We start from the raw sequence: 72,089 nt of genomic DNA, 5'->3' as shown, positions 1-72,089 counted from the left end.
AGGAGAACGACCATAAGGTGTCCGAGGCAGCACTAGACCCTTGGAGACAAGTCGGCTGGAGGACCATGTATTGAATCGCGACGCGATTTGTGTGTTCCATCGTCATTAACAGGCTCTGAACGTTACAATCAACTGTCAGTTTTGCGTCGGATTCGAAAATCTAGACTCACAGGAGAACGACCATAAGGTGCCCGAGGCAGCAATAGACCCTTGGAGACAGGTCGGCCGGAGGACGATGTATTGAATCGCGACGCGATTTGTGTGTTCCATTGTCATTAAGAGGCTCTGAACCTTACAATTAACTGTCAGTTTTGCGTCGGTTTCGAAAATCTAGACTTACAGGAGATCGACCATAAGGTGCCCGAGGCAGCAATAGACCCTTGGAGACAAGTCGGCCGGAGGACGTTGTATTGAATCGCGACACAATTTGTGTGTTCCATTGTCATTAAGAGGCCCTGAACCTTACAATTAACTGTCAGTTTTGCGTCGGATTCGAAAATCTAGACTCAAAGAAGAACGACCATAAGGTGCCCGAGGCAGCACTAGACCCTTGGAGACAAGTCGGCTGGAGGACGATGTATTGAATCGCGACGCGATTTGTGTGTTCCATCGTCATTAACAGGCTCTGAACGTTACAATTAACTGTCAGTTTTGCGTCGGATTCGAAAATCTAGACTCACAGGAGAACAACCATAAGGCGTCCGAGGCAGCACTAGACCCTTGGAGACAGGTCGGCCGGAGGACGATGTATTGAATCGCGACGCAATTTGTGTGTTCCATTGTCATTAAGAGGCTCTGAACCTTACAATTAACGGTCAGTTTTGCGTCGGATTCGAAAATCTAGACTCACAGGAGAACGACCATAAGGTGCCCGACGCAGCACTAGACCCTTGGAGACAAGTCGGCTGGAGGACGATGTATTGAATCGCGACGCAATTTGTGTGTTACATCGTCATTAACAGGCTCTGAACGTTACAATTAACTGTCAGTTTTGCGTCGGATTCGAAAGTCTAGACTCACAGGAGATCGACCATAAGGTGACCGAGGCAGCAATAGACCCTGGGGGACAGGTCGGCCGGAGGACGAAGTAGTGAATCGCGACGCAATTTGTGTGTTCCATTGTCATTAAGAGGCTCTGAACCTTGAAATTAACTGTCAGTTTTGCGTCGGTTTCGAAAATCTAGACTTACAGGAGATCGACCATAAGGTGCCCGAGGCAGCAATAGACCATTGGAGACAGGTCGGCCGGAGGACGATGTATTGAATCGCGACGCAATTTGTGTGTTCCATTGTCATTAAGAGGCTCTGAACCTTACAATTAACTGTCAGTTTTGCGTCGGATTCGAAAATCTAGATTCAAAGAAGAACGACCATAAGGTGCCCGAGGCAGCACTAGACCCTTGGAGACAAGTCGGCTGGAGGACGATGTATTGAATCGCGAGGCAATTTGTGTGTTACATCGTCATTAACAGGCTCTGAACGTTACAATTAACTGTCAGTTTTGCGTCGGATTCGAAAATCTAGACTCACAGGAGATCGACCATAAGTTGCCCGAGGCAGCAATAGACCCTGGGGGACAGGTCGGCCGGAGGACGATGTATTGAATCGCGACGCAATTTGTGTGTTCCATTGTCATTAAGAGGCTCTGAACCTTACGATTAACTGTCAGTTTTGCGTCGGTTTCGAAAATCTAGACTCACAGGAGAACGACCATAAGGTGCCCGAGGCAGCACTAGATCCTTGGAGACAAGTCGGCTGGAGGACGATGTATTGAATCGCGACGCGATTTGTGTGTTCCATCGTCATTAACAGGCTTTGACCTTTACAATTAACTGTCAGTTTTGCGTCGGATTCGAAAATCTAGACTCACAGGAAAACGACCATAAGGTGTCCGAGACAGCACTAGACCCTTGGAGACAGGTCGGCCGGAGGACGATGTATTGAATCGCGACGCGATTTGTGTGTTCCATCGTCATTAACAGGCTCTGAACGTTACAATTAACTGTCAGTTTTGCGTCGGATTCGAAAATCTAGACTCACAGGAGATCGACCATAAGGTGCCCGAGGCAGCAAAAATCCTTGGAGACAGGTCGGCCGGAGGACGATGTATTGAATCGCGACGCAATTTGTGTGTTCCATTGTCATTAAGAGGCTCTGAACGTTATAATCAACTGTCAGTTTTGCGTCGGATTCGAAAATCTAGAGTCAGAGGAGAACGACCATAAGGTGCCCGAGGCAGCACTAGACCCTTGGAGACATGTCGGCTGGAGGACGATGTATTGAATCGCGACTCGATTTGTGTGTTCCATCGTCATTAACAGGCTCTGAACGTTACAATTAACTGTCAGTTTTGCGTCGGATTCGAAAATCTAGACTCACAGGAGATCGACCATAAGGTGCCCGAGGCAGCAATAGATCCTTGGAGACAGGTGGGCCGGAGGACGATGTATTGAATAGCGACGCAATTTGTGTGTTCCATTGTCATTAAGAGGCTCTGAACCTTACAATTAACTGTCAGTTTTGCGTCGGATTCGAAAATCTAGACTCACAGAGGAACGACCATAAGGTGCCCGAGGCAGCACTAGACCCTAGGAGACAAGTCGGCTGGAGGACCATGTATTGAATCGCGACGCGATTTGTGTGTTCCATCGTCATTAACAGGCTCTGAACGTTACAATCAACTGTCAGTTTTGCGTCGGATTCGAAAATCTAGACTCGGAGGAGAACGACCATAAGGTGCCCGAGGCAGCAATAGACCCTTGGAGACAGGTCGGCCGGAGGACGATGTATTGAATCGCGACGCAATTTGTGTGTTCCATCGTCATTAACAGGCTCTGAACGTTACAATTAACTGTCTGTTTTGCGTCGGATTCGAAAATCTAGACTCACAGGAGATCGACCATAAGGTGCCCGAGGCAGCAATAGACCCTTGGAGACAGGTCGGCCGGAGGACGATGTATTGAATCGCGACGCGATTTGTGTGTTCCATCGTCATTAACAGGCTCTGAACGTTACAATTAACTGTCAGTTTTGCGTCGGATTCGAAAATCAAGACTCACAGGAGATCGACATTAAGGTGCTCGAGGCAGCAATAGACCCTTGGAGACAGGTCTGCCGGAGGACGATGTATTGAATCGCGACGGGATTTGTGTGTTCCGTCGTCATTAACAGGCTCTGAACGTTACAATTAACTGTCAGTTTTGCGTCGCATTCGAAAATCTAGACTCACAGGAGATCGACCATAAGGTGCCCGAGGCAGCAATAGACCCTTGGAGACAGGTCGGCCGGAGGACGATGTATTGAATCGCGACGCGATTTGTGTGTTCCATTGTCATTAAGAGGCTCTGAACCTTACAATTAACTGTCAGTTTTACGTGGGATTCGAAAATCTAGACTCACAGGAGAACGACCATAAGGTGTCCGAGGCAGCACTAGACGCTTGGAGACAAGTCGGCTGGAGGACCATGTATTGAATCGCGACGCGATTTGTGTGTTCCATCGTCATTAACAGGCTCTCAAAGTTACAATCAACTGTCAGTTTTGCGTCGGATTCGAAAATCTAGACTCACAGGAGAACGACCATAAGGTGCCCGAGGCAGCAATAGATCCTTGGAGACAGGTCGGCCGGAGGACGATGTATTGAATCGCGACGCGATTTGTGTGTTCCATTGTCATTAAGAGGCTCTGAACCTTACAATTAACTGTCAGTTTCGCGTCGCATTCGAAAATCTAGACTCACAGGAGAACGACCATAAGGTATCCGAGGCAGCACTAGACCCTTGGAGACATGTCGGCTGGAGGACGACGTATTGAATCGCGACGCAATTTGTGTGTTCCATTGTCATTAAGAGGCTCTGAATCTTGCAATTAACTGTCAGTTTTGCGTCGGTTTCGAAAATCTAGACTTACAGGAGATCGACCATAAGGTGCCCGAGGCAGCAATAGACCCTTGGAAACAGGTCGGCCGGAGGACGATGTATTGAATCGCGACACAATTTGTGTGTTCCATTGTCATTAAGAGGCCCTGAACCTTACAATTAACTGTCAGTTGTGCGTCGGATTCGAAAATCTAGACTCAAAGAAGAACGACCATAAGGTGCCCGAGGCAGCACTAGACCCTTGGAGACAAGTCGGCTGGAGGACGATGTATTGAATCGCGACGCGATTTGTGTGTTCCATTGTCATTAAGAGGCTCTGAACCTTACAATTAACGGTCAGTTTTGCGTCGGATTCGAAAATCTAGACTCACAGGAGAACGACCATAAGGTGCCCGAGGCAGCACTAGATCCTTGGAGACAAGTCGGCTGGAGGACGATGTATTGAATCGCGACGCGATTTGTGTGTTCCATCGTCATTAACAGGCTCTGACCTTTACAATTAACTGTCAGTTTTGCGTCGGATTCGAAAATCTAGACTCACAGGAGATCGACCATAAGGTGCCCGAGGCAGTAATAGACCCTTGGAGACAGGTCGGCCGGAGGACGATGTATTGAATCGCGACGCGATTTGTGTGTTCCATTGTCATTAAGAGGCTGAATTAACTGTCAGTTTTGCGTCGGTTTCGAAAATCTAGACTTACAGGAGATCGACCATACGGTGCCCGAGGCAGCAATAGACCCTTGGAGACAGGTCGGCCGGAGGACGATGTATTGAATCGCGACGCGATTTGTGTGTTCCATTGTCATTAAGAGGCTCTGAACCTTGCAATTAACTGTCAGTTTTGCGTCGGTTTCGAAAATCTAGACTTACAGGAGATCGACCATAAGGTGCCCGAGGCAGCAATAGACCCTTGGAGACAAGTCGGCCGGAGGACGATGTATTGAATCGCGACACAATTTGTGTGTTCCATTGTCATTAAGAGGCCCTGAACCTTACAATTAACTGTCAGTTTTGCGTCGGATTCGAAAATCTAGACTCAAAGAAGAACGACCATAAGGTGCCCGAGGCAGCACTAGACCCTTGGAGACAAGTCGACTGGAGGACGATGTATTGAATCGCGACGCGATTTGTGTGTTCCATCGTCTTTAACAGGCTCTGAACGTTACAATTAACTGTCAGTTTTGCGTCGGATTCGAAAATCTAGACTCACAGGAGAACAACCATAGGGCGTCCGAGGCAGCACTAGACCCTTGGAGACAGGTCGGCCGGAGGACGATGTATTGAATCGCGACGCAATTTGTGTGTTCCATTGTCATTAAGAGGCTCTGAACCTTACAATTAACGGTCAGTTTTGCGTCGGATTCGAAAATCTAGACTCACAGGAGAACGACCATAAGGTGCCCGACGCAGCACTAGACCCTTGGAGACAAGTCGGCTGGAGGACGATGTATTGAATCGCGACGCAATTTGTGTGTTACATCGTCATTAACAGGCTCTGAACGTTACAATTAACTGTCAGTTTTGCGTCGGATTCGAAAATCTAGACTCACAGGAGATCGACCATAAGGTGACCGAGGCAGCAATAGACCCTGGGGGACAGGTCGGCCGGAGGACGAAGTAGTGAATCGCGACGCAATTTGTGTGTTCCATTGTCATTAAGAGGCTCTAGACCTTACAATTAACTGTCAGTTTTGCGTCGCATTCGAAAATCTAGACTCACAGGAGAACGACCATAAGGTGTCCGAGGCAGCATTAGAACCTTGCAGACAAGTCGGCTGGAGGACGACGTATTGAATCGCGACGCAATTTGTGTGTTCCATCGTCATTAACAGGTTCTGAACGTTACAATTAACTGTCAGTTTTGCGTCGGATTCGAAAATCTAGACTCACAGGAGATCGACCATAAGGTGCCCGAGGCAGCAATAGACCCTTGGAGACAGGTCGGCCGGAGGACGATGTATTGAATCGCGACGCGATTTGTGTGTTCCATTGTCATTAAGATGCTCTGAACCTTGCAATTAACTGTCAGTTTTGCGTCGCTTTCGAAAATCTAGACTTAAAGGAGATCGATCATAAGGTGCCCGAGGCAGCAATAGACCCTTGGAGACAGGTCGGCCGGAGGACGATGTATTGAATCGCGACGCAATTTGTGTGTTCCATTGTCATTAAGAGGATCTGAACCTTACAATTAGCTGTCAGTTTTGCGTCGGATTCGAAAATCTAGACTCAAAGAAGAACGACCATAAGGTGCCCGAGGCAGCACTAGACCCTTGGAGACAAGTCGGCTGGAGGACGATGTATTGAATCGCGAGGCAATTTGTGTGTTACATCGTCATTAACAGGCTCTGAACGTTACAATTAACTGTCAGTTTTGCGTTGGATTCGAAAATCTAGACTCACAGGAGATCGACCATAAGTTGCCCGAGGCAGCAATAGACCCTGGGGGACAGGTCGGCCGGTGGACGATGTATTGAATCGCGACGCAATTTGTGTGTTCCATTGTCATTAAGAGGCTCTGAACCTTACGATTAACTGACAGTTTTGCGTCGGTTTCGAAAATCTAGACTCACAGGAGAACGACCATAAGGTGCCCGAGGCAGCACTAGATCCTTGGAGACAAGTCGGCTGGAGGACGATGTATTGAATCGCGACGCGATTTGTGTGTTCCATCGTCATTAACAGGCTTTGACCTTTACAATTAACTGTCAGTTTTGCGTCGGATTCGAAAATCTAGACTCACAGGAGATCGACCATAAGGTGCCCGAGGAAGCAATAGACCCTTGGAGACAGGTCAGCCGGAGGACGATGTATTGAATCGCGACGCGATTTGTGTGTTCCATTGTCATTAAGAGGCTCTGAACCTTGCAATTAACTGTCAGTTTTGCGTCGGTTTCGAAAATCTAGACTTACAGGAGATCGACCATAAGGTGCCCGAGGCAGCAATAGACCCTTGGAGACAGGTCGGCCGGAGGACGATGTATTGAATCGCGACGCGATTTGTGTGTTCCATTGTCATTAAGAGGCTCTGAACCTTACAATTAACTGTCACTTTTGCGTCGCATTCGAAAATCTAGACTCACAGGAGAACGACCATAAGGTGTCCGAGGCAGCAATAGACCCTGGGGGACAGGTCGGCCGGAGGACGATGTATTGAATCGCGACGCAATTTGTGTGTTCCATTGTCATTAAGAGGCTCTGAACCTTACGATTAACTGTCAGTTTTGCGTCGGTTTCGAAAATCTAGACTCACAGGAGAACGACCATAAGGTATCCGAGGCAGCACTAGACCCTTGGAGACAAGTCGGCTGGAGGACGATGTATTGAATCGCGACGCAATTTGTGTGTTACATCGTCATTAACAGGCTCTGAACGTTACAATTAACTGTCAGTTTTGCGTCGGATTCGAAAATCTAGACTTACAGGAGATCGACCATAAGGTGCCCGAGGCAGCAATAGACCCTTGGAGACAGGTCGGCCGGAGGACGATGTATTGAATCGCGACGCTATTTGTGTGTTCCATTGTCATTAAGAGGCTCTGAACCTTACAATTAACTGTCAGTTTTACGTGGGATTCGAAAATCTAGACTCACAGGAGAACGACCATAAGGTGTCAGAGGCAGCACTAGACCCTTGGAGACAAGTCGGCTGGAGGACGATGTATTGAATCGCGACGCGATTTGTGTGTTCCATCGTCATTAACAGGCTCTGAACGTTACAATCAACTGTCAGTTTTGCGTCGGATTCGAAAATCTAGACTCACAGGAGAACGACCATAAGGTGCCCGAGGCAGCATTAGACCCTTGGAGACAGGTCGGCCGGAGGACGATGTATTGAATCGCGACGCGATTTGTGTGTTCCATTGTCATTAAGAGGCTCTGAACCTTACAATTAACTGTCAGTTTTGCGTCACATTCGAAAATCTAGACTCACAGGAGAACGACCATAAGGTATCCGAGGCAGCACTAGACCCTTGGAGACAAGTCGGCCGGAGGACGATGTATTGAATCGCGACGCGATTTGTGTGTTCCATTGTCATTAAGAGGCTCTGAACCTTACAATTAACTGTCAGTTTTACGTGGGATTCGAAAATCTAGACTCACAGCAGAACGACCATAAGGTGTCCGAGGCAGCACTAGACCCTTGGAGATAAGTCGGCTGGAGGACGACGTATTGAATCGCGACGCAATTTGTGTGTTCCATCGTCATTAACAGGTTCTGAACGTTACAATTAACTGTCAGTTTTGCGTCGGATTCGAAAATCTAGACTCACAGGAGATCGACCATAAGGTGCCCGAGGCAGCAATACACCCTTGGAGACAGGTCGGCCGGAGGAAGATGTATTGAATCGCGACGCGATTTGTGTGTTCCATTGTCATTAAGAGGCTCTGAACCTTGCAATTAACTGTCAGTTTTGCGTCGGTTTCGAAAATCTACACTTACAGGAGATCGACCATAAGGTGCCCGAGGCAGCAATAGACCCTTGGAGACAAGTCGGCCGGAGGACGATGTATTGAATCGCGACACAATTTGTGTGTTCCATTGTCATTAAGAGGCCCTGAACCTTACAATTAACTGTCAGTTTTGCGTCGGATTCGAAAATCTAGACTCAAAGAAGAACGACCATAAGGTGCCCGAGGCAGCACTAGACCCTTGGAGACAAGTCGACTGGAGGACGATGTATTGAATCGCGACGCGATTTGTGTGTTCCATCGTCTTTAACAGGCTCTGAACGTTACAATTAACTGTCAGTTTTGCGTCGGATTCGAAAATCTAGACTCACAGGAGAACAACCATAGGGCGTCCGAGGCAGCACTAGACCCTTGGAGACAGGTCGGCCGGAGGACGATGTATTGAATCGCGACGCAATTTGTGTGTTCCATTGTCATTAAGAGGCTCTGAACCTTACAATTAACGGTCAGTTTTGCGTCGGATTCGAAAATCTAGACTCACAGGAGAACGACCATAAGGTGCCCGACCCAGCACTAGACCCTTGGAGACAAGTCGGCTGGAGGACGATGTATTGAATCGCGACGCAATTTGTGTGTTACATCGTCATTAACAGGCTCTGAACGTTACAATTAACTGTCAGTTTTGCGTCGGATTCGAAAATCTAGACTCACAGGAGATCGACCATAAGGTGACCGAGGCAGCAATAGACCCTGGGGGACAGGTCGGCCGGAGGACGAAGTAGTGAATCGCGACGCAATTTGTGTGTTCCATTGTCATTAAGAGGCTCTAGACCTTACAATTAACTGTCAGTTTTGCGTCGCATTCGAAAATCTAGACTCACAGGAGAACGACCATAAGGTGTCCGAGGCAGCACTAGAACCTTGCAGACAAGTCGGCTGGAGGACGATGTATTCAATCGCGACGCAATTTGTGTGTTCCATCGTCATTAACAGGCTCTGAACCTTACAATTAACTGCCAGTTTTGCGTCGGATTCGAAAATCTAGACTCACAGAGGAACGACCATAAGGTGCCCGAGGCAGCAATAGACCCTTGGAGACAGGTCGGCCGGAGGACGATGTATTGAATCGCGACGCGATTTGTGTGTTCCATTGTCATTAAGAGGCTCTGAACCTTGCAATAACCTATCAGATTTGGGTCGGACTCGAAAATCTAGACTCACAGGAGATCGACCATAAGGTGCACGAGGCAGCAATAAACCCTTGGACACAGGTCGGCCGGAGGACGATGTATTGAATCGCGACGCAATTTGTGTGTTCCATTGTCATTAAGAGGCTCTGAACCTTACGATTAACTGTCAGTTTTGCGTCGGATTCGAAAATCTAGACTCACAGGAGAACGACCATAAGGTGCCCGAGGCAGCACTAGACCCCTGGAGACAAGTCGGCTGGAGGACGATGTATTGAATCGCGACGCGATTTCTGTGTTCCATCGTCATTAACAGGCTCTAAACGTTACAATTAACTGTCAGTTTTGCGTCGGATTCGAAAATCTAGACTCACAGGAGATGGACCATAAGGTGCCCGAGGCAGCAATAGACACTTGGAGACAGGTCGGCCGGAGGACGATGTATTGAATCGCGACGCAATTTGTGTGTTCCATTGTCAGTAAGAGGCTCTGAACCTTACAATTAACTGTCAGTTTTGCGTCGGATTCGAAATTCTAGACTCACAGAGGAACGACCATAAGGTGCCCGAGGCAGCAATAGACCCTTGGAGACAGGTCGGCCGGAGGACGATGTATTGAATCGCGACGCGATTTGTGTGTTCCATTGTCATTAAGAGGCTCTGAACCTTGCAATAACCCTTCAGATTTGGGTCGGATTCGAAAATCTAGACTCACAGGAGATCGACCATAAGGTGCCCGAGGCAGCAATAGACCCTTGGAGACAGGTCGGCCGGAGGACGATGTATCGAATCGCGACGCGATTTGTGTGTTCCATTGCCATTAAGAGGCTCTGAACCTTGCAATTAACTGTCAGTTTTGCGTCGGTTTCGAAAATCTAGACTTACAGGAGATCGACCATAAGGTGCCCGAGGCAGCAATAGACCCTTGGAGACAGGTCGGCCGGAGGACGATGTATTGAATCGCGACGCGATTTGTGTGTTCCATTGTCATTAAGAGGCTCTGAACCTTACAATTAACTGTCACTTTTGCGTCGCATTCGAAAATCTAGACTCACAGGAGAACGACCATAAGGTGTCCGAGGCAGCAATAGACCCTGGGGGACAGGTCGGCCGAAGGACGATGTATTGAATCGCGACGCAATTTGTGTGTTCCATTGTCATTAAGAGGCTCTGAACCTTACGATTAACTGTCAGTTTTGCGTCGGTTTCGAAAATCTAGACTCACAGGAGAACGACCATAAGGTGTCCGAGGCAGCACTAGACCCTTGGAGACAAGTCGGCTGGAGGACGATGTATTGAATCGCGACGCAATTTGTGTGTTACATGTCATTAACAGGCTCTGAACGTTACAATTAACTGTCAGTTTTGCGTCGGATTCGAAAATCTAGACTTACAGGAGATCGACCATAAGGTGCCCGAGGCAGCAATAGACCCTTGGAGACAGGTCGGCCGGAGGACGATGTATTGAATCGCGACGCTATTTGTGTGTTCCATTGTCATTAAGAGGCTCTGAACCTTACAATTAACTGTCAGTTTTACGTGGGATTCGAAAATCTAGACTCACAGGAGAACGACCATAAGGTGTCCGAGGCAGCACTAGACCCTTGGAGACAAGTCGGCTGGAGGACGATGTATTGAATCGCGACGCGATTTGTGTGTTCCATCGTCATTAACAGGCTCTGAACGTTACAATCAACTGTCAGTTTTGCGTCGGATTCGAAAATCTAGACTCACAGGAGAACGACCATAAGGTGCCCGAGGCAGCAATAGACCCTTGGAGACAGGTCGGCCGGAGGACGATGTATTGAATCGCGACGCGATTTGTGTGTTCCATTGTCATTAAGAGGCTCTGAACCTTACAATTAACTGTCAGTTTTGCGTTACATTCGAAAATCTAGACTCACAGGAGAACGACCATAAGGTATCCGAGGCAGCACTAGACCCTTGGAGACAAGTCGGCTGGAGGACGACGTATTGAATCGCGGCGCAATTTGTGTGTTCCATCGTCATTAACAGGTTCTGAACGTTACAATTAACTGTCAGTTTTGCGTCGGATTCGAAAATCTAGACTCACAGCAGAACGACCATAAGGTGTCCGAGGCAGCACTAGACCCTTGGAGACAAGTCGGCTGGAGGACGACGTATTGAATCGCGACGCAATTTGTGTGTTCCATCGTCATTAACAGGTTCTGAACGTTACAATTAACTGTCAGTTTTGCGTCGGATTCGAAAATCTAGACTCACAGGAGATCGACCATAAGGTGCCCGAGGCAGCAATACACCCTTGGAGACAGGTCGGCCGGAGGAAGATGTATTGAATCGCGACGCGATTTGTGTGTTCCATTGTCATTAAGAGGCTCTGAACCTTGCAATTAACTGTCAGTTTTGCGTCGGTTTCGAAAATCTAGACTTACAGGAGATCGACCATAAGGTGCCCGAGGCAGCAATAGACCCTTGGAGACAAGTCGGCCGGAGGACGATGTATTGAATCGCGACACAATTTGTGTGTTCCATTGTCATTAAGAGGCCCTGAACCTTACAATTAACTGTCAGTTTTGCGTCGGATTCGAAAATCTAGACTCAAAGAAGAATGACCATAAGGTGCCCGAGGCAGCACTAGACCCTTGGAGACAAGTCGACTGGAGGACGATGTATTGAATCGCGACGCGATTTGTGTGTTCCATCGTCTTTAACAGGCTCTGAACGTTACAATTAACTGTCAGTTTTGCGTCGGATTCGAAAATCTAGAATCACAGGAGAACAACCATAGGGCGTCCGAGGCAACACTAGACCCTTGGAGACAGGTCGGCCGGAGGACGATGTATTGAATCGCGACGCAATTTGTGTGTTCCATTGTCATTAAGAGGCTCTGAACCTTACAATTAACGGTCAGTTTTGCGTCGGATTCGAAAATCTAGACTCACAGGAGAACGACCATAAGGTGTCCGAGGCAGCACTAGAACCTTGCAGACAAGTCGGCTGGAGGACGACGTATTGAATCGCGACGCAATTTGTGTGTTCCATCGTCATTAGCAGGTTCTGAACGTTACAATTAACTGTCAGTTTTGCGTCGGATTCGAAAATCTAGACTCACAGGAGATCGACCATAAGGTGCCCGAGGCAGCAATAGACCCTTGGAGACAGGTCGGCCGGAGGACGATGTATTGAATCGCGACGCGATTTGTGTGTTCCATTGTCATTAAGAGGCTCTGAACCTTGCAATTAACCGTCAGTTTTGCGTCGGTTTCGAAAATCTAGACTTACAGGAGATCGATCATAAGGTGCCCGAGGCAGCAATAGACCCTTGGAGACAGGTCGGCCGGAGGACGATGTATTGAATCGCGACGCAATTTGTGTGTTCCATTGTCATTAAGAGGCTCTGAACCTTAGAATTAACTGTCAGTTTTGCGTCGGATTCGAAAATCTAGACTCAAAGAAGAACGACCATAAGGTGCCCGAGGCAGCACTAGACCCTTGGAGACAAGTCGGCTGGAGGACGATGTATTGAATCGCGAGGCAATTTGTGTGTTACATCGTCATTAACAGGCTCTGAACGTTACAATTAACTGTCAGTCTTGCGTTGGATTCGAAAATCTAGACTCACAGGAGATCGACCATAAGTTGCCCGAGGCAGCAATAGACCCTGGGGGACAGGTCGGCCGGTGGACGATGTATTGAATCGCGACGCAATTTGTGTGTTCCATTGTCATTAAGAGGCTCTGAACCTTACGATTAACTGTCAGTTTTGCGTCGGTTTCGAAAATCTAGACTCACAGGAGAACGACCATAAGGTGCCCGAGGCAGCACTAGATCCTTGGAGACAAGTCGGCTGGAGGACGATGTATTGAATCGCGACGCGATTTGTGTGTTCCATCGTCATTAACAGGCTTTGACCTTTACAATTAACTGTCAGTTTTGCGTCGGATTCGAAAATCTAGACTCACAGGAGATCGACCATAAGGTGCCCGAGGCAGCAATAGACCCTTGGAGACAGGTCGGCCGGAGGACGATGTATTGAATCGCGACGCGATTTGTGTGTTCCATTGTCATTAAGAGGCTCTGAACCTTGCAATTAACTGTCAGTTTTGCGTCGGTTTCGAAAATCTAGACTTACAGGAGATCGACCATAAGGTGCCCGAGGCAGCAATAGACCCTTGGAGACAGGTCGGCCGGAGGACGATGTATTGAATCGCGACGCGATTTGTGTGTTCCATTGTCATTAAGAGGCTCTGAACCTTACAATTAACTGTCACTTTTGCGTCGCATTCGAAAATCTAGACTCACAGGAGAACGACCATAAGGTGTCCGAGGCAGCAATAGACCCTGGGGGACAGGTCGGCCGAAGGACGATGTATTGAATCGCGACGCAATTTGTGTGTTCCATTGTCATTAAGAGGCTCTGAACCTTACGATTAACTGTCAGTTTTGCGTCGGTTTCGAAAATCTAGACTCACAGGAGAACGACCATAAGGTGTCCGAGGCAGCACTAGACCCTTGGAGACAAGTCGGCTGGAGGACGATGTATTGAATCGCGACGCAATTTGTGTGTTACATCGTCATTAACAGGCTCTGAACGTTACAATTAACTGTCAGTTTTGCGTCGGATTCGAAAATCTAGACTTACAGGAGATCGACCATAAGGTGCCCGAGGCAGCAATAGACCCTTGGAGACAGGTCGGCCGGAGGACGATGTATTGAATCGCGACGCTATTTGTGTGTTCCATTGTCATTAAGAGGCTCTGAACCTTACAATTAACTGTCAGTTTTACGTGGGATTCGAAAATCTAGACTCACAGGAGAACGACCATAAGGTGTCCGAGGCAGCACTAGACCCTTGGAGACAAGTCGGCTGGAGGACGATGTATTGAATCGCGACGCGATTTGTGTGTTCCATCGTCATTAACAGGCTCTGAACGTTACAATCAACTGTCAGTTTTGCGTCGGATTCGAAAATCTAGACTCACAGGAGAACGACCATAAGGTGCCCGAGGCAGCAATAGACCCTTGGAGACAGGTCGGCCGGAGGACGATGTATTGAATCGCGACGCGATTTGTGTGTTCCATTGTCATTAAGAGGCTCTGAACCTTACAATTAACTGTCAGTTTTGCGTTACATTCGAAAATCTAGACTCACAGGAGAACGACCATAAGGTATCCGAGGCAGCACTAGCCCCTTGGAGACAAGTCGGCTGGAGGACGACGTATTGAATCGCGGCGCAATTTGTGTGTTCCATCGTCATTAACAGGTTCTCAACGTTACAATTAACTGTCAGTTTTGCGTCGGATTCGAAAATCTAGACTCACAGGAGATCGACCATAAGGTGCCCGAGGCAGCAATAGACCCTTGGAGACAGGTCGGCCGGAGGACGATGTATTGAATCGCGACGCGATTTGTGTGTTCCATTGTCATTAAGAGGCTCTGAACCTTGCAATTAACTGTCAGTTTTGCGTCGGTTTCGAAAATCTAGACTTACAGGAGATCGACCATAAGGTGCCCGAGGCAGCAATACACCCTTGGAGACAAGTCGGCCGGAGGACGATGTATTGAATCGCGACACAATTTGTGTGTTCCATTGTCATTAAGAGGCCCTGAACCTTACAATTAACAGTCAGTTTTGCGTCGGATTCGAAAATCTAGACTCAAAGAAGAACGACCATAAGGTGCCCGAGGCAGCACTAGACCCTTGGAGACAGGTCGGCCGGAGGACGATGTATTGAATCGCGACGCGATTTGTGTGTTCCATTGTCATTAAGAGGCTCTGAACCTTGCAATTAACTGTCAGTTTTGCGTCGGTTTCGAAAATCTAGACTTACAGGAGATCGACCATAAGGTGCCCGAGGCAGCAATAGACCCTTGGAGACAGGTCGGCCGGAGGACGATGTATTGAATCGCGACGCGATTTGTGTGTTCCATTGTCATTAAGAGGCTCTAGACCTTACAATTAACTGTCAGTTTTGCGTCGCATTCGAAAATCTAGACTCACAGGAGAACGACGATAAGGTGTCCGAGGCAGCACTAGAACCTTGGAGACAAGTCGGCTGGAGGACGACGTATTGAATCGCGACGCAATTTGTGTGTTCCATCGTCATTAACAGGTTCTGAACGTTACAATTAACTGTCAGTTTTGCGTCGGATTCGAAAATCTAGACTCACAGGAGATCGACCATAAGGTGCCCGAGGCAGCAATAGACCCTTGGAGACAGGTCGGCCGGAGGACGATGTATTGAATCGCGACGCGATTTGTGTGTTCCATTGTCATTAAGAGGCTCTGAACGTTGCAATTAACCGTCAGTTTTGCGTCGGTTTCGAAAATCTAGACTTACAGGAGATCGACCATAAGGTGCCCGAGGCAGCAATAGACCCTTGGAGACAGGTCGGCCGGAGGACGATGTATTGAATCGCGACGCAATTTGTGTGTTCCATTGTCAGTTTTGCGTCGGATTCGAAAATCTAGACTCAAAGAAGAACGACCATAAGGTGCCCGAGGCGGCACTAGACCCTTGGAGACAAGTCGGCTGGAGGACGATGTATTGAATCGCGAGGCAATTTGTGTGTTACATCGTCATTAACAGGCTCTGAACGTTACAATTAACTGTCAGTTTTGCGTCGGATTCGAAAATCTAGACTCACAGGAGATCGACCATAAGGTGCCCGAGGCAGCAATAGACCCTTGGAGACAGGTCGGCCGGAGGACGATGTATTGAATCGCGACGCGATTTGTGTGTTCCATTGTCATTAAGAGGCTCTGAACCTTGCAATTAACTGTCAGTTTTGCGTCGGTTTCGAAAATCTAGACTTACAGGAGATCGACCATAAGGTGCCCGAGGCAGCAATAGACCCTTGGAGACAGGTCGGCCGGAGGACGATGTATTGAATCGCGACGCGATTTGTGTGTTCCATTGTCATTAAGAGGCTCTGAACCTTACAATTAACTGTCACTTTTGCGTCGCATTCGAAAATCTAGACTCACAGGAGAACGACCATAAGGTGTCCGAGGCAGCAATAGACCCTGGGGGACAGGTCGGCCGAAGGACGATGTATTGAATCGCGACGCAATTTGTGTGTTCCATTGTCATTAAGAGGCTCTGAACCTTACGATTAACTGTCAGTTTTGCGTCGGTTTCGAAAATCTAGACTCACAGGAGAACGACCATAAGGTGTCCGAGGCAGCACTAGACCCTTGGAGACAAGTCGGCTGGAGGACGATGTATTGAATCGCGACGCAATTTGTGTGTTACATCGTCATTAACAGGCTCTGAACGTTACAATTAACTGTCAGTTTTGCGTCGGATTCGAAAATCTAGACTTACAGGAGATCGACCATAAGGTGCCCGAGGCAGCAATAGACCCTTGGAGACAGGTCGGCCGGAGGACGATGTATTGAATCGCGACGCTATTTGTGTGTTCCATTGTCATTAAGAGGCTCTGAACCTTACAATTAACTGTCAGTTTTACGTGGGATTCGAAAATCTAGACTCACAGGAGAACGACCATAAGGTGTCCGAGGCAGCACTAGACCCTTGGAGACAAGTCGGCTGGAGGACGATGTATTGAATCGCGACGCGATTTGTGTGTTCCATCGTCATTAACAGGCTCTGAACGTTACAATCAACTGTCAGTTTTGCGTCGGATTCGAAAATCTAGACTCACAGGAGAACGACCATAAGGTGCCCGAGGCAGCAATAGACCCTTGGAGACAGGTCGGCCGGAGGACGATGTATTGAATCGCGACGCGATTTGTGTGTTCCATTGTCATTAAGAGGCTCTGAACCTTACAATTAACTGTCAGTTTTGCGTTACATTCGAAAATCTAGACTCACAGGAGAACGACCATAAGGTATCCGAGGCAGCACTAGCCCCTTGGAGACAAGTCGGCTGGAGGACGACGTATTGAATCGCGGCGCAATTTGTGTGTTCCATCGTCATTAACAGGTTCTGAACGTTACAATTAACTGTCAGTTTTGCGTCGGATTCGAAAATCTAGACTCACAGGAGATCGACCATAAGGTGCCCGAGGCAGCAATAGACCCTTGGAGACAGGTCGGCCGGAGGACGATGTATTGAATCGCGACGCGATTTGTGTGTTCCATTGTCATTAAGAGGCTCTGAACCTTGCAATTAACTGTCAGTTTTGCGTCGGTTTCGAAAATCTAGACTTACAGGAGATCGACCATAAGGTGCCCGAGGCAGCAATACACCCTTGGAGACAAGTCGGCCGGAGGACGATGTATTGAATCGCGACACAATTTGTGTGTTCCATTGTCATTAAGAGGCCCTGAACCTTACAATTAACAGTCAGTTTTGCGTCGGATTCGAAAATCTAGACTCAAAGAAGAACGACCATAAGGTGCCCGAGGCAGCACTAGACCCTTGGAGACAGGTCGGCCGGAGGACGATGTATTGAATCGCGACGCGATTTGTGTGTTCCATTGTCATTAAGAGGCTCTGAACCTTGCAATTAACTGTCAGTTTTGCGTCGGTTTCGAAAATCTAGACTTACAGGAGATCGACCATAAGGTGCCCGAGGCAGCAATAGACCCTTGGAGACAGGTCGGCCGGAGGACGATGTATTGAATCGCGACGCGATTTGTGTGTTCCATTGTCATTAAGAGGCTCTAGACCTTACAATTAACTGTCAGTTTTGCGTCGCATTCGAAAATCTAGACTCACAGGAGAACGACGATAAGGTGTCCGAGGCAGCACTAGAACCTTGGAGACAAGTCGGCTGGAGGACGACGTATTGAATCGCGACGCAATTTGTGTGTTCCATCGTCATTAACAGGTTCTGAACGTTACAATTAACTGTCAGTTTTGCGTCGGATTCGAAAATCTAGACTCACAGGAGATCGACCATAAGGTGCCCGAGGCAGCAATAGACCCTTGGAGACAGGTCGGCCGGAGGACGATGTATTGAATCGCGACGCGATTTGTGTGTTCCATTGTCATTAAGAGGCTCTGAACGTTGCAATTAACCGTCAGTTTTGCGTCGGTTTCGAAAATCTAGACTTACAGGAGATCGACCATAAGGTGCCCGAGGCAGCAATAGACCCTTGGAGACAGGTCGGCCGGAGGACGATGTATTGAATCGCGACGCAATTTGTGTGTTCCATTGTCAGTTTTGCGTCGGATTCGAAAATCTAGACTCAAAGAAGAACGACCATAAGGTGCCCGAGGCGGCACTAGACCCTTGGAGACAAGTCGGCTGGAGGACGATGTATTGAATCGCGAGGCAATTTGTGTGTTACATCGTCATTAACAGGCTCTGAACGTTACAATTAACTGTCAGTTTTGCGTCGGATTCGAAAATCTAGACTCACAGGAGATCGACCATAAGTTGCCCGAGGCTGCAATAGACCCTGGGGGACAGGTCGGCCGGAGGACGATGTATTGAATCGCGACGCAATTTGTGTGTTCCATTGTCATTAAGAGGCTCTGAACCTTACGATTAACTGTCAGTTTTGCGTCGGTTTCGAAAATCTAGACTCACAGGAGAACGACCATAAGGTGCCCGAGGCAGCACTAGATCCTTGGAGACAAGTCGGCTGGAGGACGATATATTGAATCGCGACGCGATTTGTGTGTTCCATCGTCATTAACAGGCTTTGACCTTTACAATTAACTGTCAGTTTTGCGTCGGATTCGAAAATCTAGACTCACAGGAGATCGACCATAAGGTGCCCGAGGCAGCAATAGACCCTTGGAGACAGGTCGGCCGGAGGACGATGTATTGAATCGCGACGCGATTTGTGTGTTCCATTGTCATTAAGAGGCTCTGAACCTTGCAATTAACTGTCAGTTTTGCGTCGGTTTCGAAAATCTGGACTTACAGGAGATCGACCATAAGGTGCCCGAGGCAGCAATAGACCCTTGGAGACAGGTCGGCCGGAGGACGATGTATTGAATCGCGACGCGATTTGTGTGTTCCATTGTCATTAAGAGGCTCTGAACCTTACAATTAACTGTCAGTTTTCCGTCGGTTTCGAAAATCTAGACTTACAGGAGATCGACCATAAGGTGCCCGAGGCAGCAATAGACCCTTGGAGACAGGTCGGCCGGAGGACGATGTATTGAATCGCGACGCAATTTGTGTGTTCCATTGTCATTAAGAGGCTCTGAACCTTACAATTAACTGTCAGTTTTGCGTCGGATTCGAAAATCTAGACTCAAAGAAGAACGACCATAAGGTGCCCGAGGCAGCACTAGACCCTTGGAGACAAGTCGGCTGGAAGACGATGTATTGAATCGCGAGGCAATTTGTGTGTTACATCGTCATTAACAGGCGCTGAACGTTACAATTAACTGTCAGTTTTGCGTCGGATTCGAAAATCTAGACTCACAGGAGATCGACCATAAGTTGCCCGAGGCAGCAATAGACCCTGGGGTACAGGTCGGCCGGAGGACGATGTATTGAATCGCGACGCAATTTGTGTGTTCCATTGTCATTAAGAGGCTCTGAACCTTAGGATTAACTGTCAGTTTTGCGTCGGTTTCGAAAATCTAGACTCACAGGAGAACGACCATAAGGTGCCCGAGGCAGCACTAGATCCTTGGAGACAAGTCGGCTGGAGGACGATGTATTGAATCGCGACGCGATTTGTGTGTTCCATCGTCATTAACAGGCTTTGACCTTTACAATTAACTGTCAGTTTTGCGTCGGATTCGAAAATCTAGACTCACAGGAGATCGACCATAAGGTGCCCGAGGCAGCAATAGACCCTTGGAGACAGGTCGGCCGGAGGACGATGTATTGAATCGCGACGCGATTTGTGTGTTCCATTGTCATTAAGAGGCTCTGAACCTTGCAATTAACTGTCAGTTTTGCGTCGGTTTCGAAAATCTAGACTTACAGGAGATCGACCATAAGGTGCCCGTGGCAGCAATAGACCCTTGGAGACAGGTCGGCCGGAGGACGATGTATTGAATCGCGACGCGATTTGTGTGTTCAATTGTCATTAAGAGGCTCTGAACCTTACAATTAACTGTCAGTTTTGCGTCGCATTCGAAAATCTAGACTCACAGGAGAACGACCATAAGGTGTCCGAGGCAGCACTAGACCCTTGGAGACAAGACGGCTGGAGGACGACGTATTGAATCGCGACGCAATTTGTGTGTTCCATCGTCATTAACAGGTTCTGAACGTTACAATTAACTGTCAGTTTTGCGTCGGATTCGAAAATCTAGACTCACAGGAGATCGACCATAAGGTGCCCGAGGCAGCAATAGACCCTTGGAGACAGGTCGGCCGGAGGACGATGTATTGAATCGCGACGCGATTTGTGTGTTCCATTGTCATTAAGAGGCTCTGAACCTTGCAATTAACTGTCAGTTTTGCGTCGGTTTCGAAAATCTAGACTTACAGGAGATCGACCATAAGGTGCCCGAGGCAGCAATAGACCCTTGGAGACAGGTCGGCCGGAGGACGATGTATTGAATCGCGACGCAATTTGTGTGTTCCATTGTCATTAAGAGGATCTGAACCTTACAATTAACTGTCAGTTTTGCGTCGGATTCGAAAATCTAGACTCAAAGAAAAACGACCATAAGGTGCCCGAGGCAGCACTAGACCCTTGGAGACAAGTCGGCTGGAGGACGATGTATTGAATCGCGACGCGATTTGTGTGTTCCATCGTCATTAACAGGCTCTGAACGTTACAATTAACTGACAGTTTCGCGTCGGATTCGAAATTCTAGACTCACAGGAGAACGACCATAAGGCGTCCGAGGCAGCACTAGACCCTTGGAGACAGGTCGGCCGGAGGACGATGTATTGAATCGCGACGCAATTTGTGTGTTCCATTGTCATTAAGAGGCTCTGAACCTTACAATTAACGGTCAGTTTTGCGTCGGATTCGAAAATCTAGACTCACAGGAGAACGACCATAAGGTGCCCGAGGCAGCACTAGATCCTTGGAGACAAGTCGGCTGGAGGACGATGTATTGAATCGCGACGCGATTTGTGTGTTCCATCGTCATTAACAGGCTTTGACCTTTACAATTAACTGTCAGTTTTGCGTCGGATTCGAAAATCTAGACTCACAGGAGATCGACCATAAGGTGCCCGAGGCAGCAATAGACCCTTGGAGACAGGTCGGCCGGAGGACGATGTATTGAATCGCGACGCGATTTGTGTGTTCCATTGCCATTAAGAGGCTCTGAACCTTGCAATTAACTGTCAGTTTTGCGTCGGTTTCGAAAATCTAGACTTACAGGAGATCGACCATAAGGTGCCCGAGGCAGCAATAGACCCTTGGAGACAGGTCGGCCGGAGGACGATGTATTGAATCGCGACGCGATTTGTGTGTTCCATTGTCATTAAGAGGCTCTGAACCTTACAATTAACTGTCACTTTTGCGTCGCATTCGAAAATCTAGACTCACAGGAGAACGACCATAAGGTGTCCGAGGCAGCAATAGACCCTGGGGGACAGGTCGGCCGAAGGACGATGTATTGAATCGCGACGCAATTTGTGTGTTCCATTGTCATTAAGAGGCTCTGAACCTTACGATTAACTGTCAGTTTTGCGTCGGTTTCGAAAATCTAGACTCACAGGAGAACGACCATAAGGTGTCCGAGTCAGCACTAGACCCTTGGAGACAAGTCGGCTGGAGGACGATGTATTGAATCGCGACGCAATTTGTGTGTTACATCGTCATTAACAGGCTCTGAACGTTACAATTAACTGTCAGTTTTGCGTCGGATTCGAAAATCTAGACTTACTGGAGATCGACCATAAGGTGCCCGAGGCAGCAATAGACCCTTGGAGACAGGTCGGCCGGAGGACGATGTATTGAATCGCGACGCTATTTGTGTGTTCCATTGTCATTAAGAGGCTCTGAACCTTACAATTAACTGTCAGTTTTACGTGGGATTCGAAAATCTAGACTCACAGGAGAACGACCATAAGGTGTCCGAGGCAGCACTAGACCCTTGGAGACAAGTCGGCTGGAGGACGATGAATTGAATCGCGACGCGATTTGTGTGTTCCATCGTCATTAACAGGCTCTGAACGTTACAATCAACTGTCAGTTTTGCGTCGGATTCGAAAATCTAGACTCACAGGAGAACGACCATAAGGTGCCCGAGGCAGCAATAGACCCTTGGAGACAGGTCGGCCGGAGGACGATGTATTGAATCGCGACGCGATTTGTGTGTTCCATTGTCATTAAGAGGCTCTGAACCTTACAATTAACTGTCAGTTTTGCGTTACATTCGAAAATCTAGACTCACAGGAGAACGACCATATGGTATCCGAGGCAGCACTAGACCCTTGGAGACAAGTCGGCTGGAGGACGACGTATTGAATCGCGGCGCAATTTGTGTGTTCCATCGTCATTAACAGGTTCTGAACGTTACAATTAACTGTCAGTTTTGCGTCGGATTCCAAAATCTAGACTCACAGGAGATCGACCATAAGGTGCCCGAGGCAGCAATAGACCCTTGGAGACAGGTCGGCCGGAGGACGATGTATTGAATCGCGACGCGATTTGTGTGTTCCATTGTCATTAAGAGGCTCTGAACCTTGCAATTAACTGTCAGTTTTGCGTCGGTTTCGAAAATCTAGACTCACAGGAGATCGACCATAAGGTGCCCGAGGCAGCAATACACCCTTGGAGACAAGTCGGCCGGAGGACGATGTATTGAATCGCGACACAATTTGTGTGTTCCATTGTCATTAAGAGGCCCTGAACCTTACAATTAACAGTCAGTTTTGCGTCGGATTCGAAAATCTAGACTCAAAGAAGAACGACCATAAGGTGCCCGAGGCAGCACTAGACCCTTGGAGACAGGTCGGCCGGAGGACGATGTATTGAATCGCGACGCGATTTGTGTGTTCCATTGTCATTAAGAGGCTCTGAACCTTGCAATTAACTGTCAGTTTTGCGTCGGTTTCGAAAATCTAGACTTACAGGAGATCGACCATAAGGTGCCCGAGGCAGCAATAGACCCTTGGAGACAGGTCGGCCGGAGGACGATGTATTGAATCGCGACGCGATTTGTGTGTTCCATTGTCATTAAGAGGCTCTAGACCTTACAATTAACTGTCAGTTTTGCGTCGCATTCGAAAATCTAGACTCACAGGAGAACGACGATAAGGTGTCCGAGGCAGCACTAGAACCTTGGAGACAAGTCGGCTGGAGGACGACGTATTGAATCGCGACGCAATTTGTGTGTTCCATCGTCATTAACAGGTTCTGAACGTTACTATTAACTGTCAGTTTTGCGTCGGATTCGAAAATCTAGACTCACAGGAGATCGACCATAAGGTGCCCGAGGCAGCAATAGACCCTTGGAGACAGGTCGGCCGGAGGACGATGTATTGAATCGCGACGCGATTTGTGTGTTCCATTGTCATTAAGAGGCTCTGAACGTTGCAATTAACTGTCAGTTTTGCGTCGGTTTCGAAAATCTAGACTTACAGGAGATCGACCATAAGGTGCCCGAGGCAGCAATAGACCCTTGGAGACAGGTCGGCCGGAGGACGATGTATTGAATCGCGACGCAATTTGTGTGTTCCATTGTCAGTTTTGCGTCGGATTCGAAAATCTAGACTCAAAGAAGAACGACCATAAGGTGCCCGAGGCGGCACTAGACCCTTGGAGACAAGTCGGCTGGAGGACGATGTATTGAATCGCGAGGCAATTTGTGTGTTACATCGTCATTAACAGGCTCTGAACGTTACAATTAACTGTCAGTTTTGCGTCGGATTCGAAAATCTAGACTCACAGGAGATCGACCATAAGTTGCCCGAGGCAGCAATAGACCCTGGGGGACAGGTCGGCCGGAGGACGATGTATTGAATCGCGACGCAATTTGTGTGTTCCATTGTCATTAAGAGGCTCTGAACCTTACGATTAACTGTCAGTTTTGCGTCGGTTTCGAAAATCTAGACTCACAGGAGAACGACCATAAGGTGCCCGAGGCAGCACTAGATCCTTGGAGACAAGTCGGCTGGAGGACGATGTATTGAATCGCGACGCGATTTGTGTGTTCCATCGTCATTAACAGGCTTTGACCTTTCCAATTAACTGTCAGTTTTGCGTCGGATTCGAAAATCTAGACTCACAGGAGATCGACCATAAGGTGACCGAGGCAGCAATAGACCCTGGGGGACAGGTCGGCCGGAGGACGAAGTAGTGAATCGCGACGCAATTTGTGTGTTCCATTGTCATTAAGAGGCTCTAGACCTTACAATTAACTGTCAGTTTTGCGTCGCATTCGAAAATCTAGACTCACAGGAGAACGACCATAAGGTGTCCGAGGCAGCACTAGAACCTTGCAGACAAGTCGGCTGGAGGACGATGTATTCAATCGCGACGCAATTTGTGTGTTCCATCGTCATTAACAGGCTCTGAACCTTACAATTAACTGCCAGTTTTGCGTCGGATTCGAAAATCTAGACTCACAGAGGAACGACCATAAGGTGCCCGAGGCAGCAATAGACCCTTGGAGACAGGTCGGCCGGAGGACGATGTATTGAATCGCGACGCGATTTGTGTGTTCCATTGTCATTAAGAGGCTCTGAACCTTGCAATAACCTATCAGATTTGGGTCGGACTCGAAAATCTAGACTCACAGGAGATCGACCATAAGGTGCACGAGGCAGCAATAAACCCTTGGACACAGGTCGGCCGGAGGACGATGTATTGAATCGCGACGCAATTTGTGTGTTCCATTGTCATTAAGAGGCTCTGAACCTTACGATTAACTGTCAGTTTTGCGTCGGATTCGAAAATCTAGACTCACAGGAGAACGACCATAAGGTGCCCGAGGCAGCACTAGACCCCTGGAGACAAGTCGGCTGGAGGACGATGTATTGAATCGCGACGCGATTTCTGTGTTCCATCGTCATTAACAGGCTCTAAACGTTACAATTAACTGTCAGTTTTGCGTCGGATTCGAAAATCTAGACTCACAGGAGATGGACCATAAGGTGCCCGAGGCAGCAATAGACACTTGGAGACAGGTCGGCCGGAGGACGATGTATTGAATCGCGACGCAATTTGTGTGTTCCATTGTCAGTAAGAGGCTCTGAACCTTACAATTAACTGTCAGTTTTGCGTCGGATTCGAAATTCTAGACTCACAGAGGAACGACCATAAGGTGCCCGAGGCAGCAATAGACCCTTGGAGACAGGTCGGCCGGAGGACGATGTATTGAATCGCGACGCGATTTGTGTGTTCCATTGTCATTAAGAGGCTCTGAACCTTGCAATAACCCTTCAGATTTGGGTCGGATTCGAAAATCTAGACTCACAGGAGATCGACCATAAGGTGCCCGAGGCAGCAATAGACCCTTGGAGACAGGTCGGCCGGAGGACGATGTATCGAATCGCGACGCGATTTGTGTGTTCCATTGCCATTAAGAGGCTCTGAACCTTGCAATTAACTGTCAGTTTTGCGTCGGTTTCGAAAATCTAGACTTACAGGAGATCGACCATAAGGTGCCCGAGGCAGCAATAGACCCTTGGAGACAGGTCGGCCGGAGGACGATGTATTGAATCGCGACGCGATTTGTGTGTTCCATTGTCATTAAGAGGCTCTGAACCTTACAATTAACTGTCACTTTTGCGTCGCATTCGAAAATCTAGACTCACAGGAGAACGACCATAAGGTGTCCGAGGCAGCAATAGACCCTGGGGGACAGGTCGGCCGAAGGACGATGTATTGAATCGCGACGCAATTTGTGTGTTCCATTGTCATTAAGAGGCTCTGAACCTTACGATTAACTGTCAGTTTTGCGTCGGTTTCGAAAATCTAGACTCACAGGAGAACGACCATAAGGTGTCCGAGGCAGCACTAGACCCTTGGAGACAAGTCGGCTGGAGGACGATGTATTGAATCGCGACGCAATTTGTGTGTTACATGTCATTAACAGGCTCTGAACGTTACAATTAACTGTCAGTTTTGCGTCGGATTCGAAAATCTAGACTTACAGGAGATCGACCATAAGGTGCCCGAGGCAGCAATAGACCCTTGGAGACAGGTCGGCCGGAGGACGATGTATTGAATCGCGACGCTATTTGTGTGTTCCATTGTCATTAAGAGGCTCTGAACCTTACAATTAACTGTCAGTTTTACGTGGGATTCGAAAATCTAGACTCACAGGAGAACGACCATAAGGTGTCCGAGGCAGCACTAGACCCTTGGAGACAAGTCGGCTGGAGGACGATGTATTGAATCGCGACGCGATTTGTGTGTTCCATCGTCATTAACAGGCTCTGAACGTTACAATCAACTGTCAGTTTTGCGTCGGATTCGAAAATCTAGACTCACAGGAGAACGACCATAAGGTGCCCGAGGCAGCAATAGACCCTTGGAGACAGGTCGGCCGGAGGACGATGTATTGAATCGCGACGCGATTTGTGTGTTCCATTGTCATTAAGAGGCTCTGAACCTTACAATTAACTGTCAGTTTTGCGTTACATTCGAAAATCTAGACTCACAGGAGAACGACCATAAGGTATCCGAGGCAGCACTAGACCCTTGGAGACAAGTCGGCTGGAGGACGACGTATTGAATCGCGGCGCAATTTGTGTGTTCCATCGTCATTAACAGGTTCTGAACGTTACAATTAACTGTCAGTTTTGCGTCGGATTCGAAAATCTAGACTCACAGCAGAACGACCATAAGGTGTCCGAGGCAGCACTAGACCCTTGGAGACAAGTCGGCTGGAGGACGACGTATTGAATCGCGACGCAATTTGTGTGTTCCATCGTCATTAACAGGTTCTGAACGTTACAATTAACTGTCAGTTTTGCGTCGGATTCGAAAATCTAGACTCACAGGAGATCGACCATAAGGTGCCCGAGGCAGCAATACACCCTTGGAGACAGGTCGGCCGGAGGAAGATGTATTGAATCGCGACGCGATTTGTGTGTTCCATTGTCATTAAGAGGCTCTGAACCTTGCAATTAACTGTCAGTTTTGCGTCGGTTTCGAAAATCTAGACTTACAGGAGATCGACCATAAGGTGCCCGAGGCAGCAATAGACCCTTGGAGACAAGTCGGCCGGAGGACGATGTATTGAATCGCGACACAATTTGTGTGTTCCATTGTCATTAAGAGGCCCTGAACCTTACAATTAACTGTCAGTTTTGCGTCGGATTCGAAAATCTAGACTCAAAGAAGAATGACCATAAGGTGCCCGAGGCAGCACTAGACCCTTGGAGACAAGTCGACTGGAGGACGATGTATTGAATCGCGACGCGATTTGTGTGTTCCATCGTCTTTAACAGGCTCTGAACGTTACAATTAACTGTCAGTCTTGCGTTGGATTCGAAAATCTAGACTCACAGGAGATCGACCATAAGTTGCCCGAGGCAGCAATAGACCCTGGGGGACAGGTCGGCCGGTGGACGATGTATTGAATCGCGACGCAATTTGTGTGTTCCATTGTCATTAAGAGGCTCTGAACCTTACGATTAACTGTCAGTTTTGCGTCGGTTTCGAAAATCTAGACTCACAGGAGAACGACCATAAGGTGCCCGAGGCAGCACTAGATCCTTGGAGACAAGTCGGCTGGAGGACGATGTATTGAATCGCGACGCGATTTGTGTGTTCCATCGTCATTAACAGGCTTTGACCTTTACAATTAACTGTCAGTTTTGCGTCGGATTCGAAAATCTAGACTCACAGGAGATCGACCATAAGGTGCCCGAGGCAGCAATAGACCCTTGGAGACAGGTCGGCCGGAGGACGATGTATTGAATCGCGACGCGATTTGTGTGTTCCATTGTCATTAAGAGGCTCTGAACCTTGCAATTAACTGTCAGTTTTGCGTCGGTTTCGAAAATCTAGACTTACAGGAGATCGACCATAAGGTGCCCGAGGCAGCAATAGACCCTTGGAGACAGGTCGGCCGGAGGACGATGTATTGAATCGCGACGCGATTTGTGTGTTCCATTGTCATTAAGAGGCTCTGAACCTTACAATTAACTGTCACTTTTGCGTCGCATTCGAAAATCTAGACTCACAGGAGAACGACCATAAGGTGTCCGAGGCAGCAATAGACCCTGGGGGACAGGTCGGCCGAAGGACGATGTATTGAATCGCGACGCAATTTGTGTGTTCCATTGTCATTAAGAGGCTCTGAACCTTACGATTAACTGTCAGTTTTGCGTCGGTTTCGAAAATCTAGACTCACAGGAGAACGACCATAAGGTGTCCGAGGCAGCACTAGACCCTTGGAGACAAGTCGGCTGGAGGACGATGTATTGAATCGCGACGCAATTTGTGTGTTACATCGTCATTAACAGGCTCTGAACGTTACAATTAACTGTCAGTTTTGCGTCGGATTCGAAAATCTAGACTTACAGGAGATCGACCATAAGGTGCCCGAGGCAGCAATAGACCCTTGGAGACAGGTCGGCCGGAGGACGATGTATTGAATCGCGACGCTATTTGTGTGTTCCATTGTCATTAAGAGGCTCTGAACCTTACAATTAACTGTCAGTTTTACGTGGGATTCGAAAATCTAGACTCACAGGAGAACGACCATAAGGTGTCCGAGGCAGCACTAGACCCTTGGAGACAAGTCGGCTGGAGGACGATGTATTGAATCGCGACGCGATTTGTGTGTTCCATCGTCATTAACAGGCTCTGAACGTTACAATCAACTGTCAGTTTTGCGTCGGATTCGAAAATCTAGACTCACAGGAGAACGACCATAAGGTGCCCGAGGCAGCAATAGACCCTTGGAGACAGGTCGGCCGGAGGACGATGTATTGAATCGCGACGCGATTTGTGTGTTCCATTGTCATTAAGAGGCTCTGAACCTTACAATTAACTGTCAGTTTTGCGTTACATTCGAAAATCTAGACTCACAGGAGAACGACCATAAGGTATCCGAGGCAGCACTAGCCCCTTGGAGACAAGTCGGCTGGAGGACGACGTATTGAATCGCGGCGCAATTTGTGTGTTCCATCGTCATTAACAGGTTCTGAACGTTACAATTAACTGTCAGTTTTGCGTCGGATTCGAAAATCTAGACTCACAGGAGATCGACCATAAGGTGCCCGAGGCAGCAATAGACCCTTGGAGACAGGTCGGCCGGAGGACGATGTATTGAATCGCGACGCGATTTGTGTGTTCCATTGTCATTAAGAGGCTCTGAACCTTGCAATTAACTGTCAGTTTTGCGTCGGTTTCGAAAATCTAGACTTACAGGAGATCGACCATAAGGTGCCCGAGGCAGCAATACACCCTTGGAGACAAGTCGGCCGGAGGACGATGTATTGAATCGCGACACAATTTGTGTGTTCCATTGTCATTAAGAGGCCCTGAACCTTACAATTAACAGTCAGTTTTGCGTCGGATTCGAAAATCTAGACTCAAAGAAGAACGACCATAAGGTGCCCGAGGCAGCACTAGACCCTTGGAGACAGGTCGGCCGGAGGACGATGTATTGAATCGCGACGCGATTTGTGTGTTCCATTGTCATTAAGAGGCTCTGAACCTTGCAATTAACTGTCAGTTTTGCGTCGGTTTCGAAAATCTAGACTTACAGGAGATCGACCATAAGGTGCCCGAGGCAGCAATAGACCCTTGGAGACAGGTCGGCCGGAGGACGATGTATTGAATCGCGACGCGATTTGTGTGTTCCATTGTCATTAAGAGGCTCTAGACCTTACAATTAACTGTCAGTTTTGCGTCGCATTCGAAAATCTAGACTCACAGGAGAACGACGATAAGGTGTCCGAGGCAGCACTAGAACCTTGGAGACAAGTCGGCTGGAGGACGACGTATTGAATCGCGACGCAATTTGTGTGTTCCATCGTCATTAACAGGTTCTGAACGTTACAATTAACTGTCAGTTTTGCGTCGGATTCGAAAATCTAGACTCACAGGAGATCGACCATAAGGTGCCCGAGGCAGCAATAGACCCTTGGAGACAGGTCGGCCGGAGGACGATGTATTGAATCGCGACGCGATTTGTGTGTTCCATTGTCATTAAGAGGCTCTGAACGTTGCAATTAACCGTCAGTTTTGCGTCGGTTTCGAAAATCTAGACTTACAGGAGATCGACCATAAGGTGCCCGAGGCAGCAATAGACCCTTGGAGACAGGTCGGCCGGAGGACGATGTATTGAATCGCGACGCAATTTGTGTGTTCCATTGTCAGTTTTGCGTCGGATTCGAAAATCTAGACTCAAAGAAGAACGACCATAAGGTGCCCGAGGCGGCACTAGACCCTTGGAGACAAGTCGGCTGGAGGACGATGTATTGAATCGCGAGGCAATTTGTGTGTTACATCGTCATTAACAGGCTCTGAACGTTACAATTAACTGTCAGTTTTGCGTCGGATTCGAAAATCTAGACTCACAGGAGATCGACCATAAGTTGCCCGAGGCTGCAATAGACCCTGGGGGACAGGTCGGCCGGAGGACGATGTATTGAATCGCGACGCAATTTGTGTGTTCCATTGTCATTAAGAGGCTCTGAACCTTACGATTAACTGTCAGTTTTGCGTCGGTTTCGAAAATCTAGACTCACAGGAGAACGACCATAAGGTGCCCGAGGCAGCACTAGATCCTTGGAGACAAGTCGGCTGGAGGACGATGTATTGAATCGCGACGCGATTTGTGTGTTCCATCGTCATTAACAGGCTTTGACCTTTACAATTAACTGTCAGTTTTGCGTCGGATTCGAAAATCTAGACTCACAGGAGATCGACCATAAGGTGCCCGAGGCAGCAATAGACCCTTGGAGACAGGTCGGCCGGAGGACGATGTATTGAATCGCGACGCGATTTGTGTGTTCCATTGTCATTAAGAGGCTCTGAACCTTGCAATTAACTGTCAGTTTTGCGTCGGTTTCGAAAATCTGGACTTACAGAAGATCGACCATAAGGTGCCCGAGGCAGCAATAGACCCTTGGAGACAGGTCGGCCGGAGGACGATGTATTGAATCGCGACGCGATTTGTGTGTTCCATTGTCATTAAGAGGCTCTGAACCTTACAATTAACTGTCAGTTTTCCGTCGGTTTCGAAAATCTAGACTTACAGGAGATCGACCATAAGGTGCCCGAGGCAGCAATAGACCCTTGGAGACAGGTCGGCCGGAGGACGATGTATTGAATCGCGACGCAATTTGTGTGTTCCATTGTCATTAAGAGGCTCTGAACCTTACAATTAACTGTCAGTTTTGCGTCGGATTCGAAAATCTAGACTCAAAGAAGAACGACCATAAGGTGCCCGAGGCAGCACTAGACCCTTGGAGACAAGTCGGCTGGAAGACGATGTATTGAATCGCGAGGCAATTTGTGTGTTACATCGTCATTAACAGGCTCTGAACGTTACAATTAACTGTCAGTTTTGCGTCGGATTCGAAAATCTAGACTCACAGGAGATCGACCATAAGTTGCCCGAGGCAGCAATAGACCCTGGGGTACAGGTCGGCCGGAGGACGATGTATTGAATCGCGACGCAATTTGTGTGTTCCATTGTCATTAAGAGGCTCTGAACCTTAGGATTAACTGTCAGTTTTGCGTCGGTTTCGAAAATCTAGACTCACAGGAGAACGACCATAAGGTGCCCGAGGCAGCACTAGATCCTTGGAGACAAGTCGGCTGGAGGACGATGTATTGAATCGCGACGCGATTTGTGTGTTCCATCGTCATTAACAGGCTTTGACCTTTACAATTAACTGTCAGTTTTGCATCGGATTCGAAAATCTAGACTCACAGGAGATCGACCATAAGGTGCCCGAGGCAGCAATAGACCCTTGGAGACAGGTCGGCCGGAGGACGATGTATTGAATCGCGACGCGATTTGTGTGTTCCATTGTCATTAAGAGGCTCTGAACCTTGCAATTAACTGTCAGTTTTGCGTCGGTTTCGAAAATCTAGACTTACAGGAGATCGACCATAAGGTGCCCGTGGCAGCAATAGACCCTTGGAGACAGGTCGGCCGGAGGACGATGTATTGAATCGCGACGCGATTTGTGTGTTCAATTGTCATTAAGAGGCTCTGAACCTTACAATTAACTGTCAGTTTTGCGTCGCATTCGAAAATCTAGACTCACAGGAGAACGACCATAAGGTGTCCGAGGCAGCACTAGACCCTTGGAGACAAGACGGCTGGAGGACGACGTATTGAATCGCGACGCAATTTGTGTGTTCCATCGTCATTAACAGGTTCTGAACGTTACAATTAACTGTCAGTTTTGCGTCGGATTCGAAAATCTAGACTCACAGGAGATCGACCATAAGGTGCCCGAGGCAGCAATAGACCCTTGGAGACAGGTCGGCCGGAGGACGATGTATTGAATCGCGACGCGATTTGTGTGTTCCATTGTCATTAAGAGGCTCTGAACCTTGCAATTAACTGTCAGTTTTGCGTCGGTTTCGAAAATCTAGACTTACAGGAGATCGACCATAAGGTGCCCGAGGCAGCAATAGACCCTTGGAGACAGGTCGGCCGGAGGACGATGTATTGAATCGCGACGCAATTTGTGTGTTCCATTGTCATTAAGAGGATCTGAACCTTACAATTAACTGTCAGTTTTGCGTCGGATTCGAAAATCTAGACTCAAAGAAAAACGACCATAAGGTGCCCGAGGCAGCACTAGACCCTTGGAGACAAGTCGGCTGGAGGACGATGTATTGAATCGCGACGCGATTTGTGTGTTCCATCGTCATTAACAGGCTCTGAACGTTACAATTAACTGACAGTTTCGCGTCGGATTCGAAAATCTAGACTCACAGGAGAACGACCATAAGGCGTCCGAGGCAGCACTAGACCCTTGGAGACAGGTCGGCCGGAGGACGATGTATTGAATCGCGACGCAATTTGTGTGTTCCATTGTCATTAAGAGGCTCTGAACCTTACAATTAACGGTCAGTTTTGCGTCGGATTCGAAAATCTAGACTCACAGGAGAACGACCATAAGGTGCCCGAGGCAGCACTAGATCCTTGGAGACAAGTCGGCTGGAGGACGATGTATTGAATCGCGACGCGATTTGTGTGTTCCATCGTCATTAACAGGCTTTGACCTTTACAATTAACTGTCAGTTTTGCGTCGGATTCGAAAATCTAGACTCACAGGAGATCGACCATAAGGTGCCCGAGGCAGCAATAGACCCTTGGAGACAGGTCGGCCGGAGGACGATGTATTGAATCGCGACGCGATTTGTGTGTTCCATTGCCATTAAGAGGCTCTGAACCTTGCAATTAACTGTCAGTTTTGCGTCGGTTTCGAAAATCTAGACTTACAGGAGATCGACCATAAGGTGCCCGAGGCAGCAATAGACCCTTGGAGACAGGTCGGCCGGAGGACGATGTATTGAATCGCGACGCGATTTGTGTGTTCCATTGTCATTAAGAGGCTCTGAACCTTACAATTAACTGTCACTTTTGCGTCGCATTCGAAAATCTAGACTCACAGGAGAACGACCATAAGGTGTCCGAGGCAGCAATAGACCCTGGGGGACAGGTCGGCCGAAGGACGATGTATTGAATCGCGACGCAATTTGTGTGTTCCATTGTCATTAAGAGGCTCTGAACCTTACGATTAACTGTCAGTTTTGCGTCGGTTTCGAAAATCTAGACTCACAGGAGAACGACCATAAGGTGTCCGAGGCAGCACTAGACCCTTGGAGACAAGTCGGCTGGAGGACGATGTATTGAATCGCGACGCAATTTGTGTGTTACATCGTCATTAACAGGCTCTGAACGTTACAATTAACTGTCAGTTTTGCGTCGGATTCGAAAATCTAGACTTACTGGAGATCGACCATAAGGTGCCCGAGGCAGCAATAGACCCTTGGAGACAGGTCGGCCGGAGGACGATGTATTGAATCGCGACGCTATTTGTGTGTTCCATTGTCATTAAGAGGCTCTGAACCTTACAATTAACTGTCAGTTTTACGTGGGATTCGAAAATCTAGACTCACAGGAGAACGACCATAAGGTGTCCGAGGCAGCACTAGACCCTTGGAGACAAGTCGGCTGGAGGACGATGAATTGAATCGCGACGCGATTTGTGTGTTCCATCGTCATTAACAGGCTCTGAACGTTACAATCAACTGTCAGTTTTGCGTCGGATTCGAAAATCTAGACTCACAGGAGAACGACCATAAGGTGCCCGAGGCAGCAATAGACCCTTGGAGACAGGTCGGCCGGAGGACGATGTATTGAATCGCGACGCGATTTGTGTGTTCCATTGTCATTAAGAGGCTCTGAACCTTACAATTAACTGTCAGTTTTGCGTTACATTCGAAAATCTAGACTCACAGGAGAACGACCATAAGGTATCCGAGGCAGCACTAGACCCTTGGAGACAAGTCGGCTGGAGGACGACGTATTGAATCGCGGCGCAATTTGTGTGTTCCATCGTCATTAACAGGTTCTGAACGTTACAATTAACTGTCAGTTTTGCGTCGGATTCCAAAATCTAGACTCACAGGAGATCGACCATAAGGTGCCCGAGGCAGCAATAGACCCTTGGAGACAGGTCGGACGGAGGACGATGTATTGAATCGCGACGCGATTTGTGTGTTCCATTGTCATTAAGAGGCTCTGAACCTTGCAATTAACTGTCAGTTTTGCGTCGGTTTCGAAAATCTAGACTCACAGGAGATCGACCATAAGGTGCCCGAGGCAGCAATACACCCTTGGAGACAGGTCGGCCGGAGGACGATGTATTGAATCGCGACACAATTTGTGTGTTCCATTGTCATTAAGAGGCCCTGAACCTTACAATTAACAGTCAGTTTTGCGTCGGATTCGAAAATCTAGACTCAAAGAAGAACGACCATAAGGTGCCCGAGGCAGCACTAGACCCTTGGAGACAGGTCGGCCGGAGGACGATGTATTGAATCGCGACGCGATTTGTGTGTTCCATTGTCATTAAGAGGCTCTGAACCTTGCAATTAACTGTCAGTTTTGCGTCGGTTTCGAAAATCTAGACTTACAGGAGATCGACCATAAGGTGCCCGAGGCAGCAATAGACCCTTGGAGACAGGTCGGCCGGAGGACGATGTATTGAATCGCGACGCGATTTGTGTGTTCCATTGTCATTAAGAGGCTCTAGACCTTACAATTAACTGTCAGTTTTGCGTCGCATTCGAAAATCTAGACTCACAGGAGAACGACGATAAGGTGTCCGAGGCAGCACTAGAACCTTGGAGACAAGTCGGCTGGAGGACGACGTATTGAATCGCGACGCAATTTGTGTGTTCCATCGTCATTAACAGGTTCTGAACGTTACTATTAACTGTCAGTTTTGCGTCGGATTCGAAAATCTAGACTCACAGGAGATCGACCATAAGGTGCCCGAGGCAGCAATAGACCCTTGGAGACAGGTCGGCCGGAGGACGATGTATTGAATCGCGACGCGATTTGTGTGTTCCATTGTCATTAAGAGGCTCTGAACGTTGCAATTAACTGTCAGTTTTGCGTCGGTTTCGAAAATCTAGACTTACAGGAGATCGACCATAAGGTGCCCGAGGCAGCAATAGACCCTTGGAGACAGGTCGGCCGGAGGACGATGTATTGAATCGCGACGCAATTTGTGTGTTCCATTGTCAGTTTTGCGTCGGATTCGAAAATCTAGACTCAAAGAAGAACGACCATAAGGTGCCCGAGGCGGCACTAGACCCTTGGAGACAAGTCGGCTGGAGGACGATGTATTGAATCGCGAGGCAATTTGTGTGTTACATCGTCATTAACAGGCTCTGAACGTTACAATTAACTGTCAGTTTTGCGTCGGATTCAAAAATCTAGACTCACAGGAGATCGACCATAAGTTGCCCGAGGCAGCAATAGACCCTGGGGGACAGGTCGGCCGGAGGACGATGTATTGAATCGCGACGCAATTTGTGTGTTCCATTGTCATTAAGAGGCTCTGAACCTTACGATTAACTGTCAGTTTTGCGTCGGTTTCGAAAATCTAGACTCACAGGAGAACGACCATAAGGTGCCCGAGGCAGCACTAGATCCTTGGAGACAAGTCGGCTGGAGGACGATGTATTGAATCGCGACGCGATTTGTGTGTTCCATCGTCATTAACAGGCTTTGACCTTTACAATTAACTGTCAGTTTTGCGTCGGATTCGAAAATCTAGACTCACAGGAGAACGACCATAAGGTGCCCGAGGCAGCAATAGACCCTTGGAGACAGGTCGGCCGGAGGACGATGTATTGAATCGCGACGCGATTTGTGTGTTCCATTGTCATTAAGAGGCTCTGAACCTTACAATTAACTGTCAGTTTTGCGTTACATTCGAAAATCTAGACTCACAGGAGAACGACCATAAGGTATCCGAGGCAGCACTAGCCCCTTGGAGACAAGTCGGCTGGAGGACGACGTATTGAATCGCGGCGCAATTTGTGTGTTCCATCGTCATTAACAGGTTCTGAACGTTACAATTATCTGTCAGTTTTGCGTCGGATTCGAAAATCTAGACTCACAGGAGATCGACCATAAGGTGCCCGAGGCAGCAATAGACCCTTGGAGACAGGTCGGCCGGAGGACGATGTATTGAATCGCGACGCGATTTGTGTGTTCCATTGTCATTAAGAGGCTCTGAACCTTGCAATTAACTGTCAGTTTTGCGTCGGTTTCGAAAATCTAGACTTACAGGAGATCGACCATAAGGTGCCCGAGGCAGCAATACACCCTTGGAGACAAGTCGGCCGGAGGACGATGTATTGAATCGCGACACAATTTGTGTGTTCCATTGTCATTAAGAGGCCCTGAACCTTACAATTAACAGTCAGTTTTGCGTCGGATTCGAAAATCTAGACTCAAAGAAGAACGACCATAAGGTGCCCGAGGCAGCACTAGACCCTTGGAGACAGGTCGGCCGGAGGACGATGTATTGAATCGCGACGCGATTTGTGTGTTCCATTGTCATTAAGAGGCTCTGAACCTTGCAATTAACTGTCAGTTTTGCGTCGGTTTCGAAAATCTAGACTTACAGGAGATCGACCATAAGGTGCCCGAGGCAGCAATAGACCCTTGGAGACAGGTCGGCCGGAGGACGATGTATTGAATCGCGACGCGATTTGTGTGTTCCATTGTCATTAAGAGGCTCTAGACCTTACAATTAACTGTCAGTTTTGCGTCGCATTCGAAAATCTAGACTCACAGGAGAACGACGATAAGGTGTCCGAGGCAGCACTAGAACCTTGGAGACAAGTCGGCTGGAGGACGACGTATTGAATCGCGACGCAATTTGTGTGTTCCATCGTCATTAACAGGTTCTGAACGTTACAATTAACTGTCAGTTTTGCGTCGGATTCGAAAATCTAGACTCACAGGAGATCGACCATAAGGTGCCCGAGGCAGCAATAGACCCTTGGAGACAGGTCGGCCGGAGGACGATGTATTGAATCGCGACGCGATTTGTGTGTTCCATTGTCATTAAGAGGCTCTGAACGTTGCAATTAACTGTCAGTTTTGCGTCGGTTTCGAAAATCTAGACTTACAGGAGATCGACCATAATGTGCCCGAGGCAGCAATAGACCCTTGGAGACAGGTCGGCCGGAGGACGATGTATTGAATCGCGACGCAATTTGTGTGTTCCATTGTCAGTTTTGCGTCGGATTCGAAAATCTAGACTCAAAGAAGAACGACCATAAGGTGCCCGAGGCGGCACTAGACCCTTGGAGACAAGTCGGCTGGAGGACGATGTATTGAATCGCGAGGCAATTTGTGTGTTACATCGTCATTAACAGGCTCTGAACGTTACAATTAACTGTCAGTTTTGCGTCGGATTCGAAAATCTAGACTCACAGGAGATCGACCATAAGTTGCCCGAGGCAGCAATAGACCCTGGGGGACAGGTCGGCCGGAGGACGATGTATTGAACCGCGACGCAATTTGTGTGTTCCATTGTCATTAAGAGGCTCTGAACCTTACGATTAACTGTCAGTTTTGCGTCGGTTTCGAAAATCTAGACTCACAGGAGAACGACCATAAGGTGCCCGAGGCAGCACTAGATCCTTGGAGACAAGTCGGCTGGAGGACGATGTATTGAATCGCGACGCGATTTGTGTGTTCCATCGTCATTAACAGGCTTTGACCTTTACAATTAACTGTCAGTTTTGCGTCGGATTCGAAAATCTAGACTCACAGGAGATCGACCATAAGGTGCCCGAGGCAGCAATAGACCCTTGGAGACAGGTCGGCCGGAGGACGATGTATTGAATCGCGACGCGATTTGTGTGTTCCATTGTCATTAAGAGGCTCTGAACCTTGCAATTAACTGTCAGTTTTGCGTCGGTTTCGAAAATCTGGACTTACAGGAGATCGACCATAAGGTGCCCGAGGCAGCAATAGACCCTTGGAGACAGGTCGGCCGGAGGACGATGTATGGAATCGCGACGCGATTTGTGTGTTCCATTGTCATTAAGAGGCTCTGAACCTTACAATTAACTGTCAGTTTTCCGTCGGTTTCGAAAATCTAGACTTACAGGAGATCGACCATAAGGTGCCCGAGGCAGCAATAGACCCTTGGAGACAGGTCGGCCGGAGGACGATGTATTGAATCGCGACGCAATTTGTGTGTTCCATTGTCATTAAGAGGCTCTGAACCTTACAATTAACTGTCAGTTTTGCGTCGGATTCGAAAATCTAGACTCAAAGAAGAACGACCATAAGGTGCCCGAGGCAGCACTAGACCCTTGGAGACAAGTCGGCTGGAAGACGATGTATTGAATCGCGAGGCAATTTGTGTGTAACATCGTCATTAACAGGCTCTGAACGTTACAATTAACTGTCAGTTTTGCGTCGGATTCGAAAATCTAGACTCACAGGAGATCGACCATAAGTTGCCCGAGGCAGCAATAGACCCTGGGGTACAGGTCGGCCGGAGGACGATGTATTGAATCGCGACGCAATTTGTGTGTTCCATTGTCATTAAGAGGCTCTGAACCTTAGGATTAACTGTCAGTTTTGCTTCGGTTTCGAAAATCTAGACTCACAGGAGAACGACCATAAGGTGCCCGAGGCAGCACTAGATCCTTGGAGACAAGTCGGCTGGAGGACGATGTATTGAATCGCGACGCGATTTGTGTGTTCCATCGTCATTAACAGGCTTTGACCTTTACAATTAACTGTCAGTTTTGCGTCGGATTCGAAAATCTAGACTCACAGGAGATCGACCATAAGGTGCCCGAGGCAGCAATAGACCCTTGGAGACAGGTCGGCCGGAGGACGATGTATTGAATCGCGACGCGATTTGTGTGTTCCATTGTCATTAAGAGGCTCTGAACCTTGCAATTAACTGTCAGTTTTGCGTCGGTTTCGAAAATCTAGACTTACAGGAGATCGACCATAAGGTGCCCGTGGCAGCAATAGACCCTTGGAGACAGGTCGGCCGGAGGACGATGTATTGAATCGCGACGCGATTTGTGTGTTCAATTGTCATTAAGAGGCTCTGAACCTTACAATTAACTGTCAGTTTTGCGTCGCATTCGAAAATCTAGACTCACAGGAGAACGACCATAAGGTGTCCGAGGCAGCACTAGACCCTTGGAGACAAGACGGCTGGAGGACGACGTATTGAATCGCGACGCAATTTGTGTGTTCCATCGTCATTAACAGGTTCTGAACGTTACAATTAACTGTCAGTTTTGCGTCGGATTCGAAAATCTAGACTCACAGGAGATCGACCATAAGGTGCCCGAGGCAGCAATAGACCCTTGGAGACAGGTCGGCCGGAGGACGATGTATTGAATCGCGACGCGATTTGTGTGTTCCATTGTCATTAAGAGGCTCTGAACCTTGCAATTAACTGTCAGTTTTGCGTCGGTTTCGAAAATCTAGACTTACAGGAGATCGACCATAAGGTGCCCGAGGCAGCAATAGACCCTTGGAGACAGGTCGGCCGGAGGACGATGTATTGAATCGCGACGCAATTTGTGTGTTCCATTGTCATTAAGAGGATCTGAACCTTACAATTAACTGTCAGTTTTGCGTCGGATTCGAAAATCTAGACTCAAAGAAAAACGACCATAAGGTGCCCGAGGCAGCACTAGACCCTTGGAGACAAGTCGGCTGGAGGACGATGTATTGAATCGCGACGCGATTTGTGTGTTCCATCGTCATTAACAGGCTCTGAACGTTACAATTAACTGACAGTTTCGCGTCGGATTCGAAAATCTAGACTCACAGGAGAACGACCATAAGGCGTCCGAGGCAGCACTAGACCCTTGGAGACAGGTCGGCCGGAGGACGATGTATTGAATCGCGACGCAATTTGTGTGTTCCATTGTCATTAAGAGGCTCTGAACCTTACAATTAACGGTCAGTTTTGCGTCGGATTCGAAAATCTAGACTCACAGGAGAACGACCATAAGGTGCCCGAGGCAGCACTAGATCCTTGGAGACAAGTCGGCTGGAGGACGATGTATTGAATCGCGACGCGATTTGTGTGTTCCATCGTCATTAACAGGCTTTGACCTTTACAATTAACTGTCAGTTTTGCGTCGGATTCGAAAATCTAGACTCACAGGAGATCGACCATAAGGTGCCCGAGGCAGCAATAGACCCTTGGAGACAGGTCGGCCGGAGGACGATGTATTGAATCGCGACGCGATTTGTGTGTTCCATTGCCATTAAGAGGCTCTGAACCTTGCAATTAACTGTCAGTTTTGCGTCGGTTTCGAAAATCTAGACTTACAGGAGATCGACCATAAGGTGCCCGAGGCAGCAATAGACCCTTGGAGACAGGTCGGCCGGAGGACGATGTATTGAATCGCGACGCGATTTGTGTGTTCCATTGTCATTAAGAGGCTCTGAACCTTACAATTAACTGTCACTTTTGCGTCGCATTCGAAAATCTAGACTCACAGGAGAACGACCATAAGGTGTCCGAGGCAGCAATAGACCCTGGGGGACAGGTCGGCCGAAGGACGATGTATTGAATCGCGACGCAATTTGTGTGTTCCATTGTCATTAAGAGGCTCTGAACCTTACGATTAACTGTCAGTTTTGCGTCGGTTTCGAAAATCTAGACTCACAGGAGAACGACCATAAGGTGTCCGAGGCAGCACTAGACCCTTGGAGACAAGTCGGCTGGAGGACGATGTATTGAATCGCGACGCAATTTGTGTGTTACATCGTCATTAACAGGCTCTGAACGTTACAATTAACTGTCAGTTTTGCGTCGGATTCGAAAATCTAGACTTACAGGAGATCGACCATAAGGTGCCCGAGGCAGCAATAGACCCTTGGAGACAGGTCGGCCGGAGGACGATGTATTGAATCGCGACGCTATTTGTGTGTTCCATTGTCATTAAGAGGCTCTGAACCTTACAATTAACTGTCAGTTTTACGTGGGATTCGAAAATCTAGACTCACAGGAGAACGACCATAAGGTGTCCGAGGCAGCACTAGACCCTTGGAGACAAGTCGGCTGGAGGACGATGAATTGAATCGCGACGCGATTTGTGTGTTCCATCGTCATTAACAGGCTCTGAACGTTACAATCAACTGTCAGTTTTGCGTCGGATTCGAAAATCTAGACTCACAGGAGAACGACCATAAGGTGCCCGAGGCAGCAATAGACCCTTGGAGACAGGTCGGCCGGAGGACGATGTATTGAATCGCGACGCGATTTGTGTGTTCCATTGTCATTAAGAGGCTCTGAACCTTACAATTAACTGTCAGTTTTGCGTTACATTCGAAAATCTAGACTCACAGGAGAACGACCATAAGGTATCCGAGGCAGCACTAGACCCTTGGAGACAAGTCGGCTGGAGGACGACGTATTGAATCGCGGCGCAATTTGTGTGTTCCATCGTCATTAACAGGTTCTGAACGTTACAATTAACTGTCAGTTTTGCGTCGGATTCCAAAATCTAGACTCACAGGAGACGACCATAAGGTGCCCGAGGCAGCAATAGACCCTTGGAGACAGGTCGGCCGGAGGACGATGTATTGAATCGCGACGCGATTTGTGTGTTCCCATTGTCATTAAGAGGCTCTGAACCTTGCAATTAACTGTCAGTTTTGCGTCGGTTTCGAAATCTAGACTTACAGGAGATCGACCATAAGGTGCCCGAGGCAGCAATACACCCTTGGAGACAAGTCGGCCGGAGGACGATGTATTGAATCGCGACACAATTTGTGTGTTCCATTGTCATTAAGAGGCCCTGAACCTTACAATTAACAGTCAGTTTTGCGTCGGATTCGAAAATCTAGACTCAAAGAAGAACGACCATAAGGTGCCCGAGGCAGCACTAGACCTTGGAGACAGGTCGGCCGGAGGACGATGTATTGAATCGCGACGCGATTTGTGTGTTCCCATTGTCATTAAGAGGCTCTGAACCTTGCAATTAACTGTCAGTTTGCGTCGGTTTCGAAATCTAGACTTACAGGAGATCGACCATAAGGTGCCCGAGGCAGCAATAGACCCTTGGAGACAGGTCGGCCGGAGGACGATGTATTGAATCGCGACGCGATTTGTGTGTTCCATTGTCATTAAGAGGCTCTAGACCTTACAATTAACTGTCAGTTTTGCGTCGCATTCGAAAATCTAGACTCACAGGAGAACGACGATAAGGTGTCCGAGGCAGCACTAGAACCTTGGAGACAAGTCGGCTGGAGGACGACGTATTGAATCGCGACGCAATTTGTGTGTTCCATCGTCATTAACAGGTTCTGAACGTTACTATTAACTGTCAGTTTGCGTCGGATTCGAAAATCTAGACTCACAGGAGATCGACCCAAAGGGTGCCCGAGGCAGCAATAGACCTTGGAGACAGGTCGGCCGGAGGACGATGTATTGAATCGCGACGCGATTTGTGTTTCCATTGTCATTAAGAGGCTCTGAACGTTGCAATTAGCTGTCAGTTTTGCGTCGGTTTCGAAAATCTAGACTTACAGGAGATCGACCATAAGGTGCCCGAGGCAGCAATAGACCCTTGGAGACAGGTCGGCCGGAGGACGATGTATTGAATCGCGACCGCAATTTGTGTGTTCCATTGTCAGTTTTGTGTCGGATTCGAAAATCTAGACTCAAAGAAGAACGACCATAAGGTGCCCGAGGCGGCACTAGACCCCTTGGAGACAAGTCGGCTGGAGGACGATGTATTGAATCGCGAGGCAATTTGTGTGTTACATCGTCATTACACAGCTCTGAACGTTACAATTAACTGTCAGTTTTGCGTCGGATTCGAAAATCTAGACTCACAGGAGATCGACCATAAGTTGCCCGAGGCAGCAATAGACCCTGGGGGACAGGTCGGCCGGAGGACGATGTATTGAATCGCGACGCAATTTGTGTGTTCCATTGTCATTAAGAGGCTCTGAACCTTACGATTAACTGTCAGTTTTGCGTCGGTTCGAAAATCTAGACTCACAGGAGAACGACCATAAGGTGCCCGAGGCAGCACTAGATCCTTGGAGACAAGTCGGCTGGAGGACGATGTATTGAATCGCGACGCGATTTGTGTGTTCCATCGTCATTAACAGGCTTTGACCTTTACAATTAACTGTCAGTTTTGCGTCGGATTCGAAAATCTAGACTCACAGGAGATCGACCATAAGGTGCCCGAGGCAGCAATAGACCCTTGGAGACAGGTCGGCCGGAGGACGATGTATTGAATCGCGACGCGATTTGTGTGTTCCATTGTCATTAAGAGGCTCTGAACCTTGCAATTAACTGTCAGTTTTGCGTCGGTTTCGAAAATCTGGACTTACAGGAGATCGACCATAAGGTGCCCGAGGCAGCAATAGACCCTTGGAGACAGGTCGGCCGGAGGACGATGTATTGAATCGCGACGCGATTTGTGTGTTCCATTGTCATTAAGAGGCTCTGAACCTTACAATTAACTGTCAGTTTTCCGTCGGTTTCGAAAATCTAGACTTACAGGAGATCGACCATAAGGTGCCCGAGGCAGCAATAGACCCTTGGAGACAGGTCGGCCGGAGGACGATGTATTGAATCGCGACGCAATTTGTGTGTTCCATTGTCATTAAGAGGTTCTGAACCTTACAATTAACTGTCAGTTTTGCGTCGGATTCGAAAATCTAGACTCAAAGAAGAAGGACCATAAGGTGCCCGAGGCAGCACTAGACCCCTGGAGACAAGTCGGCTGGAAGACGATGTATTGAATCGCGAGGCAATTTGTGTGTTACATCGTCATTAACAGGCTCTGAACGTTACAATTAACTGTCAGTTTTGCGTCGGATTCGAAAATCTAGACTCACAGGAGATCGACCATAAGTTGCCCGAGGCAGCAATAGACCCTGGGGTACAGGTCGGCCGGAGGACGATGTATTGAATCGCGACGCAATTTGTGTGTTCCATTGTCATTAAGAGGCTCTGAACCTTAGGATTAACTGTCAGTTTTGCGTCGGTTTCGAAAATCTAGACTCACAGGAGAACGACCATAAGGTGCCCGAGGCAGCACTAGGTCCTTGGAGACAAGTCGGCTGGAGGACGATGTATTGAATCGCGACGCGATTTGTGTGTTCCATCGTCATTAACAGGCTTTGACCTTTACAATTAACTGTCAGTTTTGCGTCGGATTCGAAAATCTAGACTCACAGGAGATCGACCATAAGGTGCCCGAGGCAGCAATAGACCCTTGGAGACAGGTCGGCCGGAGGACGATGTATTGAATCGCGACGCGATTTGTGTGTTCCATTGTCATTAAGAGGCTCTGAACCTTGCAATTAACTGTCAGTTTTGCGTCGGTTTCGAAAATCTAGACTTACAGGAGATCGACCATAAGGTGCCCGTGGCAGCAATAGACCCTTGGAGACAGGTCGGCCGGAGGACGATGTATTGAATCGCGACGCGATTTGTGTGTTCAGTTGTCATTAAGAGGCTCTGAACCTTACAATTAACTGTCAGTTCTGCGTCGCATTCGAAAATCTAGACTCACAGGAGAACGACCATAAGGTTTCCGAGGCAGCACTAGACCCTTGGAGACAAGACGGCTGGAGGACGACGTATTGAATCGCGACGCAATTTGTGTGTTCCATCGTCATTAACAGGTTCTGAACGTTACAATTAACTGTCAGTTTTGCGTCGGATTCGAAAATCTAGACTCACAGGAGATCGACCATAGGGTGCCCGAGGCAGCAATAGACCCTTGGAGATAGGTGGGCCGGAGGACGATGTATTGAATCGCGACGCGATTTGTGTGTTCCATTGTCATTAAGAGGCTCTGAACCTTGCAATTAACTGTCAGTTTTGCGTCGGTTTCGAAAATCTAGACTTACAGGAGATCGACCATAAGGTGCCCGAGGCAGCAATAGACCCTTGGAGACAGGTCGGCCGGAGGACGATGTATTGAATCGCGACGCAATTTGTGTGTTCCATTGTCATTAAGAGGATCTGAACCTTACAATTAACTGTCAGTTTTGCGTCGGATTCGAAAATCTAGACTCAAAGAAAAACGACCATAAGGTGCCCGAGGCAGCACTAGACCCTTGGAGACAAGTCGGCTGGAGGACGATGTATTGAATCGCGACGCGATTTGTGTGTTCCATCGTCATTAACAGGCTCTAAACGTTACAATTAACTCACAGTTTCGCGTCGGATTCGAAAATCTAGACTCACAGGAGAACGACCAAAAGGCGTCCGAGGCAGCACTAGACCCTTGGAGACAGGTCGGCCGGAGGACGATGTATTGAATCGCGACGCAATTTGTGTGTTCCATTGTCATTAAGAGGCTCTGAACCTTACAATTAACGGTCAGTTTTGCGTCGGATTCGAAAATCTAGACTCACAGGAGAACGACCATAAGGTGTCCGAGGCAGCACTAGACCCTTGGAGACAAGTCGGCTGGAGGACGATGTATTGAATCGCGACGCAATTTGTGTGTTACATCGTCATTAACAGGCTCTGAACGTTACAATTAACTGTCAGTTTTGCGTCGGATTCGAAAATCTAGACTCACAGGAGATCGACCATAAGGTGCCCGAGGCAGCAATAGACCCTGGGGGACAGGTCGGCCGGAGGACGATGTATTGAATCGCGACGCAATTTGTGTGTTCCATTGTCATTAAGAGGCTCTGAACCTTACGATTAACTGTCAGTTTTGCGTCGGTTTCGAAAATCTAGACTCACAGGAGAACGACCATAAGGTGTCCGAGGCAGCACTAGACCCTTGGAGACAAGTCGGCTGGAGGACAATGTATTGAATCGCGACGCGATTTGTGTGTTCCATCGTCATTAACAGGCTCTGACCTTTACAATTAACTGTCAGTTTTGCGTCGGATTCGAAAATGTAGACTCACAGGAGATCGACCATAAGGTGCCCGAGGCAGCAATAGCCCCTTGGAGACAGGTCGGCCGGAGGACGATGTATTGAATCGCGACGCTATTTGTGTGTTCCATTGTCATTAAGAGGCTCTGAACCTTACAATTAACGGTCAGTTTTGCGTCGGATTCGAAAATCTAGACTCACAGGAGAACGACCATAAGGTGTCCGAGGCAGCACTAGACCCTTGGAGACAAGTCGGCTGGAGGACGACGTATTGAATCGCGACGCGATTTGTGTGTTCCATTGTCATTAAGAGGCTCTGAACCTTACAATTAACTGTCAGTTTTGCGTCACATTCGAAAATCTAGACTCACAGGAGAACGACCATAAGGTATCCGAGGCAGCACTAGACCCTTGGAGACAAGTCGGCTGGAGGACGACGTATTGAATCGCGGCGCAATTTGTGTGTTCCATCGTCATTAACAGGTTCTGAACGTTACAATTAACTGTCAGTTTTGCGTCGGATTCGAAAATCTAGACTCACAGGAGATCGACCATAAGGTGCCCGAGGCAGCAATAGACCCTTGGAGACAGGTCGGCCGGAGGACGATGTATTGAATCGCGACGCGATTTGTGTGTTCCATTGTCATTAAGAGGCTCTGAACCTTGCAATTAACTGTCAGTTTTGCGTCGGTTTCGAAAATCTAGACTTACAGGAGATCGACCATAAGGTGCCCGAGGCAGCAATACACCCTTGGAGACAAGTCGGCCGGAGGACGATGTATTGAATCGCGACACAATTTGTGTGTTCCATTGTCATTAAGAGGCCCTGAACCTTACAATTAACAGTCAGTTTTGCGTCGGATTCGAAAATCTAGACTCAAAGAAGAACGACCATAAGGTGCCCGAGGCAGCACTAGACCCTTGGAGACAGGTCGGCCGGAGGACGATGTATTGAATCGCGACGCGATTTGTGTGTTCCATTGTCATTAAGAGGCTCTGAACCTTGCAATTAACTGTCAGTTTTGCGTCGGTTTCGAAAATCTAGACTTACAGGAGATCGACCATAAGGTGCCCGAGGCAGCAATAGACCCTTGGAGACAGGTCGGCCGGAGGACGATGTATTGAATCGCGACGCGATTTGTGTGTTCCATTGTCATTAAGAGGCTCTAGACCTTACAATTAACTGTCAGTTTTGCGTCGCATTCGAAAATCTAGACTCACAGGAGAACGACGATAAGGTGTCCGAGGCAGCACTAGAACCTTGGAGACAAGTCGGCTGGAGGACGACGTATTGAATCGCGACGCGATTTGTGTGTTCCATTGTCATTAAGAGGCCCTGAACCTTACAATTAACAGTCAGTTTTGCGTCGGATTCGAAAATCTAGACTCAAAGAAGAACGACCATAAGGTGCCCGAGGCAGCACTAGACCCTTGGAGACAGGTCGGCCGGAGGACGATGTATTGAATCGCGACGCGATTTGTGTGTTCCATTGTCATTAAGAGGCTCTGAACCTTGCAATTAACTGTCAGTTTTGCGTCGGTTTCGAAAATCTAGACTTACAGGAGATCGACCATAAGGTGCCCGAGGCAGCAATAGACCCTTGGAGACAGGTCGGCCGGAGGACGATGTATTGAATCGCGACGCGATTTGTGTGTTCCATTGTCATTAAGAGGCTCTAGACCTTACAATTAACTGTCAGTTTTGCGTCGCATTCGAAAATCTAGACTCACAGGAGAACGACGATAAGGTGTCCGAGGCAGCACTAGAACCTTGGAGACAAGTCGGCTGGAGGACGACGTATTGAATCGCGACGCAATTTGTGTGTTCCATCGTCATTAACAGGTTCTGAACGTTACTATTAACTGTCAGTTTTGCGTCGGATTCGAAAATCTAGACTCACAGGAGATCGACCATAAGGTGCCCGAGGCAGCAATAGACCCTTGGAGACAGGTCGGCCGGAGGACGATGTATTGAATCGCGACGCGATTTGTGTGTTCCATTGTCATTAAGAGGCTCTGAACGTTGCAATTAACTGTCAGTTTTGCGTCGGTTTCGAAAATCTAGACTTACAGGAGATCGACCATAAGGTGCCCGAGGCAGCAATAGACCCTTGGAGACAGGTCGGCCGGAGGACGATGTATTGAATCGCGACGCAATTTGTGTGTTCCATTGTCAGTTTTGTGTCGGATTCGAAAATCTAGACTCAAAGAAGAACGACCATAAGGTGCCCGAGGCGGCACTAGACCCTTGGAGACAAGTCGGCTGGAGGACGATGTATTGAATCGCGAGGCAATTTGTGTGTTACATCGTCATTAACAGGCTCTGAACGTTACAATTAACTGTCAGTTTTGCGTCGGATTCGAAAATCTAGACTCACAGGAGATCGACCATAAGTTGCCCGAGGCAGCAATAGACCCTGGGGGACAGGTCGGCCGGAGGACGATGTATTGAATCGCGACGCAATTTGTGTGTTCCATTGTCATTAAGAGGCTCTGAACCTTACGATTAACTGTCAGTTTTGCGTCGGTTTCGAAAATCTAGACTCACAGGAGAACGACCATAAGGTGCCCGAGGCAGCACTAGATCCTTGGAGACAAGTCGGCTGGAGGACGATGTATTGAATCGCGACGCGATTTGTGTGTTCCATCGTCATTAACAGGCTTTGACCTTTACAATTAACTGTCAGTTTTGCGTCGGATTCGAAAATCTAGACTCACAGGAGATCGACCATAAGGTGCCCGAGGCAGCAATAGACCCTTGGAGACAGGTCGGCCGGAGGACGATGTATTGAATCGCGACGCGATTTGTGTGTTCCATTGTCATTAAGAGGCTCTGAACCTTGCAATTAACTGTCAGTTTTGCGTCGGTTTCGAAAATCTGGACTTACAGGAGATCGACCATAAGGTGCCCGAGGCAGCAATAGACCCTTGGAGACAGGTCGGCCGGAGGACGATGTATTGAATCGCGACGCGATTTGTGTGTTCCATTGTCATTAAGAGGCTCTGAACCTTACAATTAACTGTCAGTTTTCCGTCGGTTTCGAAAATCTAGACTTACAGGAGATCGACCATAAGGTGCCCGAGGCAGCAATAGACCCTTGGAGACAGGTCGGCCGGAGGACGATGTATTGAATCGCGACGCAATTTGTGTGTTCCATTGTCATTAAGAGGTTCTGAACCTTACAATTAACTGTCAGTTTTGCGTCGGATTCGAAAATCTAGACTCAAAGAAGAAGGACCATAAGGTGCCCGAGGCAGCACTAGACCCCTGGAGACAAGTCGGCTGGAAGACGATGTATTGAATCGCGAGGCAATTTGTGTGTTACATCGTCATTAACAGGCTCTGAACGTTACAATTAACTGTCAGTTTTGCGTCGGATTCGAAAATCTAGACTCACAGGAGATCGACCATAAGTTGCCCGAGGCAGCAATAGACCCTGGGGTACAGGTCGGCCGGAGGACGATGTATTGAATCGCGACGCAATTTGTGTGTTCCATTGTCATTAAGAGGCTCTGAACCTTAGGATTAACTGTCAGTTTTGCGTCGGTTTCGAAAATCTAGACTCACAGGAGAACGACCATAAGGTGCCCGAGGCAGCACTAGGTCCTTGGAGACAAGTCGGCTGGAGGACGATGTATTGAATCGCGACGCGATTTGTGTGTTCCATCGTCATTAACAGGCTTTGACCTTTACAATTAACTGTCAGTTTTGCGTCGGATTCGAAAATCTAGACTCACAGGAGATCGACCATAAGGTGCCCGAGGCAGCAATAGACCCTTGGAGACAGGTCGGCCGGAGGACGATGTATTGAATCGCGACGCGATTTGTGTGTTCCATTGTCATTAAGAGGCTCTGAACCTTGCAATTAACTGTCAGTTTTGCGTCGGTTTCGAAAATCTAGACTTACAGGAGATCGACCATAAGGTGCCCGTGGCAGCAATAGACCCTTGGAGACAGGTCGGCCGGAGGACGATGTATTGAATCGCGACGCGATTTGTGTGTTCAGTTGTCATTAAGAGGCTCTGAACCTTACAATTAACTGTCAGTTCTGCGTCGCATTCGAAAATCTAGACTCACAGGAGAACGACCATAAGGTTTCCGAGGCAGCACTAGACCCTTGGAGACAAGACGGCTGGAGGACGACGTATTGAATCGCGACGCAATTTGTGTGTTCCATCGTCATTAACAGGTTCTGAACGTTACAATTAACTGTCAGTTTTGCGTCGGATTCGAAAATCTAGACTCACAGGAGATCGACCATAGGGTGCCCGAGGCAGCAATAGACCCTTGGAGATAGGTGGGCCGGAGGACGATGTATTGAATCGCGACGCGATTTGTGTGTTCCATTGTCATTAAGAGGCTCTGAACCTTGCAATTAACTGTCAGTTTTGCGTCGGTTTCGAAAATCTAGACTTACAGGAGATCGACCATAAGGTGCCCGAGGCAGCAATAGACCCTTGGAGACAGGTCGGCCGGAGGACGATGTATTGAATCGCGACGCAATTTGTGTGTTCCATTGTCATTAAGAGGATCTGAACCTTACAATTAACTGTCAGTTTTGCGTCGGATTCGAAAATCTAGACTCAAAGAAAAACGACCATAAGGTGCCCGAGGCAGCACTAGACCCTTGGAGACAAGTCGGCTGGAGGACGATGTATTGAATCGCGACGCGATTTGTGTGTTCCATCGTCATTAACAGGCTCTGAACGTTACAATTAACTGACAGTTTCGCGTCGGATTCGAAAATCTAGACTCACAGGAGAACGACCAAAAGGCGTCCGAGGCAGCACTAGACCCTTGGAGACAGGTCGGCCGGAGGACGATGTATTGAATCGCGACGCAATTTGTGTGTTCCATTGTCATTAAGAGGCTCTGAACCTTACAATTAACGGTCAGTTTTGCGTCGGATTCGAAAATCTAGACTCACAGGAGAACGACCATAAGGTGTCCGAGGCAGCACTAGACCCTTGGAGACAAGTCGGCTGGAGGACGATGTATTGAATCGCGACGCAATTTGTGTGTTACATCGTCATTAACAGGCTCTGAACGTTACAATTAACTGTCAGTTTTGCGTCGGATTCGAAAATCTAGACTCACAGGAGATCGACCATAAGGTGCCCGAGGCAGCAATAGACCCTGGGGGACAGGTCGGCCGGAGGACGATGTATTGAATCGCGACGCAATTTGTGTGTTCCATTGTCATTAAGAGGCTCTGAACCTTACGATTAACTGTCAGTTTTGCGTCGGTTTCGAAAATCTAGACTCACAGGAGAACGACCATAAGGTGTCCGAGGCAGCACTAGACCCTTGGAGACAAGTCGGCTGGAGGACAATGTATTGAATCGCGACGCGATTTGTGTGTTCCATCGTCATTAACAGGCTCTGACCTTTACAATTAACTGTCAGTTTTGCGTCGGATTCGAAAATGTAGACTCACAGGAGATCGACCATAAGGTGCCCGAGGCAGCAATAGCCCCTTGGAGACAGGTCGGCCGGAGGACGATGTATTGAATCGCGACGCTATTTGTGTGTTCCATTGTCATTAAGAGGCTCTGAACCTTACAATTAACGGTCAGTTTTGCGTCGGATTCGAAAATCTAGACTCACAGGAGAACGACCATAAGGTGTCCGAGGCAGCACTAGACCCTTGGAGACAAGTCGGCTGGAGGACGACGTATTGAATCGCGACGCGATTTGTGTGTTCCATTGTCATTAAGAGGCTCTGAACCTTACAATTAACTGTCAGTTTTGCGTCACATTCGAAAATCTAGACTCACAGGAGAACGACTTTAAGGTATCCGAGGCAGCACTAGACCCTTGGAGACAAGTCGGCTGGAGGACGACGTATTGAATCGCGGCGCAATTTGTGTGTTCCATCGTCATTAACAGGTTCTGAACGTTACAATTAACTGTCAGTTTTGCGTCGGATTCGAAAATCTAGACTCACAGGAGATCGACCATAAGGTGCCCGAGGCAGCAATAGACCCTTGGAGACAGGTCGGCCGGAGGACGATGTATTGAATCGCGACGCGATTTGTGTGTTCCATTGTCATTAAGAGGCTCTGAACCTTGCAATTAACTGTCAGTTTTGCGTCGGTTTCGAAAATCTAGACTTACAGGAGATCGACCATAAGGTGCCCGAGGCAGCAATACACCCTTGGAGACAAGTCGGCCGGAGGACGATGTATTGAATCGCGACACAATTTGTGTGTTCCATTGTCATTAAGAGGCCCTGAACCTTACAATTAACAGTCAGTTTTGCGTCGGATTCGAAAATCTAGACTCAAAGAAGAACGACCATAAGGTGCCCGAGGCAGCACTAGACCCTTGGAGACAGGTCGGCCGGAGGACGATGTATTGAATCGCGACGCGATTTGTGTGTTCCATTGTCATTAAGAGGCTCTGAACCTTGCAATTAACTGTCAGTTTTGCGTCGGTTTCGAAAATCTAGACTTACAGGAGATCGACCATAAGGTGCCCGAGGCAGCAATAGACCCTTGGAGACAGGTCGGCCGGAGGACGATGTATTGAATCGCGACGCGATTTGTGTGTTCCATTGTCATTAAGAGGCTCTAGACCTTACAATTAACTGTCAGTTTTGCGTCGCATTCGAAAATCTAGACTCACAGGAGAACGACGATAAGGTGTCCGAGGCAGCACTAGAACCTTGGAGACAAGTCGGCTGGAGGACGACGTATTGAATCGCGACGCAATTTGTGTGTTCCATCGTCATTAACAGGTTCTGAACGTTACAATTAACTGTCAGTTTTGCGTCGGATTCGAAAATCTAGACTCACAGGAGATCGACCATAAGGTGCCCGAGGCAGCAATAGACCCTTGGAGACAGGTCGGCCGGAGGACGATGTATTGAATCGCGACGCGATTTGTGTGTTCCATTGTCATTAAGAGGCTCTGAACGTTGCAATTAACTGTCAGTTTTGCGTCGGTTTCGAAAATCTAGACTTACAGGAGATCGACCATAAGGTGCCCGAGGCAGCAATAGACCCTTGGAGACAGGTCGGCCGGAGGACGATGTATTGAATCGCGACGCAATTTGTGTGTTCCATTGTCAGTTTTGCGTCGGATTCGAAAATCTAGACTCAAAGAAGAACGACCATAAGGTGCCCGAGGCGGCACTAGACCCTTGGAGACAAGTCGGCTGGAGGACGATGTATTGAATCGCGAGGCAATTTGTGTGTTACATCGTCATTAACAGGCTCTGAACGTTACAATTAACTGTCAGTTTTGCGTCGGATTCGAAAATCTAGACTCACAGGAGATCGACCATAAGTTGCCCGAGGCAGCAATAGACCCTGGGGGACAGGTCGGCCGGAGGACGATGTATTGAATCGCGACGCAATTTGTGTGTTCCATTGTCATTAAGAGGCTCTGAACCTTACGATTAACTGTCAGTTTTGCGTCGGTTTCGAAAATCTAGACTCACAGGAGAACGACCATAAGGTGCCCGAGGCAGCACTAGATCCTTGGAGACAAGTCGGCTGGAGGACGATGTATTGAATCGCGACGCGATTTGTGTGTTCCATCGTCATTAACAGGCTTTGACCTTTACAATTAACTGTCAGTTTTGCGTCGGATTCGAAAATCTAGACTCACAGGAGATCGACCATAAGGTGCCCGAGGCAGCAATAGACCCTTGGAGACAGGTCGGCCGGAGGACGATGTATTGAATCGCGACGCGATTTGTGTGTTCCATTGTCATTAAGAGGCTCTGAACCTTGCAATTAACTGTCAGTTTTGCGTCGGTTTCGAAAATCTGGACTTACAGGAGATCGACCATAAGGTGCCCGAGGCAGCAATAGACCCTTGGAGACAGGTCGGCCGGAGGACGATGTATTGAATCGCGACGCGATTTGTGTGTTCCATTGTCATTAAGAGGCTCTGAACCTTACAATTAACTGTCAGTTTTGCGTCGGTTTCGAAAATCTAGACTTACAGGAGATCGACCATAAGGTGCCCGAGGCAGCAATAGACCCTTGGAGACAGGTCGGCCGGAGGACGATGTATTGAATCGCGACGCAATTTGTGTGTTCCATTGTCATTAAGAGGCTCTGAACCTTACAATTAACTGTCAGTTTTGCGTCGGATTCGAAAATCTAGACTCAAAGAAGAAGGACCATAAGGTGCCCGAGGCAGCACTAGACCCTTGGAGACAAGTCGGCTGGAAGACGATGTATTGAATCGCGAGGCAATTTGTGTGTTACATCGTCATTAACAGGCTCTGAACGTTACAATTAACTGTCAGTTTTGCGTCGGATTCGAAAATCTAGACTCACAGGAGATCGACCATAAGTTGCCCGAGGCAGCAATAGACCCTGGGGTACAGGTCGGCCGGAGGACGATGTATTGAATCGCGACGCAATTTGTGTGTTCCATTGTCATTAAGAGGCTCTGAACCTTAGGATTAACTGTCAGTTTTGCGTCGGTTTCGAAAATCTAGACTCACAGGAGAACGACCATAAGGTGCCCGAGGCAGCACTAGATCCTTGGAGACAAGTCGGCTGGAGGACGATGTATTGAATCGCGACGCGATTTGTGTGTTCCATCGTCATTAACAGGCTTTGACCTTTACAATTAACTGTCAGTTTTGCGTCGGATTCGAAAATCTAGACTCACAGGAGATCGACCATAAGGTGCCCGAGGCAGCAATAGACCCTTGGAGACAGGTCGGCCGGAGGACGATGTATTGAATCGCGACGCGATTTGTGTGTTCCATTGTCATTAAGAGGCTCTGAACCTTGCAATTAACTGTCAGTTTTGCGTCGGTTTCGAAAATCTAGACTTACAGGAGATCGACCATAAGGTGCCCGTGGCAGCAATAGACCCTTGGAGACAGGTCGGCCGGAGGACGATGTATTGAATCGCGACGCGATTTGTGTGTTCAATTGTCATTAAGAGGCTCTGAACCTTACAATTAACTGTCAGTTTTGCGTCGCATTCGAAAATCTAGACTCACAGGAGAACGACCATAAGGTGTCCGAGGCAGCACTAGACCCTTGGAGACAAGACGGCTGGAGGATGACGTATTGAATCGCGACGCAATTTGTGTGTTCCATCGTCATTAACAGGTTCTGAACGTTACAATTAACTGTCAGTTTTGCGTCGGATTCGAAAATCTAGACTCACAGGAGATCGACCATAAGGTGCCCGAGGCAGCAATAGACCCTTGGAGATAGGTCGGCCGGAGGACGATGTATTGAATCGCGACGCGATTTGTGTGTTCCATTGTCATTAAGAGGCTCTGAACCTTGCAATTAACTGTCAGTTTTGCGTCGGTTTCGAAAATCTAGACTTACAGGAGATCGACCATAAGGTGCCCGAGACAGGTCGGCCGGAGGACGATGTATTGAATCGCGACGCAATTTGTGTGTTCCATTGTCATTAAGAGGATCTGAACCTTACAATTAACTGTCAGTTTTGCGTCGGATTCGAAAATCTAGACTCAAAGAAAAACGACCATAAGGTGCCCGAGGCAGCACTAGACCCTTGGAGACAAGTCGGCTGGAGGACGATGTATTGAATCGCGACGCGATTTGTGTGTTCCATCGTCATTAACAGGCTCTGAACGTTACAATTAACTGACAGTTTCGCGTCGGATTCGAAAATCTAGACTCACAGGAGAACGACCATAAGGCGTCCGAGGCAGCACTAGACCCTTGGAGACAGGTCGGCCGGAGGATGTATTGAATCGCGACGCAATTTGTGTGTTCCATTGTCATTAAGAGGCTCTGAACCTTACAATTAACGGTCAGTTTTGCGTCGGATTCGAAAATCTAGACTCACAGGAGAACGACCATAAGGTGTCCGAGGCAGCACTAGACCCTTGGAGACAAGTCGGCTGGAGGACGATGTATTGAATCGCGACGCAATTTGTGTGTTACATCGTCATTAACAGGCTCTGAACGTTACAATTAACTGTCAGTTTTGCGTCGGATTCGAAAATCTAGACTCACAGGAGATCGACCATAAGGTGCCCGAGGCAGCAATAGACCCTGGGGGACAGGTCGGCCGGAGGACGATGTATTGAATCGCGACGCAATTTGTGTGTTCCATTGTCATTAAGAGGCTCTGAACCTTACGATTAACTGTCAGTTTTGCGTCGGTTTCGAAAATCTAGACTCACAGGAGAACGACCATAAGGTGTCCGAGGCAGCACTAGACCCTTGGAGACAAGTCGGCTGGAGGACGATGTATTGAATCGCGACGCAATTTGTGTGTTACATCGTCATTAACAGGCCCTGAACGTTACAATTAACTGTCAGTTTTGCGTCGGATTCGAAAATCTAGACTTACAGGAGATCGACCATAAGGTGCCCGAGGCAGCAATAGACCCTTGGAGACAGGTCGGCCGGAGGACGATGTATTGAATCGCGACGCAATTTGTGTGTTCCATTGTCATTAAGAGGCTCTGAACCTTACAATTAACGGTCAGTTTTGCGCCGGATTCGAAAATCTAGACTCAAAGAAGAACGACCATAAGGTGCCCGAGGCAGCACTAGACCCTTGGAGACAAGTCGGCTGGAGGACGATGTATTGAATCGCGACGCGAATTGTGTGTTCCATCGTCATTAACAGGCTCTGAACGTTACAATTAACTGTCAGTTTTGCGTCGGATTCTAAAATCTAGACTAGCAGGAGATCGACCATAAGGTGCCCGAGGCAGCAATAGACCCTGGGGGACAGGTCGGCCGGAGGACGATGTATTGAATCGCGACGCAATTTGTGTGTTCCATTGTCATTAAGAGGCTCTGAACCTTACGATTAACTGTCAGTTTTGCGTCGGTTTCGAAAATCTAGACTCACAGGAGAACGACCATAAGGTGCCCGAGGCAGCACTAGATCCTTGGAGACAAGTCGGCTGGAGGACAATGTATTGAATCGCGACGCGATTTGTGTGTTACATCGTCATTAACAGGCTCTGACCTTTACAATTAACTGTCAGTTTTGCGTCGGATTCGAAAATGTAGACTCACAGGAGATCGACCATAAGGTGCCCGAGGCAGCACTAGACCCTTGGAGGTAGGTCGGCCGGATGACGATGTATTGAATCGCGACGCGATTTGTGTGTTCCATTGTCATTAAGAGGCTCTGAACCTTGCAATTAACTGTCAGTTTTGCGTCGGTTTCGAAAATCTAGACTTACAGGAGATCGACCATAAGGTGCCCGAGGCAGCACTAGACCCTTGGAGACAAGTCGGCTGGAGGACGACGTATTGAATCGCGACGCAATATGTGTGTTCCATCGTCATTAACAGGTTCTGAACGTTACAATTAACGGTCAGTTTTGCGTCGGATTCGAAAATCTAGACTCACAGGAGATCGACCATAAGGTGCCCGAGGCAGCAATAGCCCCTTGGAGACAGGTCGGCCGGAGGACGATGTATTGAATCGCGACGCGATTTGTGTGTTCCATTGTCATTAAGAGGCTCTGAACATTGCAATTAACTGTCAGTTTTGCGTCGGTTTCGAAAATCTAGACTTACAGGAGATCGACCATAAGGTGCCCGAGGCAGCAATAGACCCTTGGAGACAGGTCGGCCGGAGGACGATGTATTGAATCGCGACGCAATTTGTGTGTTCCATTGTCATTAAGAGGCTCTGAACCTTACAATTAACTGTCAGTTTAGCGTCGGATTCGAAAATCTAGACTCAAAGAAGAACGACCATAAATGCCCGAGGCAGCACTAGACCCTTGGAGACAAGTCGGCTGGAGGACGATGTATTGAATCGCGACGCGATTTGTGTGTACCATCGTCATTAACAGGCTCTGAACGTTACAATTAACTGTCAGTTTTGCGTCGGATTCGAAAATCTAGACTCACAGGAGAACGACCATAAGGCGTCCGAGGCAGCACTAGACCCTTGGAGACAGGTCGGCCGGAGGACGATGTATTGAATCGCGACGCAATTTGTGTGTTACATCGTTATTAACAGGCTCTGAACGTTACAATTAACTGTCAGTTTTGCGTCGGATTCGAAAATCTAGACTTACAGGAGATCGACCACAAGGTGCCCGAGGCAGCAATAGACCCTTGGAGACAGGTCGGCCGGAGGACGATGTATTGAATCGCGACGCAATTTGTGTGTTCCATTGTCATTAAGAGGCTCTGAACCTTACAATTAACTGTCAGTTTTGCGTCGGATTCGAAAATCTAGAATTAAGAAGAACGACCATATGGTGCCCGAGGCAGCACTAGACCCTTGGAGACAAGTCGGCTGGAGGACGATGTATTGAATCGCGACGCGATTTGTGTGTTCCATCGTCATTAACAGGCTCTGAACGTTACAATTAACTGTCAGTTTATCGTCGGATTCGAAAATCTAGACTCACAGGAGAACGACCATAAGGCGTCCGAGGCAGCACTAGACCCTTGGAGACAGGTCGGCCGGAGGACGATGTATTGAATCGCGACGCAATTTGTGTGTTTCATTGTCATTAAGAGGCTCTGAACCTTACAATAAACGGTCAGTTTTGCGTCGGATTCGAAAATCTAGACTCACAGGAGAACGACCATAAGGTGTCCGTGGCAGCACTAGACCCTTGGAGACAAGTCGGCTGGAGGACGATGTATTGAATCGCGACGCAATTTGTGTGTTACATCGTCATTAACAGGCTCTGAACGTTACAATTAACTGTCAGTTTTGCGTCGGATTCGAAAATCTAGACTCACAGGAGATCGACCATAAGGTGCCCGAGGCAGCAATAGACCCTGGGGGACAGGTCGGCCGGAGGACGATGTATTGAATCGCGACGCAATTTGTGTGTAGCATTGTCATTAAGAGGCTCTGAACCTTACGGTTAACTGTCAGTTTTGCGTCGGATTCGAAAATCTAGACTCACAGGAGAACGGCCATAAGGTGCCCGAGGCAGCACTAGATCCTTGGAGACAAGTCGGCTGGAGGACGATGTATTGAATCGCGACGCGATTTGTGTGTTCCATCGTCATTAACAGGCTCTGACCTTTACAATTAACTGTCAGTTTTGCGTCGGATTCGAAAATCTAGACTCACAGGAGATCGACCATAAGGTGCCTGAGGCAGCAATAGACCCTTGGAGACAGGTCGGCCGGAGGACGATGTATTGAATCGCGACGCGATTTGTGTGTTCCATTGTCATTAAGAGGCTCTGAACCTTGCAATTAACTGTCAGTTTTGCGTCGGTTTCGAAAATCTAGACTTACATGAGATCGACCATAAGGTGCCCGAGGCAGCAATAGACCCTTGGAGACAGGTCGGCCGGAGGACGATGTATTGAATCGCGACGCAATTTGTGTGTTCCATTGTCATTAAGAGTCTCTGAACCTTACAATTAACTGTCAGTTTTGCGTCGGATTCGAAAATCTAGACTCAAAGAAGAACGACCATATGGTGCCCGAGGCAGCACTAGACACTTGGAGACAAGTCGGCTGGAGGACGATGTATTGAATCGCGACGCGATTTGTGTGTTCCATCGTCATTAACAGGCTCTGAACGTTACAATTAACTGTCAGTTTTGCGTCGGATTCGAAAATCTAGACTCACAGGAGAACGACCATAAGGCGTCCGAGGCAGCACTAGACCCTTAGAGACAGGTCGGCCGGAGGACGATGTATTGAAGCGCGACGCAATTTGTGTGTTCCATTGTCATTAAGAGGCTCTGAACCTTAGAATAAACGGTCAGTTTTGCGTCGGATTCGAAAATCTATACTCACAGGAGAACGACCATAAGGTGTCCGAGGCAGCACTAGACCCTTGGAGACAAGTCGACTGGAGGACGATGTATTGAATCGCGACGCAATTTGTGTGTTACATCGTCATTAACAGGCTCTGAACGTTACAATTAACTGTCAGTTTTGCGTCGGATTCGAAAATCTAGCCTCACAGGAGATCGACCATAAGGTGCCCGAGGCAGCAATAGACCCTGGGGGACAGGTCGGCCGGAGGACGATGTATTGAATCGCGACGCAATTTGTGTGTTCCATTGTCATTAAGAGGCTCTGAACCTTACGATTAACTGTCAGTTTTGCGTCGGATTCGAAAATCTAGACTCACAGGAGAACGACCATAAGGTGCCCGAGGCGGCACTAGATCCTTGGAGACAAGTCGGCTGGAGGACGATGTATTGAATCGCGACGCGATTTGTGTGTTCCATCGTCATTAACAGGCTCTGACCTTTACAATTAACTGTCAGTTTTGCGTCGGATTCGAAAATCTAGACTCACAGGAGATCGACCATAAGGTGCCCGAGGCAGCAATAGACCCTTGGATACAGGTCGGCCGGAGGACGATGTATTGAATCGCGACGCGATTTGTGTGTACCATTGTCATTAAGAGGCTCTGAACCTTGCAATTAACTGTCAGTTTTGCGTCGGTTTCGAAAATCTAGACTTACAGGAGATCGAAAATAAGGTGCCCGAGGCAGCAATAGACCCTTGGAGACAGGTCGGCCGGAGGACGATGTATTGAATCGCGACGCGATTTGTGTGTTCCATTGTCATTAAGAGGCTCTCAACCTTACAATTAACTGTCAGTTTTGCGTCGCATTCGAAAATCTAGACTCACAGGAGAACGACCATAAGGTGTCCGAGGCAGCACTAGACCCTTGGAGACAAGTCGGCTGGAGGACGACGTATTGAATCGCGACGCAATTTGTGTGTTCCATTGTCATTAAGAGGCTCTGAACGTTACAATTAACTGTCAGTTTTGCGTCGGATTCGAAAATCTAGACTCACAGGAGATCGACCATAAGGTGCCCGAGGCAGCAATAGACCCTTGGAGACAGGTCGGCCGGAGGACGATGTATTGAATCGCGACGCGATTTGTGTGTTCCATTGTCATTAAGAGGCTCTGAACCTTACAATTAACTGTCAGTTTTGCGTCGCATTCGAAAATCTAGACTCACAGGAGAACGACCATAAGGTGTCCGAGGCAGCACTAGACCCTTGGAGACAAGTCGGCTGGAGGACGACGTATTGAATCGCGACGCAATTTGTGTGTTCCATCGTCATTAACAGGTTCTGAACGTTACAATTAACTGTCAGTTTTGCGTCGGATTCGAAAATCTAGACTCACAGGAGAACGACCATAAGGCGTCCGAGGCAGCACTAGACCCTTGGAGACAGGTCGGCCGGAGGACGATGTATTGAATCGCGACGCAATTTGTGTGTTACATCGTTATTAACAGGCTCTGAACGTTACAATTAACTGTCAGTTTTGCGTCGGATTCGAAAATCTAGACTTACAGGAGATCGACCACAAGGTGCCCGAGGCAGCAATAGACCCTTGGAGACAGGTCGGCCGGAGGACGATGTATTGAATCGCGACGCAATTTGTGTGTTCCATTGTCATTAAGAGGCTCTGAACCTTACAATTAACTGTCAGTTTTGCGTCGGATTCGAAAATCTAGAATTAAGAAGAACGACCATATGGTGCCCGAGGCAGCACTAGACCCTTGGAGACAAGTCGGCTGGAGGACGATGTATTGAATCGCGACGCGATTTGTGTGTTCCATCGTCATTAACAGGCTCTGAACGTTACAATTAACTGTCAGTTTATCGTCGGATTCGAAAATCTAGACTCACAGGAGAACGACCATAAGGCGTCCGAGGCAGCACTAGACCCTTGGAGACAGGTCGGCCGGAGGACGATGTATTGAATCGCGACGCAATTTGTGTGTTTCATTGTCATTAAGAGGCTCTGAACCTTACAATAAACGGTCAGTTTTGCGTCGGATTCGAAAATCTAGACTCACAGGAGAACGACCATAAGGTGTCCGTGGCAGCACTAGACCCTTGGAGACAAGTCGGCTGGAGGACGATGTATTGAATCGCGACGCAATTTGTGTGTTACATCGTCATTAACAGGCTCTGAACGTTACAATTAACTGTCAGTTTTGCGTCGGATTCGAAAATCTAGACTCACAGGAGATCGACCATAAGGTGCCCGAGGCAGCAATAGACCCTGGGGGACAGGTCGGCCGGAGGACGATGTATTGAATCGCGACGCAATTTGTGTGTAGCATTGTCATTAAGAGGCTCTGAACCTTACGGTTAACTGTCAGTTTTGCGTCGGATTCGAAAATCTAGACTCACAGGAGAACGGCCATAAGGTGCCCGAGGCAGCACTAGATCCTTGGAGACAAGTCGGCTGGAGGACGATGTATTGAATCGCGACGCGATTTGTGTGTTCCATCGTCATTAACAGGCTCTGACCTTTACAATTAACTGTCAGTTTTGCGTCGGATTCGAAAATCTAGACTCACAGGAGATCGACCATAAGGTGCCTGAGGCAGCAATAGACCCTTGGAGACAGGTCGGCCGGAGGACGATGTATTGAATCGCGACGCGATTTGTGTGTTCCATTGTCATTAAGAGGCTCTGAACCTTGCAATTAACTGTCAGTTTTGCGTCGGTTTCGAAAATCTAGACTTACATGAGATCGACCATAAGGTGCCCGAGGCAGCAATAGACCCTTGGAGACAGGTCGGCCGGAGGACGATGTATTGAATCGCGACGCAATTTGTGTGTTCCATTGTCATTAAGAGTCTCTGAACCTTACAATTAACTGTCAGTTTTGCGTCGGATTCGAAAATCTAGACTCAAAGAAGAACGACCATATGGTGCCCGAGGCAGCACTAGACACTTGGAGACAAGTCGGCTGGAGGACGATGTATTGAATCGCGACGCGATTTGTGTGTTCCATCGTCATTAACAGGCTCTGAACGTTACAATTAACTGTCAGTTTTGCGTCGGATTCGAAAATCTAGACTCACAGGAGAACGACCATAAGGCGTCCGAGGCAGCACTAGACCCTTAGAGACAGGTCGGCCGGAGGACGATGTATTGAAGCGCGACGCAATTTGTGTGTTCCATTGTCATTAAGAGGCTCTGAACCTTAGAATAAACGGTCAGTTTTGCGTCGGATTCGAAAATCTATACTCACAGGAGAACGACCATAAGGTGTCCGAGGCAGCACTAGACCCTTGGAGACAAGTCGACTGGAGGACGATGTATTGAATCGCGACGCAATTTGTGTGTTACATCGTCATTAACAGGCTCTGAACGTTACAATTAACTGTCAGTTTTGCGTCGGATTCGAAAATCTAGCCTCACAGGAGATCGACCATAAGGTGCCCGAGGCAGCAATAGACCCTGGGGGACAGGTCGGCCGGAGGACGATGTATTGAATCGCGACGCAATTTGTGTGTTCCATTGTCATTAAGAGGCTCTGAACCTTACGATTAACTGTCAGTTTTGCGTCGGATTCGAAAATCTAGACTCACAGGAGAACGACCATAAGGTGCCCGAGGCGGCACTAGATCCTTGGAGACAAGTCGGCTGGAGGACGATGTATTGAATCGCGACGCGATTTGTGTGTTCCATCGTCATTAACAGGCTCTGACCTTTACAATTAACTGTCAGTTTTGCGTCGGATTCGAAAATCTAGACTCACAGGAGATCGACCATAAGGTGCCCGAGGCAGCAATAGACCCTTGGATACAGGTCGGCCGGAGGACGATGTATTGAATCGCGACGCGATTTGTGTGTACCATTGTCATTAAGAGGCTCTGAACCTTGCAATTAACTGTCAGTTTTGCGTCGGTTTCGAAAATCTAGACTTACAGGAGATCGAAAATAAGGTGCCCGAGGCAGCAATAGACCCTTGGAGACAGGTCGGCCGGAGGACGATGTATTGAATCGCGACGCGATTTGTGTGTTCCATTGTCATTAAGAGGCTCTCAACCTTACAATTAACTGTCAGTTTTGCGTCGCATTCGAAAATCTAGACTCACAGGAGAACGACCATAAGGTGTCCGAGGCAGCACTAGACCCTTGGAGACAAGTCGGCTGGAGGACGACGTATTGAATCGCGACGCAATTTGTGTGTTCCATCGTCATTAACAGGTTCTGAACGTTACAATTAACTGTCAGTTTTGCGTCGGATTCGAAAATCTAGACTCACAGGAGATCGACCATAAGGTGCCCGAGGCAGCAATAGACCCTTGGAGACAGGTCGGCCGGAGGACGATGTATTGAATCGCGACGCGATTTGTGTGTTCCATTGTCATTAAGAGGCTCTGAACCTTGCAATTAACTGTCAGTTTTGCGTCGGTTTCGAAAATCTAGACTTACAGGAGATCGACCATAAGGTGCCCGAGGCAGCAATAGACCCTTGGAGACAGGTCGGCCGGAGGACGATGTATTGAATCGCGACGCTATTTGTGTGTTCCATTGTCATTAAGAGGCTCTGAACCTTACAATTAACTGTCAGTTTAGCGTCGGATTCGAAAATCTAGACTCAAAGAAGAACGACCATAAATGCCCGAGGCAGCACTAGACCCTTGGAGACAAGTCGGCTGGAGGACGATGTATTGAATCGCGACGCGATTTGTGTGTTCCATCGTCATTAACAGGCTCTGAACGTTACAATTAACTGTCAGTTTTGCGTCGGATTCGAAAATCTAGACTCACAGGAGAACGACCATAAGGCGTTCGAGGCAGCACTAGACCCTTGGAGACAGGTCGGCCGGAGGACGATGTATTGAATCGCGACGCAATTTGTGTGTTCCATTGTCATTAAGAGGCTCTGAACCTTACAATTAACGGTCAGTTTTGCGTCGGATTCGAAAATCTAGACTCACAGGAGAACGACCATAAGGTGTCCGAGGCAGCACTAGACCCTCGGAGACAAGTCGGCTGGAGGACGATGTATTGAATCGCGACGCAATTTGTGTGTTACATCGTCATTAACAGGCTCTGAACGTTACAATTAACTGTCAGTTTTGCGTCGGATTCGAAAATCTAGACTCACAGGAGATCGATCATAAGGTGCCCGAGGCAGCAATAGACCCTGGGGGACAGGTCGGCCGGAGGACGATGTATTGAATCGCGACGCAATTTGTGTGTTCCATTGTCATTAACAGGCTCTGACCTTTACAATTAACTGTCAGTTTTGCGTCGGATTCGAAAATCTAGACTCACAGGAGATCGACCATAAGGTGCCCGAGGCAGCACTAGATCCTTGGAGACAAGTCGGCCGGAGGACGATGTATTGAATCGCGACGCAATTTGTGTGTTCCATTGTCATTAAGAGGCTCTGAACCTTACAATTAACGGTCAGTTATGCGTCGGATTCGAAAATCTAGACTCACAGGAGAACGACCATAAGGTGTCCGAGGCAGCACTAGACCCTTGGAGACAAGTCGGCTGGAGGACGATGTATTGAATCGCGACGCAATTTGTGTGTTACATCGTCATTAACAGGCTCTGAACGTTACAATTAACTGTCAGTTTTGCGTCGGATTCGAAAATCTAGACTCACAGGAGATCGACCATAAGGTGCCCGAGGCAGCAATAGACACTTGGAGACAGGTCGGCCGGAGGACGATGTATTGAATCGCGACGCGATTTGTGTGTTCCATTGTCATTAAGAGGCTCTGAACCTAGCAATTAACTGTCAGTTTTGCGTCGGTTTCGAAAATCTAGACTTACAGGAGATCGACCATAAGGTGCCCGAGGCAGCAATAGACCCTTGGAGACAGGTCGGCCGGAGGACGATGTATTGAATCGCGACGCGATTTGTGTGTTCCATTGTCATTAAGAGGCTCTGAACCTTACAATTAACTGTCAGTTTTGCGTCGCATTCGAAAATCTAGAGTCACAGGAGAACGACCATAAGGTGTCCGAGGCAGCACTAGACCCTTGGAGACAAGTCGGCTGGAGGACGACGTATTGAATCGCGACGCAATTTGTGTGTTCCATCGTCATTAACAGGTTCTGAACGTTACAATTAACTGTCAGTTTTGCGTCGGATTCGAAAATCTAGACTCACAGGAGATCGACCATAAGGTGCCCGAGGCAGCAATAGACCCTTGGAGACAGGTCGGCCGGAGGACGATGTATTGAATCGCGACGCGATTTGTGTGTTCCATTGTCATTAAGAGGCTCTGAACCTTGCAATTAACTGTCAGTTTTGCGTCGGTTTCGAAAATCTAGACTTACAGGAGATCGACCATAAGGTGAACGAGGCAGCAATAGACCCTTGGAGACAGGTCGGCCGGAGGACGATGTATTGAATCGCGACGCAATTTGTGTGTTCCATTGTCATTAAGAGGCTCTGAACCTTACAATTAACTGTCAGTTTTGCGTCGGATTCGAAAATCTAGACTCAAAGAATAACGACCATAAAGTGCCCGAGGCAGCACTAGACCCTTGGAGACAAGTCGGCTGGAGGCCGATGTATTGAATCGCGACGCAATTTGTGTGTTCCATCGTCATTAACAGGCTCTGAACGTTACAATTAACTGTCAGTTTTGCGTCGGATTCGAAAATCTAGACTCACAGGAGAACGACCATAAGGCGTCCGAGGCAGCACTAGACCCTTGGAGACAGGTCGGCCGGAGGACGATGTATTGAATCGCGACGCAATTTGTGTGTTCCATTGTCATTAAGAGGATCTGAACCTTACAATTAACGGTCAGTTTTGCGTCGGATTCGAAAATCTAGACTCACAGGAGAACGACCATAAGGTGCCCGAGGCAGCAATAGACCCTGGGGGACAGGTCGGCCGGAGGACGATGTATTGAATCGCGACGCAATTTGTGTGTTCCATTGTCATTAAGAGGCTCTGAACCTTACGATTAACTGTCAGTTTTGCGTCGGTTTCGAAAATCTAGACTCACAGGAGAACGACCATAAGGTGCCCGAGGCAGCACTAGATCCTTGGAGACAGGTCGGCTGGAGGACGATGTATTGAATCGCGACGCGATTTGTGTGTTCCATCGTCATTAACAGGCTCTGACCTTTACAATTAACTGTCAGTTTTGCGTCGGATTCGAAAATCTAGACTCACAGGAGATCGACCATAAGGTGCCCGAGGCAGCAATAGACCCTTGGAGACAGGTCGGCCGGAGGACGATGTATTGAATCGCGACGCAATTTGTGTGTTCCATTGTCATTAAGAGGCTCTGAACCTTACAATTAACTGTCAGTTTTGCGTCGGATTCGAAAATCTAGACTCACAGGAGAACGACCATAAGGTGTCCGAGGCAGCACTAGACCCTTGGAGACAAGTCGGCTGGAGGACGATGTATTGAATCGCGACGCAATTTGTGTGTTACATCGTTATTAACAGGCTCTGAACGTTACAATTAACTGTCAGTTTTGCGTCGGATTCGAAAATCTAGACTCACAGGAGATCGACCATAAGGTGCCCGAGGCAGCAATAGACCCTGGGGGACAGGTCGGCCGGAGGACGATGTATTGAATCGCGACGCAATTTGTGTGTTCCATTGTCATTAAGAGGCTCTGAACCTTACGATTAACTGTCAGTTTTGCGTCGGTTTCGAAAATCTAGACTCACAGGAGATCGACCATATGGTGCCCGAGGCAGTAATAGACCCTTGGAGACAGGTCGGCCGGAGGACGATGTATTGAATCGCGACGCGATTTGTGTGTTCCATCGTCATTAACAGGCTCTGACCTTTACAATTAACTGTCAGTTTTGCGTCGGATTCGAAAATCTAGACTCACAGGAGATCGACCATAAGGTGTCCGAGGCAGCACTAGACCCTTGGAGACAAGTCGGCTGGAGGACCACGTATTGAATCGCGACGCAATTTGTGTGTTCCATCGTCATTAACAGGTTCTGAACGTTACAATTAACTGTCAGTTTTGCGTCGGATTCGAAAATCTAGACTCACAGGAGATCGACCATAAGGTGCCCGAGGCAGCAATAGACCCTTGGAGACAGGTCGGCCGGAGGACGATGTATTGAATCGCGACGCGATTTGTGTGTTCCATTGTCATTAAGAGGCTCTGAACTTTACAATTAACTGTCAGTTTTGCGTCGCATTCGAAAATCTAGACTCACAGGAGAACGACCATAAGGTGTCCGAGGCAGCACTAGACCCTTGGAGACAAGTCGGCTGGAGGACGACGTATTGAATCGCGACGCAATTTGTGTGTTCCATCGTCATTAACAGGTTCTGAACGTTACAATTAACTGTCAGTTTTGCGTCGGATTCGAAAATCTAGACTCACAGGAGATCGACCATAAGGTGCCCGAGGCAGCAATAGACCCTTGGAGACAGGTCGGCCGGAGGACGATGTATTGAATCGCGACGCGATTTGTGTGTTCCATTGTCATTAAGAGGCTCTGAACCTTGCAATTAACTGTCAGTTTTGCGTCGGTTTCGAAAATCTAGACATACAGGAGATCGACCATAAGGTGCCCGAGGCAGCAATAGACCCTAGGAGACAGGTCGGCCGGAGGACGATGTATTGAATCGCGACGCAATTTGTGTGTTCCATTGTCATTAAGAGGCTCTGAACCTTACAATTAACTGTCAGTTTTGCGTCGGATTCGAAAATCTAGACTCAAAGAAGAACGACCATAAAGTGCCCGAGGGAGCACTAGACCCTTGGAGACAAGTCGGCTGGAGGACGATGTATTGAATCGCGACGCGATTTGTGTGTTCCATCGTCTTTAACAGGCTCTGAACGTTACAATTAACTGTCAGTTTTGCGTCGGATTCGAAAATCTAGACTCACAGGAGAACGACCATAAGGTGTCCGAGGCAGCACTAGACCCTTGGAGACAAGTCGGCTGGAGGACGATGTATTGAATCGCGACGCAATTTGTGTGTTACATCGTCATTAACAGGCTCTGAACGTTACAATTAACTGTCAGTTTTGCGTCGGATTCGAAAATCTAGACTCACAGGAGATCGACCATAAGGTGCCCGAGGCAGCAATAGACCCTGGGGGACAGGTCGGCCGGAGGACGATGTATTGAATCGCGACGCAATTTGTGTGTTCCATTGTCATTAAGAGGCTCTGAACCTTACGATTAACTGTCAGTTTTGCGTCGGTTTCGAAAATCTAGACTCACAGGAGAACGACCATAAGGTGCCCGAGGCAGCACTAGATCCTTGGAGACAAGTCGGCTGGAGGACGATGTATTGAATCGCGACGCGATTTGTGTGTTCCATCGTCATTAACAGGCTCTGACCTTTACAATTAACTGTCAGTTTTGCGTCGGATTCGAAAATCTAGACTCACAGGAGATCGACCATAAGGTGCCCGAGGCAGCAATAGACCCTTGGAGACAGGTCGGCCGGAGGACGATGTATTGAATCGCGACGCAATTTGTGTGTTCCATTGTCATTAAGAGGCTCTGAACCTTACAATTAACTGTCAGTTTTGCGTCGGATTCGAAAATCTAGACTCACAGGAGAACGACCATAAGGTGTCCGAGGCAGCACTAGACCCTTGGAGACAAGTCGGCTGGAGGACGATGTATTGAATCGCGACGCAATTTGTGTGTTACATCGTCATTAACAGGCTCTGAACGTTACAATTAACTGTCAGTTTTGCGTCGGATTCGAAAATCTAGACTCACAGGAGATCGACCATAAGGTGCCCGAGGCAGCAATAGACCCTGGGGGACAGGTCGGCCGGAGGACGATGTATTGAATCGCGACGCAATTTGTGTGTTCCATTGTCATTAAGAGGCTCTGAACCTTACGATTAACTGTCAGTTTTGCGTCGGTTTCGAAAATCTAGACTCACAGGAGATCGACCATATGGTGCCCGAGGCAGTAATAGACCCTTGGAGACAGGTCGGCCGGAGGACGATGTATTGAATCGCGACGCGATTTGTGTGTTCCATCGTCATTAACAGGCTCTGACCTTTACAATTAACTGTCAGTTTTGCGTCGGATTCGAAAATCTAGACTCACAGGAGATCGACCATAAGGTGTCCGAGGCAGCACTAGACCCTTGGAGACAAGTCGGCTGGAGGACCACGTATTGAATCGCGACGCAATTTGTGTGTTCCATCGTCATTAACAGGTTCTGAACGTTACAATTAACTGTCAGTTTTGCGTCGGATTCGAAAATCTAGACTCACAGGAGATCGACCATAAGGTGCCCGAGGCAGCAATAGACCCTTGGACACAGGTCGGCCGGAGGACGATGTATTGAATCGCGACGCGATTTGTGTGTTCCATTGTCATTAAGAGGCTCTAAACCTTGCAATTAACTGTCAGTTTTGCGTCGGTTTCGAAAATCTAGACTTACAGGAGATCGACCATAAGGTGCCCGAGACAGCAATAGACCCTTGGAGACAGGTCGGCCGGAGGACGATGTATTGAATCGCGACGCAATTTGTGTGTTCCATTGTCATTAAGAGGCTCTGAACCTTACGATTAACTGTCAGTTTTGCGTCGGTTTCGAAAATCTAGACTTACAGGAGATCGACCATAAGGTGCCCGAGACAGCAATAGACCCTTGGAGACAGGTCGGCCGGAGGACGATGTATTGAATCGCGACGCAATTTGTGTGTCCCATTGTCATTAAGAGGCTCTGAACCTTACAATTAACTGTCAGGTTTGCGTCGGATTCGAAAATCTAGACTCAAAGAAGAACGACCATAAAGTGCCCGAGGCAGCACTAGACCCTTGGAGACAAGTCGGCTGGAGGACGATGTATTGAATCGCGACGCGATTTGTGTGTTCCATCGTCATTAACAGGCTCTGAACGTTACAATTAACTGTCAGTTTTGCGTCGGATTCGAAAATCAAGACTCACAGGAGAACGACCATAAGGCGTCCGAGGCAGCACTAGACCCTTGGAGACAGGTCGGCCGGAGGACGATGTATTGAATCGCGACGCAATTTGTGTGTTCCATTGTCATTAAGAGGCTCTGAACCTTACAATTAACGGTCAGTTTTGCGTCGGATTCGAAAATCTAGACTCACAGGAGAACGACCATAAGGTGTCCGAGGCAGCACGAGACCCTTGGAGACAAGTCGGCTGTAGGACGATGTATTGAATCGCTACGCAATTTGTGTGTTACATCGTCATTAACAGGCTCTGAACGTTACAGTTAACTGTCAGTTTTGCGTCGGATTCGAAAATCTAGACTCACAGGAGATCGACCATAAGGTGCCCGAGGCAGCAATAGACCCTGGGGGACAGGTCGGCCGGAGGACGATGTATTGAATCGCGACGCAATTTGTGTGTTCCATTGTCATTAAGAGGCTCTGAACCTTACGATTAACTGTCAGTTTTGCGTCGGTTTCGAAAATCTAGACTCACAGGAGAACGACCATAAGGTGCCCGAGGCAGCACTAGATCCTTGGAGACAAGTCGCCTGGAGGACGATGTATTGAATCGCGACGCGATTTGTGTGTTCCATCGTCATTAACAGGCTCTGACCTTTACAATTAACTGTCAGTTTTGCGTCGGATTCGAAAATCTAGACTCACAGGAGATCGACCATAAGGTGCCCGAGGCAGCAATAGACCCTTGGTGGCAGGTCGGCCGGAGGACGATGTATTGAATCGCGACGCGATTTGTGTGTTCCATTGTCATTAAGAGGCTCTGAACCTTGCAATTAACTGTCAGTTTTGCGTCGGTTTCGAAAATCTACACTTACAGGAGATCGA

This window comes from Schistocerca nitens, chromosome 9 (assembly GCF_023898315.1).
Source record: "Schistocerca nitens isolate TAMUIC-IGC-003100 chromosome 9, iqSchNite1.1, whole genome shotgun sequence".
Classification (NCBI taxonomy): Eukaryota; Metazoa; Arthropoda; class Insecta; order Orthoptera; family Acrididae; genus Schistocerca; species Schistocerca nitens.
This window is presented reverse-complemented; position numbering follows the sequence as displayed.